Raw genomic sequence first — 72,089 nt, forward strand, 5'->3', positions numbered from 1 at the left:
TTCAGCCTTCACCCTCATCACATCTTCAACACTGTTGCTTGCTATGAGAATATCATCCACATAAAGCAACAAAATAACAAATGAATTACCAGGTCGAAATCTGAAGTAAACGCAGTGGTCGAACTGACTTCTAATGAAACTTATGCGTGCCATGAACTTGTCGAATCTCCTATTCCACTGTCGAGGAGATTGTTTCAGCCCATACAAAGATCTCTTTAACTTGCACACATAATCTTCCTTCCCCTTTTCGACATACCCTTCAGGTTGCCTCATCAGGATCGTTTCATCTAGATCACCATACAAGAACGCAGTCTTCACATCCATCTGTTCCAGTTCAAGATTGAACTGTGCCACCATGGCAAGCAACATTCGAATGGACCTATGCTTCACAACAGGAGAGAACACATCATTGAAGTCGACACCTTCTTTCTGAGTGAAACCCCTTGCGACCAGCCTTGCCTTGTATCTTTTCGACGTCACTCCTTCGATTCCTTCCTTAACTTTGAAAATCCATTTACAGCTGACTAACCTTGCCCCAGCAGGTTTCTTGATCAGTTCCCAAGTGCGATTATCATGAAGAGATTTCATCTCATCATCCATGGCCTTCAGCCATTCAGTCTTATTTTGACTCCTCATAACTCCCTTATAATCTCTAGGTTCTTCGTCTAGAACCTCACTTGCAGAGATTAAGGCATAAGCTATAAGATCTGCATATCCAAGTCTTTGAGGTGGCTTGATGACTCTTCTCGACCTATCTCTCGACAATAGGTAGTCATCGTCAGTTTCCTCAACTTCAGCATCTTCTGCTTCTTCTTCGACTTCATCTGGGATATGCAATTCAGCATCAACATGCTCCACCTCAACAGGAATCTCTACCTGTTCCAGCTCTTCGTCAGATGTTTCTGTACTTCGACCAACATCATCAGTTTTCTTAAAATCCATTTCAGCTTCATTGAAAACAACATCTCGACTGGTGATACACCTCCTGTGACCTGGCTCTAGGCACCATAGCCTATAAGCTTTGACTCCTTCTGGGTATCCCATGAACATGCATTTCAGAGCTCTAGGTTCGACCTTGTCTTGCCTAATGTGAGCATAGGCTACGCAGCCAAATACTCTCAGTTTGTCGAGATCTGGTGGATGTCCCGACCAAACTTCTTCAGGTGTCTTCATATCTAACGCTGTCGAAGGACATCTATTTATCAGATATGTTGCTGTCGAAACAGCCTCAGCCCAGAACACCTTCTTTAACCCCACACTAGTCAACATGCATCTGACTCTCTCCAAAATAGTTCGATTAAATCTTTCAGCCAAACCATTTTGCTGTGGAGTACCTGCAGTAGTTCTGTGCCTTGCAATACCAAAGGCAGCACAAAAACTGTCGAATGCCTCATTGCAAAATTCAAGGCCATTGTCGGTTCTCATCCTCTTGACCTTTCTGCCTGTCTGATTTTCAACCAGAGTCTTCCAACTTTTGAAATTCTCAAAAGTTTCATCCTTAGTCTTCTGGATGAATACCCATAATTTTCTGGAATAATCATCTACTATGGATAGAAAATACCTTGCTCCTGAATGTGATGGACACCTTGCAGGCCCCCAAAGATCAGCATGGATGTAATCAAGGGATCCATGTGTTCTTTGTTTGCCTTTGTTGAACTTCACTCTGCAAGATTTTCCAAGTACACAGGGTTCACAAAACTTCAGCTTTTCGACTTTGTCTCCACCAAGCAGATTTTGTTTCCCTAATTCGACCAGACCCCTTTCACTGACATGGCCCAATCTCATGTGCCAGATTTCTGTCTTCGACAAAGGTTTCGTGGATACAACATTTGTCGAACCACTTACAACTTCAGCCTCAAGGGTATATAAGCCTTGTTTCTTCACGCCTCTCAAGACTTCCTTCGACCCCTTCATGACTCTTAGGATACTTTTCTCTCCTTGGAAAACATATCCTTTCTTGTCGAATTCACCGAGAGAAAGCAAATTTCTCTTCAAATCAGGAACATACCTGACTTCAGTCAACAACCTTATTGACTCATCATGGAGCTTGAATCTCACAGATCCAACACCTGCAATCTTGCAAGCCTTGTTGTTTCCCAGCAATACTGATCCACCATCTTGATCACATAATTCCTCGAACAAGTCTTTGTTTGGAGTCATGTGCCAAGTGCAACCTGAATCCATAATCCACTCCTTCTTAGAGTCACTGCTTGAAACCACAAGAACATCAGATGATTCGAAATCATCTTGAACAATGGCAGCGTTGCCATTATCCTTACCTCCATGATATTTCAGGCGTTCAGGGCACACCTTTCTTGTGTGACCCTCCTTCTTACAATGGTAGCACCGAATGCCAGATGCTTCGCCACTGTAAGTCTTCGACTGGCTTTTGCCTTTCTTCTTGTCGAACTTACCATCCTTTCGTAAGAGTTTTCCTTTAACGGCCAAACCTTCGCCAACAGTCGAAGGTTTATGCTCCTTTCGTTCATTCAAGTCCTTAGAGTACAAGGCTGATTGAACTTCTTCAAACGTCAGGGACTCCCTTCCATACAAGAGAGTTTCTTTGAAGTGAGCATGTGATCGAGGCAAAGAACACAATAGTAACAGCGCTTGATCTTCATCATCGATCTTCACATCAATATTTTCAAGATCAAGAATCAGCTTGTTGAACATATCCAACTGCTCAGCCAATACTTTGTCTTCAATCATCTTGAATGAATACAAAGCTTGCTTCAGGTAGAATCGATTTACCAGCGATTTGGTCATATACTAACTTTCAAGTTTCACCCATAACCCTGATGCCGTCGTCTCCTTTGATACCTGCCGGAGAACCTTATCACCAAGGCTCAACAAAATTGCGCTGTGTGCTTTCTCGATCATATTTGTCTTCTCCGCTGCCGTCAATTCTGCATTCATGGCTGCCTCTCCCTTCAACGCTTCCAAACAACCCTGCTGAACCAGTAGGGCTTTCATCTTCAAGCGCCACAGACCGAAATCATTCACTCCGGTGAACTTTTCAATCTCATACTTTGTTGAAGGCATCTTCTCCACGCTCACCGCACCAATTTGTTGTGAATTGAATACCAAGAACAAAGTATAATAGGGAATTAGGGAGGAGAAGAAGAACACAAGAATTGGTTATAACTGCTATTCTTTCACTTTCTCTTAAAACAAGATTACAAGTTTACAAGAATAACAAATAACCTCTCTCACCCTAAATTAGGATTTGCAGCTTAGCAATGATGAGAGACTAGTATGCTATTTATAATAAAACCTAACATACTAACTAATGGGCTTTTTCAGCAAGGCCCATTACACAAGCCAACTTAATACACAAGCTAACTTAACAAATTAGGGTTTAAACACTAAAACCTAATTTAACATGCTAACAACTCTAGCATCTTCGACATCTGCATGCTAGACCCATCTTCGACTACAGCATGCACACTTCGACACCAGCATGTGAACAATCCTTCGACTTCATGCTTAACTCTGTCGAACTGTCGAACCAAGAAGCTACCATTCGACAATACTAGAGTTCGATCCAATATCTCACAGCTTATGTGATGAGAATGTTGTGTACAATATTGTGGATAATTCATAGAGTGGATTATTGTGATATGCTAAATATTAAGATGGTAGAGATGATCTTAATTGCATATGTTTGTTAACATTGTACATACATTCATATCATGGTGTGCCTTGAAACAAAGGTGGTTTGCTTTGAAACAAAAGCGAGGCTTAGATTCTAGAGTGAATCGGAAGCGGTAAACTATATGTTTACGTTTGGTGGGCTTTGGTCTTGTCCGGATCGAAAGCGTGGCTTGGATTCTAGACATTGAATCGGAAAGCGGTGAAACCTTGGGTTCACAATTTGGTACCACATGCATCGCGTCACATATCTTGCATTGAGTCACATTAAAATTATGCGATAATTGAGTGTGTGAAGTTGATGTAGTTGTGATATGTGTATGAGTTTGATAGTTGAGACGGGTGGAGTTTGAATACATACTTGACAAAATGTGTGAATATGTGATAACTATGATTGTGTGCTTTCTTGAGAATATAATAGTAGAATTGAAATATTATACTATTTAAGCATGTGGTATATTCGATAACATGTGAAATATGTGTTGATTACTATTATCTATTTTGTTTTACATAGTATGACTAATTACTTGAAGTGTTGAATTAACCGTTATATTCTGTTATACTTTCTTCATAATGGTTCGTACTCTCACCCTTCTGTTTTAATGTTGCCCTCGTTTGGCGACATGCAGGTTCTGGAGTTTAGTAGCCGTGTGTGACCTAGCCGGAGGTTCTTCCTTGGTTATTGGAGACTAGGTAGTGAGTCGATGCTCTGGTCATGTAACACTGGGTAGACTAGGTGTATTGAACTCATGTTATATTTGCGTATGTATTATGCTATGACTTGTGAACTATTTATTGGTGACATGTCTTTTGAGAGGCTTACAAGCCAAACCTTTTGATTATGTTTTATGTCGAATTGAGACTATTAGTCGATGTATGATCATGGTATGGGACATGAATCATTATGAATCACATGAGTATCATATTTTTCCGCTGTGAATGCATATCCAGGTTAAATTGTGATTTTATATTGAGTGTTATTAAAATGACCAGGAGTATTGTGCTGTATAGATAAATGCTGTCAGTTTTTTTAAGGTTTTTAGTTCTTCTAAAAGCATCGATGTGACGCCCTTTTGAATTATATGCATGTTATTCTCTGATTATATGTTAAATATTTTGGGTATAAAAAGGGGTGTTACATTAGTGGTATCAGAGCATGGTCGACCATTTGGTCAATAGTAGTTAATGTTTTCTTATCTTGTTGTATTTGATTTGTGTATCTGACACAATCGATACTGTTTGTCTGGTTGTTTGGTTGTTTAGAACGATGGTTGCAGGAAGGAATGATGATGCTATTGCTAAGGCATTGGCGATGTTGGCTGGTGCTATTGGTCAGATCCCTCCAGCGAATGCGGGTAACCGGAACGGGGATGATGATGAGTACCGTGCTTTAGGGAGATTCCAGAGGAACAATCCTCCTGTCTTTGAGGGTGAACATGAACCTGACAAAGCTCAAGCTTGGCTGAAGGCGATTGAGAAAATATTCAGAGTTATGAACTGTACTGATGCTCAGAGAGTGCAGTTTGATACTCATATGCTGGAAAAGGAAGCTGAAGATTGGTGGAACAACACTCTTCAGAGGTCTGAAGAAGATGGCATTGAGGTTACTTGGGATCTTTTCCGTGATGTCTTCTTAGAGAACTATTTTCCTGAAGATTGTCGTGGGAAGAAAGAGGTGGAATTCCTTGAGTTAAAGCAAGGAAATGGTAATGTTGCTGTTTATGCCGCTAAATTTCAGGAGCTTATCAAGTATTGTCCTCACTATAATACCGCTAATGTTGAGAGATCAAAATGCTTGAAGTTTGTGAATGGCTTGAGACATGATATCAAGAAGGCTATTGGTTACCAACAGATTACCCGTTTTACTGAATTGGTTAACAAGAGTCGGATTTATGATGAGGATAGTAGAGAGAGTGCTTCTCTCTACAAGAGTTTGAAAGGAAAGAATCAGGATCGTGGGAAACCGTATGATGACAAGAGGAAACAAGCTGGTTTTAGCAAGAAGCCAAGTTGGGGAGGATCTTCTACTCCACTTAAGTGCTTCAAGTGTGGTGTTGAGGGTCATAAAGCTGCTGAGTGCAAGAAAGAGGTTACTACTTGTTTCAAGTGTGGCAAGTATGGTCACATAGCTACTAATTGTAGAGGTGGTTCGAATGTGACTTGTTTCAATTGTGGAGAGAAAGGCCACGTTAGTACAAAATGTGACAAGCCAAAGAACGAGCAAGCAAAAGGAAAAGTGTTCGCATTATCTGGTGCGAGAGCCACAACTGATGAGAGGCTAATTCAAGGTACGTGCTTCATTAATGGTACACCTTTGATTGCTATTATTGATACTGGTGCGACACATTCTTTCATTTCCTTGGATTGTGCTAGAAGATTGAATCTTGTATTATCTGATATGCGTAGAAGTATGGTTATTGATACACCTGCTATGGGTTCTGTTTCTACTTCTTATGTATGTCTGAATTGTCCATTGAGTATCTTTGGTAGAGGTTTTGGGATCGATTTAGTTTGTCTTCCTTTAGAACAACTTGATGTGATTTTGGGTATGAATTGGTTGGAATTTAATCGTGTGTATATCAACTGTTTTGATAAGACGGTCATCTTCCCTGAGAATTGTATTAAAGAAGATTTATTCTTGTCCGCTAAGCAAGTCGACGAATCAGTTCAAGGTGGAGCTGAATTGTTCATGTTGTTAGCAACCTTAGATGTGCGAGAGAAGAGAACCATTGAGGAATTGCCTATAGTTTGTGAATTTGCGGAGGTATTTCCTGATGATATAATTGATTTACCACCAGAACGAGAAGTTGAGTTTTCGATTGATTTAGTTCCTGGAACTAGTCCTGTATCGATGGCTCCATATAGAATGTCCGCTTCAGAGTTGAAAGAATTGAAGAGTCAACTTGAAGAATTGCTTGAGAAGAGATTTAATCGTCCTAGTGTATCGCCGTGGGGTGCACCTGTTCTTTTGGTCAAGAAGAAAGAAGGTTTGATGAGATTATGTGTTGATTATAGACAATTGAACAAAGTGACGATTAAGAACAGATATCTACTTCCGAGAATCGATGACTTGATGGATCAGTTGGTTGGAGCATGTGTGTTTAGCAAGATTGATTTGAGGTCTGGTTATCATCAGATTCGCGTTAGAGCTGAGGATATTCATAAAACTGCTTTTCGGACGAGGTATGGTCATTACGAATATTCTGTGATGCCGTTTGGTGTGACTAATGCACCTGGTGTGTTCATGGAATATATGAATAGGATCTTTCATGACTACCTGGATAAGTTTGTTGTGGTATTCATTGATGACATCTTGATTTACTCTAAGAGTGAGGAAGAGCATGCTGAGCATTTGAGGGTTGTTTTGTCCGTGTTGAAAGAGAAGAAGTTGTTTGCTAAGCTATCTAAATGTGAGTTTTGGTTAAGTGAAGTAAGCTTTCTCGGGCATGTGATTTCAAGTGGAGGTATTTCTGTTGATCCTTCGAAGATTGAGGCTGTATCCCAATGGGAGGCACCTAAGTCTGTTGCTGAGATTAGAAGCTTTCTTGGTTTGGCTGGTTATTACAGGAAGTTCATTGAGGGGTTTTCGAAGTTGTCGTTACCGTTGACGCAGTTGACTAGGAAAGGTCAAGCCTTTATTTGGACTTCGCAGTGTGAAGAGAATTTCCAAGAACTCAAGGGAAGATTAACTTCTGCTCCCATTTTGATTTTGCCAGATCCGTTAGAACCTTTTGTGGTTTACTGTGATGCTTCTTTGTTGGGATTGGGAGGTGTTCTAATGCAAAGAGGACAAGTTGTAGCTTATGCTTCAAGGCAACTCAAAGTTCATGAGAGGAATTATCCTACGCATGATTTGGAGTTGGCAGCTGTGGTGTTTGTGTTAAAGCTTTGGAGACATTATTTGTTTGGATCAAGGTTTGATGTGTTTAGTGATCACAAGAGCTTGAAGTACTTGTTCGATCAGAAGGAGTTGAATATGAGACAAAGAAGATGGTTGGAGTTCTTGAAGGACTACGATTTTGGTTTAAACTATCATCCTGGTAAAGCGAACGTTGTAGCCGATGCATTGAGTAGGAAGTCATTGCACATGTCTATGTTGATGGTTCGAGAGTTTGAATTGTTGGAACAATTTAGAGACTTGAGTTTGTTATGTGAAGAGACTTCTAATGGTGTGAAGCTTGGCATGTTGAAGCTTACTAGTGGTATTTTGGATGAGATTCGAGAGGGACAGAAATCTGATTTGGGTTTGGTTGATCGATTCACATTGATCAATCAAGGCGAAGGTGGTGACTTTCGAATTGATGAGAATGGTATTATGAAGTGTCGTGATCGAGTTTGTGTTCCAGATGTTGCGGACTTGAGAAAGAGGATTCTTGAGGAAGGACATAGAAGTGGTTTGAGTATTCATCCTGGCGCTACTAAAATATATCAAGATCTGAGGAAAATGTTTTGGTGGCAAGGTATGAAGAAGGACATAGCAGAATTTGTGTATTCTTGTTTGACTTGTCAAAAGTCAAAGATTGAACATCAAAAACCGTCTGGTTTGATGCAACCGTTATCTATTCCCGAGTGGAAGTGGGATAGTATCTCGATGGATTTTGTTTCAGGTTTACCGAGGACATCGAGTAATTGTGAGGCAATTTGGGTCGTTGTGGATAGATTGACTAAATGTGCTCATTTTATTTCGATGAGGATGGATTATTCAATGGAGAGACTTGTTAAGTTATACATCGAAAGAATTGTGTGCTTGCATGGTATTCCGTCGAGTATTGTTTCGGATAGATATCCGAGGTTCACTTCGAGATTTTGGGAAGGTTTCCAAAGCGCATTGGGTACGAAGTTGCGTTTGAGTTCGGCGTATCATCCGCAAACCGATGGACAAACGGAGAGGACTATTCAATCACTTGAGGATCTCTTAAGATCTTGTGTTTTGGAACAAGGAGGAAATTGGGATAGTTTCTTGCCTTTGATCGAGTTTACTTATAACAACAGTTTTCATTCAAGCATTGGAATGGCACCTTTCGAAGCGCTTTATGGTGAAGGTGTAGAACTCCTTTATGTTGGTATGAGTCGAGAGAGAGTGCTGTGGTTGGACCCGAATTAATTCAAGAGACTACGGATAAGATTAAGATGATTCAAGAGAAGATGAAGGCTTCTCAAAGTCGCCAAAAGAGTTACCATGATAAGAGGAGGAAGACTCTTGAATTTGAGAAGGATGATCATGTGTTTCTTCGTGTTACGCCAATAACGGGAGTTGGTAGAGCGTTGAAGTCACGTAAGTTGACACCACGTTTTATTGGTCCTTACCAAATTTCGGAAAGGGTGGGTGAAGTAGCTTATCGGATTGCGTTGCCACCGTCTCTTTCTAATCTCCATGATGTGTTCCATGTGTCTCAATTGAGGAGATATATTGCGGATCCATCGCATGTTGTTCAGTTGGATGATGTTCAAGTAAGAGATAATTTGACGGTTGATACAACACCTATGCGAATTGAAGATCGTGAAGTGAAGAAGCTTCGTGGTAAGGAGATCGTTTTGGTGAAAGTGGTATGGGGCGGAGTCACCAATGGCAACATCACTTGGGAACTCGAGGATAAGATGAGGGAATCGTATCCGGAGTTATTTGTTTGAGGTAATTTTCGAGGCCGAAAATCTTTTAAGTTGGGGAGAGTTGTAACAACCCGTTTTTTTTATAGTATTTATTTTATTATAATATTTTATATTTTTAGAGTGTTAATTAATTATTTAATAGTTATGAGATTTAATTATTAATTTAATTAATTAAACTTGAGTGCATTTGTGTTTAATAGAATTAATTAAGTTATTAGAGAGTTAGATTAATTGGGCCTATTTATTAGAGTAATAAGCAATTGGGGGGGTGTTATTAATTTTAAAGCCCAAAATAATAAATAAAGATAGTGATAGAGGAAACAAGGGGTAGAGACATCATTTTATCAATTTGCTGGTTTTTGAAGAATAGAAGTGGAGGAGAGGAACAAGAAGAGGAACTAGGGTTTTGGAGGAGAAAACAAGAGGTAAGGGGGAGAATCCCTAATCATTGTGGGCTAGTATAATGGGGTAATTGGTAGATTAACATTTATATTTATCCATAGTTAATCTTATAAAATGTGTGGTTTAATTTTGTTTAGTAGAGTAGAATCTGTTGACAAATTGAAATTAAAAAAAAAAATGCCGGAAATGAGTGTTCCTGTGTTCATAAAATTTTGAGGCTGGAAATGAGACACCGGATGATGTCATGCTACAGTGACGGACGGAGTGTATGCTGGATAGCGACACTGTTTAATGTGTTTAATAGAAACTGTGTCTGTTTCATCCCTTGCATTTCGCTACAGTGACTAGTTTTACTCACATGGTCACATGAACTCACACTTTTTCTTTTATTATTGAATTAAAACGCCCTGTTGTTGCTGGACTATTGGTCATTTAGAAATGTGAAGCACCAATACCATTAATGGTTAGAAGTGCTACTGCTACTAGTTACTTGCCTAATTAATTCAAAACGTGAACCATGGCATGAGTTATGGAATGGAGAAATGTTGCTGTTAACTTGCTATTGGCTAATGAAACCATGAGTCACCAATATACTTTATTGATAGAAAGGCTCATGCTACTAGCCATTGGTCCCATGTGAAAACGTGAGATACATATCATATTTATTGATAGAAATGGCTACTGTTCACAGCTTTTGGCCAAGTAATAATTTTGTGAATCACCAATTCATTTTGTCAATAATTTTATTGGATGGAAATCATTACTTAAATTACTTTATTTATGGAAGTGACTACTGCTATAGCTATATGTGCAAGTATGGTACTATGAACATGAGGCTCTCATATATTTAGTGAATGAAGTGCCACTTAAAGCTATTGGTTGGTCAGTTAGAAAAAAAACGTGAAACACCTTTTGCTGTTGGATGAACATGTAACCGTGATACATCTTTGACAAATAAGAGTGTGGGGTTCCAATACATCTTAAGGCTATTGCACATAGGTTGTCAATTAGAAAGAAATGTGAATACCATCATACATCATGGTGAAAAACGTGAAGTACATATACATTAACTAATAAATTGATATGTTCCTTGATTTTCCAAAGTTGACATTTTTATGAGTAGTTAGATAGTATACTTATAATGGCTTCTTAGTTTATTATGAAAAAAGTAAATTCTATATAATTGATAAATTGTGAATTAGTATGTGATTATATTAATTATTAGTGTTAATTGAAATGGTGGATTAGAATTAGATGTTGATTATTATATGTGGATAATGCTTATGTGATGAGAATGTTGTGTACAATATTGTGGATAATTCATAGAGTGGATTATTGTGATATGCTAAATATTAAGATGGTAGAGATGATCTTAATTGCATATGTTTGTTAACATTGTACATACATTCATATCATGGTGTGCCTTGAAACAAAGGTGGTTTGCTTTGAAACAAAAGCGAGGCTTAGATTCTAGAGTGAATCGGAAGCGGTAAACTATATGTTTACGTTTGGTGGGCTTTGGTCTTGTCCGGATCGAAAGCGTGGCTTGGATTCTAGACATTGAATCGGAAAGCGGTGAAACCTTGGGTTCACAATTTGGTACCACATGCATCGCGTCACATATCTTGCATTGAGTCACATTAAAATTATGCGATAATTGAGTGTGTGAAGTTGATGTAGTTGTGATATGTGTATGAGTTTGATAGTTGAGACGGGTGGAGTTTGAATACATACTTGACAAAATGTGTGAATATGTGATAACTATGATTGTGTGCTTTCTTGAGAATATAATAGTAGAATTGAAATATTATACTATTTAAGCATGTTGTATATTCGATAACATGTGAAATATGTGTTGATTACTATTATCTACTTTGTTTTACATAGTATGACTAATTACTTGAAGTGTTGAATTAACCGTTATATTCTGTTATACATTCTTCATAATGGTTCGTACTCTCACCCTTCTGTTTTAATGTTGCCCTCGTTTGGCGACATGCAGGTTCTGGAGTTTAGTAGCCGTGTGTGACCTAGTCGGAGGTTCTTCCTTGGTTATTGGAGACTAGGTAGTGAGTCGATGCTCTGGTCATGTAACACTGGGTAGACTAGGTGTATTGAACTCATGTTATATTTGCGTATGTATTATGCTATGACTTGTGAACTATTTATTGGTGACATGTCTTTTGAGAGGCTTACAAGCCAAACCTTTTGATTATGTTTTATGTCGAATTGAGACTATTAGTCAATGTATGATCATGGTATGGGACATGAATCATTATGAATCACATGAGTATCATATTTTTCCGCTGTGAATGCATATCCAGGTTAAATTGTGATTTTATATTGAGTGTTATTAAAATGACCAGGAGTATTGTGCTGTATAGATAAATGCTGTCAGTTTTTTTAAGGTTTTTAGTTCTTCTAAAAGCATCGATGTGACGCCCTTTTGAGTTATATGCATGTTATTCTCTGATTATATGTTAAATATTTTGGGTATAAAAAGGGGTGTTACACACCTCACCCAATGAATTGTTCTCTTTTCCTTTACTCCCCCCCACAAAAACTTGTTTTGAATGCTAGTGAATTTTTTCACTATTTTGCTAGGAGCTTTAAAAAGCACCCTTTTTAATCTACCCGCCAACAACTTAGCCACCACCTTATACATGCATCCCACCAAACAAATAGGCCTATAATAATCCAAAGTTAAAGGATTAGTAACTTTTGGGATTAAGGAAAGAAAAGATGAAGTAATGGCGTTTGATATAGATCTTCCGTCAAACACATGATTAAAGTACTTCACAAAATCGAGTTTAATGAAATACCAACATTTCTTAATGAAAAGAAAAGAATACCCATCCGGACCCGGACTTTTATCTCCCCCACAATCCCACACCGCTTCCTTAATTTCTTCTTCTAGAAAAGGTTTTTATAAATTCACCACTTCTTCCGCACTAATGGCATTAAAAGGGATACCATCCAACACCGGTCTAACCCCATCCGTTTCCAAGAATTTAAAACCAAAATCGTTCCAAACCTCTTCTTTTACATCATCCACCGTCTCTTTCAAGCCTCCGGATGTAAGAATCAGGCCTAAATGATTTTGACTTCTTCTTTGCTTCATCACCTTGTGAAAGAAACCGCTATTAGCATCTCCCTCTTTAAGCCACTTAGATCTAGATTTTTGAATAATCATATTCTCCTTAATCCTTAAGTTCTTCCAAAAATTACCACTAGCCTCCTTTCTCAAGTCGAGATTGTCAATAAAAGAAGGACTAGAAACCGAATCCAACTTTTCATCCGCTAAATTAATATTGCGCACACACTCTTCTAATTCCAAATCTATCTTCCCAAACACCTCTTTATTCCACACCTTAAGTTTGTCTTTCAAGATCCTAAGCTTTTCCTTCAAGACGAAATCACCTCTACCTTCCACATCTATACTTTTCCATTCCTTCTCCACAAAAGGTAGGAAAGAATCCAAAGAGAACCATTCGTTGTTGAATTTAAAAGGTTTAGGACCCCAATTGGCAATATCCGTCTTAATCCATATCGGACAATGATCCGAAATATCTCTCTCCCCAATCAATTGTCCAACCACCCCCCATCTATTGATAGCAACACTAGACAAAAGAAATCTATCGATTCTACTTTTCGCCTTACCATCTCCACTAAACCAAGTGTATTTTTTCCCGTTGCATGGAATGTCCACCAACGAAGATTTATCAATGAATTCCGTGAATAATTCCGCCTCCCTATTATTAACCAAACCTCCTTTACCCTTTCTTTCCTTTCCATCCTTCACCGCATTAAAATCCCCACCCACAATCCACTCACCATCTTTGTACTTTTCCTTCAAGGATAAAAGATCCTCCCACAAAGCCTTCTTTTTGGGAAAGTCGCAAGAAGAGTACACATTAATTATGTAATAAAGGTTAAGATCCCACTTCAATTTGATCCCCAAGAAACCTTCACCTTTGAAGCTAAACAAAACTTCCATTTTCTCATTATTCCATAAGGAAAGCAAACCCCCCGATCTACCTCTCGAATTCGAGTAAGAATAACCAACCTCCGAAGAAGCCCAAAAACTCTTAGCAATCTCCTCATTCATGCTTGACGCCTTAGTTTCTTGAATTAGAAAAATATCTGCTTTGCCTTTTTTGATTAAAGAATTAATCCTCCTCCTTTTGAGTGCATTCACTCCCCCTCTAATATTCAACGATCCTATAATCATTGGAACACACTAAAAGACTCCTTCCTAGCTTCCTCTTCTTTTCCTTCCCTCTTCTCCAAGGTATTTAATAAAGAAACAAGGTTACTCCGCCCCTTCACGTCTACCACCCCCAACGCCACAATAGCCGACCAAAGTTTTTCACTCACATTATTCTTCAAAAACTCCCATTGTCTATCGTTACTTCTCCGGATATCGAATTCCTCGATCACCACTACCAGCCCCTTTAGAAAAATTGGCTCTGTCAAACTCCTTTTTTTTATCCTTACAGCTCCCTCCTTTGACAAACTTATTGCTAGACTTACTTCCTCCTTTGCCTTCAATCTTACCTATACCTCCCATATCTTTCAAGAATCTCCATTTAATTTTTTTCCCACCTAACCTATCCATCTGCCTCTCCTTCATCTTCTTACCATCACTTACCTCCAATAACTCTTCATCATCCACAAGTTTCAACACAGATCCTGAGTTGCGAATGTGCACAACAGCCGCATCAAAATTTCCATTTGTATCCACGGAATTAGGGGCCAAAACAGAATCAGCGGCGCTACCCCTACTCTCCACCAAACCGTCCGCTGAGACACTCATCGAAATTGATTTAGGAATGGAATGTCCACCCCGGCACCACCAGTTGAAGCAGCAGCACTCCACACCTCAACCAACGCCGCACTACACTTCAATGGTGACAAAACAGTTCTCTCGACCCCCTGCAGTTCAGTACTGGAATTGACCGAAACCGCAGCATGAAGGCCACTGCACACCTTCAGAAAACCGCTGCCTCCCGCTACTGTATTAGACTTACCCAAATGTCCCAACCCAAACAACTCACCGCCCTTTCCATCAATAGAATCAGTGAATAATTCAATTGAATCAACAGGGGAAGTTGATCAAATAAAAGCATTGTCATCTAAACAGTCATCACTGATAAAATCCTCAGAGTCAGAAGAGACACGGGAAGTATGAATGTTCGACGTACCTGCATCGTAGCGGAGTTGGCCCAAAGAGTCTTCCCTCACTGTCAACCGATATCTCTTGTTATCAACATTGACTTGAATCGATTCAGGACATAAGAAATCCGAGGACACTCGCAGCATAATTCTTGCGACATCGAAACATCTACCCGCCGCTGTATTCTCATCAACACATATAAAAGATCCCCAGAACTCTGCCAGTTTCACAAAAAATTCAAAATCCCACGCGTGAACCGGGATGCCGTAAATTCTGATCCAAACAACACGACTCGCATCAATCACACCTTCTTCCCATTTCTTGACCTCACTGAACCAAGTATTCCACCACGAAACCTCCTTACCTATGAAATCCTCTACATACCCCTGTTCCAACTCTTACAGCAAGCAGAGATTGCCTCCGAGAGGCGAGACTTTGACAGCGTAAATACCTTCCAACTCCATCTGAATTTGAATGTTGTATGCGGCACCCGGAATTAAAACTTTCCCCACAAAAGCCCTTTTGAATCTCTCCCTATTCTTAGAAGAAGAAGAGAAAGATACTAAGGCCGTAACCGTCTTCTCAACAACACCTTTGCTACCGCCATCAGACAATACTTCCGCAAATGAACGCGCGTCTCTATAGCCAAACCCCTCACCTCTGTTATCTCTTCGCACACCAAACCCCCTCTTCCTGACAAAATCACCACCTCCTCCTTGAGAAATAATGCCTCTCTGAAATCTAGGAAGATTGACATGAATCTTCTTTCCTCCTATTAGGATATTGTCCAAACGAACCGCCAGCATCTTCCCGTCACCTTCAACATCCACGAAGCGAGCAAAGCCAAAACGTTTGCCGACATTGTTCCTCCTTGGCGCAATAGAAACCTCAACAACCTTACCCACACAACCGAAAAGATCGAATAAATCCTTGGCCGAGTGAGAATCAGGAAACTCCGATACATAGAAGGATTGAACATCCTGCTTGACGCCATCTTTGGGAAGATTAAGACTTCTCCCTCCCCAAGGAAAACAATCCCAACTAGACCGACCCTTCTTGACAGAACGATCATACGACACTCTCGTCCAACCGCCGCCTTGAGTTCCTCCTCGCCCACCAAACATGGAAAACGAAAACAGATCCCCAACCTAAGAAAAGAGAGATTAGAAAAAACAGAAAATCGCCGGCGGAGAGCACGGCGCACCGAAGAAGCGGAAAAGCGGAACCCCTAAACCCAGAATCGCCCCTTGAACGCGACCCTTTAAATAAAAGTTGTTTCAAAGTTTTAGAATTGTTTGATCCTTTCTATCCCTTTCTTGTTATTATTCGGTTGCCGTGTTTTTTTTTTTTAATTTATTAAAGAAAATTTCATTCCAAAACAATTCAAACTATCCTTGTATCCTTATGTTTTTCTTACCATTAAAATTCATTTAAATTTTAATTTAAACATGGTTTATTGATCAATCTAAAAAATGATTAAATTTAATTTAAGAAAACATGTAGAGCATATTCACGGTGTTTTCAAATCAAAGTATATAGGGCCACATTTTATGATTAGTCCTACTGCATTTGCAGGTGCAACAATTGTTCGGATAATATTATTAAATTAATGGGATATCCTTGATTTCGCATAGGTATTGGTGTGTTACGTATATTTATTTCGAAAATGTAATAAGAATGAAAGGAAATAAAAGTAAAATTACGTAACCCAAAAGCCTTTATCATTTTTTTTAAAGATAAATTTTTTATTATATTTGGATCATAAATATAATTTTTCAAACTATACAAATATTTGGATCAACCATATATTTTTTTAATGTAAATATTATTTTTGTTTCGACATTATTTATAAAAATACTTTTAATAAATACATTTTTTTCCATTTAAAAAAATAATAAGATTTACTCATTAATTTAAAAATATTTTAAAATAATAAATAAGAAACATATATTTTCGCACATTTGAATATTTAAACTAAATTATAGAATATATATATATATATATATATATATATATATATATATATATATATATATATATATATATATATATATATATATATATATATATATATATATATATATATATATATATATATATTACATTAACTAGTGGAAAACCAACAAAATTAAAAATTAAAAAATTAATGGAAAAAGGAAAAAAAGTAGACTGCAAGATTATTGTATACATTTGGACTATAGTTTATTAAAATATTAAAAAAATAAAAAGTTAGTAGTATAATTCATAAGTTTTACTTTTATTTCTTTTAATATTACAAAAATTAAAATAACATGTGCGTTCGCACGGATGTTGGAATGATTACGTGTGCGTTCACATGGTATTGATGTGTTACCTGTTCGTGCGTTCGCACTAATTTTAACATGATTACTCCTATGTCCACACGGTACTGGTGTGGTAAACGTACATCCATACGGATACTGGTATGATACACACATTTTTATTTTCAAAATATAATAAAAATGTAAATAAAAAAAATAGTTTTACTAAAAAGGTTTATTATTATTTTTAAAAGACATATTTTTAAAATTAAAAAAATTGTATCAATTTTTTAAAAAAGACAGCAATAATATAAACTTCAAATATTCATATATTATCTTAAAAATTCTTGTATTTGAAACTAAAAATAATTTTAAAATTAAGATATTAAATACATAAATAATTAAAAAACAACATGTTTTTCTCGTGTTTGGATTCATATATTTTTTTAAATATTTTTTAATTGTGCAGAAAATGTAATAATATGTGTTCACACATATTTTGGCCCGACTACCTATGCGCTCACACGTTGCTGGAGTGTTACCCATGCGTTCACACTGATTTTTGCCTGGTTATCCGTGTGTTACACGGTACTGGTGTGCTATCTATGCGTTCATACGAATTTTGGTCTGGTTACCCGTGTGTTCATACAGTACTGATATGTTACCCGTATGTTACCCGCGCGTTTATACGGGTACTGATGTGGTATTCAAGCTTTTTTGACATACATCCTTTCCAATGTTACTTTTATTTCTACCACTGGTATATTACATGAATAATATAAGTCACCTTCTATAAAATTTTGATTTCTTATTGTAAATTCAAATTCAATTTTGAGAACATAAATATCATTTTGTCACTCATTCCATAAAATAAAATTGTTTTACCAAAATTATTTTACATTATTAATATATATTTCAATTTTTTATATATTATCATAAATAAAATATAATTTTAATATAATTAATTAGAAATAAATATTAGGATTAGGGATTTTGCATCTTAATAAAAAAGGGAGATTTTCACTCCGTTAAAAAGTTATTTTCCAACGTGCACATTTCCGAAGAATACATATTATTCCATTAGTCATTAACTATTAACTCATCAGGGACGGAGCTAGGATAAAAACTCAGGGGATTCCTATAATGAGTAAAATATACAAAGAAAAGTATAAAAAATATTAATGACATACATAATAAAAATGTACTAGTATTTCAATTACAACTCAAAATTTCAAATCACAAATTCATAATTATAGTTACAGTCAGTTGAATTGAAAATTACAAGTAATAATAAGTTGAATTAAAAATTACAGTAAGTTGAACTGAAAATCACAAATTCACAATTATAATCACAAATCCAATTAATAGTAGTATAAGTAACAAAAAGAAATTGGAATGAGATGTAAGTTGAATTCAAAATTTTGCAATAGCAGTAAGTTTAATTCAAAATCCAATTGAATATTACAAGTTAGTAACAAAAAGAGTTAATTAATAGCAGTAAGTTGAATAGAAAATTATCATTAAAACTTACAAAAAATTGGAATGAGATGATGTTGGCTCTGGCTGGTGGGACTGCTTCCTTAGATTGGGATTTGGGAGTGTGGTTGCTGTGTTAAATCTAAAAGTAATAATAACAGTAAAAAAATAAAAATAGGGGAGGATAAATTGGTAAAAATGAAAAAAAAGAAAGAAAAGGGTATTCCAGGGAATACCCTATACTGTAACCCATTAGTCATTTTTTGACTTATTTTGAATCAATACGTATTTGATTATATAGCTATGTTTCATATTTCTAGTTACTTCTGTCATAATATGTTATAAGTTATCATATTATATGATAATAAGTTTCATTCATATAATCAACCTTACCCATTATGCAACTTCTCTTATTCCTCATAGCAAAATCATTATGCAACTTCTCTTATTCCTTATAGCAAAATCCATAGCTCATTGACCACAAAGAGAGCATCTAGTGTAAAGTGACTCATGTATTCTTCCGGTTTGAATGATCCTAATCGCACTGCATCAGGTTTTAATTCAACCGACGTGTCGCTTTCTTTAAACGTTTGGAATTTTATTTTTAATTCAACCTCTAGTTTTCCCGACTTCTTGCAATTCGAATACCGATATCAGCCCGTGCTCTGCTGCTTTCAAGCTTCACATAAACTCTAGAGATCCTGACCGGGCATATCAATCCTCAGACCATGAAACGCATCAACGACAACCATTGTGTCATTCCTACTTTTCATCAAACATATAGAGGGCAAACTCAGACATGCCTTAAATCGGTAAATAGAAACACAAAAATTCACATACAGTTACTTCCATTAGTAGCATAAAATTAAAAAAAAGCATACACGCTACCTTTAAGATCATGATAAGGATTGAATGCATGCTTAATACACCTGAGAGATGTGAGTAGAAAAAGATTTAGGAACCAATTAGTTGAACAATTTCAATTAGAATTTGTTTATAAAAGCAATGACAGTATGGGTAATATTTAATCGCCTATAAAGGAAAACAAAAACCAGAAAATGTATTTTGATTCCATCTAACAAAATGCTCACCTATAATGTTCTTTCACGGTTTTATATTTGCCATTTTGCAAATAAGCCCGAGCCAAGTTCCTTAATATCCTCAATATCTCTTGTTCAACAGTTTTTTGAATTTTCTTACCTTGAGATCTCGCTTGTTTTGTCGACCTTCCCACAAATCGGAAGGAAAAGTAATACATGTTCTATACAACAACCAAATGGATAAAAGGAAATGGTAGTCAGTAATAAAAATAAAATAGACCTCTAATTAAAAGAAAAAATAGCTCATTTACCTCCTTTTGTTGCTACACATATTATAAACATGCTTGTCCAAATAAGTAGTAGGTTTGACATGTCCCTTTGGCGGCAAGGACGTGAAATCAGTTTCAAACTTGCCAAAACCTACATAACATCAACAGTCAATAAAGATGGACACTTTAAGGGAAGTGAAAAATTATAGAAATAATAAAACCATAGAAGATTTTGTTTACGACGATTTTATTAATGCAAATCCAGCAGAACCAAGTAAAGGATATGTTTAGGAAGTCATAAAAAAATTTATTTTCACAGAAGATTTTATCTCTTAAAATCTTATGATATTATGCCACGCATAAATCATCCTTGCACTAAATTCACCACAAATCGTAGCATCAAAAACCGTAACTTTTCATGCATAAATAAAACATTAAACATACCGTGAAGAAGATCATAAACAACATGAGAGATGTTAACGAAAGTAAGAGCAAACAAAATAACTATAACATTGATTGTGCGATGTCGTGGAAAGTAAGAGCGGGAGAAACAACTTTATCGTTGATTTCGTTATGCGATTAAGGAGTAATGAATGAAAGGTCAGTAGATTTAGACCAAAGAGGAGTAGTTTCGAAGATTGGTCAGTTTCTGTGAACAAACTAAAATCACTCTGAATTCTAAAATGGCAAAACCATGACTATATTGGGTTGACACAAGGGTTTCTAGGTTCAAGAAAGAGAAAGAGAAGATGTGAAAAAATTAGGGATTCGGGTTTTGTCTCAACATTAGAGAAAGAGAAGAAAGTATAGAGGGATAGAGAGAGAGAGAGAGAGAGAGAGAGAGAGAGAGAGAGAGAGAGAGAGAGAGAGAGAGAGAGAGAGAGAGAGAGAGAGAGAGAGAAGATTATGAAAATTTTAATATTTGAATTAAAGTAGACATTGAGAAAAGAGGAAAAGAAGTTTAATTTGGATCAAGTGACATCATCAATCCATTCCAAACTAAATATCAAAGACAAAAAACCGCAACAATGTAATTGAAATAAAACTATATGACGTAATTAGTTGAAAAAAAGTTTTTTTTGAACATAAAATGTCCTCATTTTAGTGAGGTGTTGCAAGAAGGGCAAGGGTTAGAAAAGTATTTTTCTGGTACATGGATTTTCTTATATGGTAGATAAAATATATTAGTGTTATTATTAATATATAGCTCACTTTGTTATATATTTTCTTTAAAAAATTAACTTAATTAAAAATAATTTCAAAATAAAAATATTTTTTTTTTTTGAAAGCAAGAGATAAATATATTAAAAGGGAGAACAAAGGGTTCTCCAATCCTTTAACAAAGACAAACCGTCCACCTCCGAAACAAAAAAACAATATTACACCCAATTACAATTACGACATAAAAGACAATGGATCTTTGTAGAAATCGTAAAAACAACAATTGGAATGAGTAATATTGCCATAAGAAGACCACCTCCAAACCAAAAATTTAATGCTCCAAACCACATTATTTATATTCCACACTTCATTTTTAAAACAAATACCATTCCTTGTCAACCAAACAACCCAAGTTGTGGCTAACCAAAACACCCCCAATTTGCCGCTTTTAACCTTTGCACGGCTACACAAAGAATGCCATTCCACGAAAAAAGGGATGCAATCTTCCTCCTCCCAACCCGAAAATCCCACCCACGAAGCAATTTCCTTCCAAACCAACTTTATCACTATGCATTTAAAAAACAAATGTTCCGCCTCTTCCACATGAGAATCACAAAAAACACAATTTAAATTTGTATTTGCTACATTCATACCTCTATACACCAACAAATCTTTAGTAGGCAATCTATTCAAAAAAAGCCTCCACCCGAACGCTTTTATCTTGAACGGAACTTCCGCTTTCCAAATCAAATTGAAAGCTTCCTCACCCTTAATCGGAGGACCAAAAGGAATTCTCCTAGAAGCATATGAACCGTAACAAGAGGCAACCGTGTAACCTTTTTCCACATCCAACAACCAAACCGCATAATCCTTAGCATCCTTTAAACTACTCAAATTATCTAAAATATCCTTCAACCTCGAAAAGGAATTTAAAAAAACCGAATCCCTTCCAACCAACGAAATTCCAAGATCCCCCCATTTCCAACTTCCATTACACAACCCTCCCATACCCGCCACCGAAACCTTTTTTAGAGAAGAAGCGAAAAAAAGGTCCGGAAAAACCTCCTTTAAAATACCGTTATTCCACCAATATGATTCCCAAAACGGAGTATTAAAACCATTTCCAACTATGAATTTACAATTCGAAATTATGGGATCAATAATTAAAGGATTATATGACACATTACTAACCTTTAAAATATCTCTCCACCAAATCGAAGAAGATGCGTTCTTGAAAGAATCCGGACCACAAATTATTTGCATGCTCAAATCACCATATCGGGCCTTTAAAACATCCAACCATAAAGACTTGTTACCTTGCACTATCCGCCATCTCCACTTGTTCAAAAGAGCCATATTAAAATCGGCAATATTTTTTATTCCTAAACCACCTTTCACTTGAGGAAGAGTCACTCCTTTCCACCCCACCCAATGAATGTGTCGTTTTTCCTCCATCCCTCCCCAAAGAAAATTACTTTGTAATGCCGTTATCACTTTTACTACACTCGCCGGCATCTTAAAGAATGACATAGTAAAGATAGTAAGTGAGCTCAAGATCGACTTCAAAAGAGTGATCCTACCTCCAAGATTAAGAAATCTATTCTTCCATCCCGACAGTCTCTTCCTCATTTTCTCTACTAAAGGAGTCCAAGTCGCTTCCTTCCTAGGATTGCTTCCGATCGGAATACCAAGAAAAAGAAAGTTACTATTTTCAATCTTACAAGAAAGATAATAAGCCGCGGCATCCAAAAAAAGAGGAGACACATTTATCCCTATCAATTTACTTTTGTGGAAATTTATGCCTAGTCCCGAAACAAGTTCAAAAGATCTCAACACAATCTTTAAAGCCTTAACATGTTTCCAACTCCCCTTTCCTACCAACAAAGTATCATCCGCGAATTGTAAGATATCCACATCACACCTTCTTTTAATGTCAAAACTCTCAAATTCACCGATCTCAATGGATTTTCTAACTAGTCTCGCAAGAGCCTCCGCCACCAAAACAAAAAGAAAAGGAGATAAAGGATCACCTTGTCTTAGACCTCTATTGACAACAAATTCCTTAGTTGGACTACCATTGACCATCACCGACATAGTGCTCTTGAAAATCAATAATTCCATCCACCTCCTCCATTTAGCTCCAAAGCCCATTTTAACCAAAAGAGACCGAAGAAAATCCCACGAGACTTTATCATATGCCTTTTCAAAATCAACTTTAAAAAGTAAACAAGAACCTCCCTCCTTTTTCGCATAATCAACCACCTCATTAGCCACTAAAACTCCCTCTAATAATTGTCTACCCGGAACAAACGCACTTTGACAATGCGAGACTATCGAATTTAACACATGTTTCAATCTCCCCGCCAACACTTTTGCCACCACCTTATACATACAACCCACTAGACAAATAGGTCTATAATCATCCAAACATAAAGGATTCGGTCCCTTAGGAATCAAAGCTAAAAAAGAAGAAGTTATTACCTTAGCCAAATCTCCTTCCTTGAAGACATAATCAAAATACCTCAAAAAGTCGCTTCTCAAAATAGGCCAACATCTTTTAATGAAAAGAAAAGAATATCCGTCCGGACCCGGGCTCTTAGAATTTTCGCAACTTCCCATAGCCTTCATAATCTCCTCCTCTTGAAAAGGTCTCTCTAACCACTCCTTCTCATCCTCACTTATCCTATCGAAAATTAATCCGTCAAGAGCAATGGACCCAACGTCACTACCTCCAAATTTTCTAGAAAAATGATGCACTACTTCCTCTTTTATCCCGTCCACCGAATCCAACACACCTCTACTAGAGTTTAAAGGTCCAATGTGATTATTCCCTCTATTCTCCTTCATAACCTTGTGAAAAAAGCCACTATTAGCATCTCCCTCCTTAAGCCATCTCAATCTAGATTTTTGGATAATCATGTTCTCTCTAATTCTCAACCTTGACCAAAATCTACTAGTAGCTTCCTTTCTCTCTTTTATAATCTCGGGATGTAGATCTTCCGCTTCCACTTCCAACCTATCATCACCATGATTAATATCTCGAGCTCCTTCCTCCACATCCAAATCAATCTTACCGAACACCTCCTTATTCCACCACTTTAATCTACCTTTCAAACGGAAAAGTTTTTCTTTCAAAACAAAATCTCCTCTCCCTTCCACCTTAATATCATTCCACTCCTTTTCGATAAACGGATAGAAAGATTCGGAAGAAAACCATTCATTGTTAAATTTGAAAGGTTTTGGACCCCAATTTTCTTTGTCTACTTCCAACCAAATAGGACAATGATCGGAAATATCACGTTCGCCCACAAATTGCCCCACCACCCCCCACTCATTAACGGTGTTCTCCGAAATAAGAAACCTATCAATCCTACTCATAGAATTTCCATCCCCACTATACCAAGTGTATTTTTTTCCTTTGCAAGGAATATCCACCAACATGCTTTCTTCTATAAAATCCACAAATTCATTCATCTCTAAAGTATTAGAATTAGAATTCATTACCCCTCCCCTACCTCTTCTTTCTTGTCGACTCTTGGTTGCATTGAAATCTCCTCCCAATATCCATTCTCCGTCGTTATGAGCTTGTTTCAAGTCCAAGATCCTTCTCCACAAAATTCTTTTTTTTTTGAAAGATCACAAGAAGAGTATATATTAACCAAGTAGTAAACTTTATTAGACTTCAAAAACTTGATACCGAGATAACCTTCCCCCTTGAAACTAGACACCACCTCCACATTCTCTTCATTCCACAACGTTAAAAGTCCTCCCGATCTACCAACCGAATTGGAATACGAATACCCAATTCTATTATTCTTCCAAAAGCTCTTTGCCACCCAATCTTGCATGTCAACTAATTTAGTTTCTTGAATCATAAAGACTTCCACCTTGCTCCTAGAGATTAAAGCACTAATCCTTTTTCTTTTCAAAGGATTTCCCCCACCTCTAATATTCAAAGATCCTATTAACATAAAGAACCTTTTTTATTCTCCCTCCTACTAACCTTTCTAGACGTCGCATCCATTTCCAACACTTCTAACTTCTTCATAACCGATTCTTCCTCTCCATAATTAACCACACCCAAAGCTTCCATAGCTTTCCAAATTTTAGACCCCGCTTCACAATCTAAATTTCCCCACAGTCTATGATTGTTCCTCGCAATATCACTAAAATCACTAAAATTGGAAGAAGATAACTCCTGGCTAGCGCTTACCGAAATGATAGGAGCGGAATTAGCGGAAGCGCCTTTATTCATCTTCGAACCCCCTTCACCGATCTCAGACTTACTCTTACTCAACCTTGTACCATTGCCCTTCAAGTCCCTAACTTTGTTCTTATTAAGAGACAAAATAGCCTTTTTGTGAAGTGATCCTCCCACTTCTGAAATATTTCTGTGTGTTATTTTCCTCAAAGAATTCTTTTTCTTTTTCTTCACTTGGTGAATTGCTCCATCAAAAGTGTTTGGAAAACAGCGTGTTTCTCCCTGACCCTCCTTTTTAGAATCAACTCCTCCCCTAGCAAGGCTATGAAATTGCTTCATTGTCTCAGGAACACACGAAGATGCCACTGAAATAGAGTCTGACTCTTCTGTCCCTGCTTCCTTCCCAGTTGAAATATTACCCTGTACAGGCTTAATTACCGCGTCAGCTACTAAAAGCTTTGGAACATCACACAAGATCCCATCCCCCAGACTATGACCCTTTCCTTCAACACAACTGTCCGCAACAGTCTCAGCCCGTTCAACATTTCGGCCTTGCGCAATATCTCGCAAATCACCCTCCTCTGATGCCGGACTACCGATACCGTGTCCCTTCTCTCCTAACAGAACCTCTACATCCTCCGCAACATTCTGTTCAACGCATCGACCTTGCGGAATATCCCGAAAACCATCCTCACTCCTAACACCATCCTCATCCCGATAATCACCGTAATCGGATAAGAAATCAGAAGAAACCGATTCAGATTCAATGTCGGAACCAAAACCATGTACCTGAGAATGGCGCGATTGTACGACACGACCTCCGCCATCTTCCTTGATGACCAGATTGTATACTTTGTCATCTATCTCCACCAAATACCGCTGTAACAATTCAAACGTAAACGGAATCTCAATCAGCATTCTAGCCACGTCGAACCTCGTTCCGCTTGCCGTGGTATCATCTAAACAAATCAGTTTCCCTATTGAATTTGCCAATGCGGTTAAGAAAACCAAGTTCCAAGCATGGGGAGGAATGCCAAAAACACTGATCCAGATGGATCTGCCCGCGTCCAAAGCTCCTTCTTCCCACTTCTTCACCTCCGCAAAACTATTCACCCACCAACTTTCGCCTTCGACTATCAACGAATTAATAATTCCCTCTTCAGATTCTTCCAATAAACAAATGGAGCTACTGATAGGTGTCGCCTTGATGGTGTGAAAACCTTCCATCTCCAATTTCGTTTGCAAACCTCCAGTCGTCCCCGGGATTACCACTCTACCCAAAAACGCCTTCCTGAATCTCCCTTTAACCTCCTCAGAAGAAGAGTGTTTCAGAATGCACACAGGTGTAGTATCTAATGAATTTGCAGCCTTATTATTCACAACGTCGACATACGACCTATGACCGAAGTTCACTCCTCCTCTACCTCCAGAACCACTTCCGATACAGTCGTTCTGCATTCTGACCCCTGCTATTCTTCCTAGACCTTCTGCACCATTACCCCGAATTATCGGACCTGCTACGTTACGATTGAAGCGAGGTAAGTTTGCGTGTATTTTCTTTCCCAAAATACGCACGTTATAAATCTTCACCGCCAATAATCTCGCATCTTCTACCTCAGTAAAACGAGCAATCCCAAACTTCTTGCCTACTTTGTTTCTTCTAGAAGCTATGGACACCTCCACTACTCTACCAACACATCCAAAAAGCTCAAACAAATCTTTAGCAGAAGTGTCTTCAGGGAACTCAGAAACGTAAAACGAAACCAAACCTTGCAACTCGACCTTGCTCAAACTGTTCCTGAAAGGGTGTACATCCCATTTAGGGATCCAATTCCTAAACAGTCTCTTCTTCGCCTCCACCCACATTCCGTTGCCCTAAACCAGCCCTCTTTCACCAAAAGACTCACCAAACCAGCCAACTCAACGAACAGATCTGGAAAAGCCCCAAAAGACAAAACAAACAGATGACAAAACAGCCAAGACTCCAGCGAACCCAAAACCGTGGAAGAGATGGAACACGACAGTGCAAGACTGAAACCCCAAAACTCCACTAAACACCTCCTCAACAAGGTCCCTGACCCTAAGATCAGGAGTTTAAACCAAAATCGAGAAAGTGGTGAGTCCTGAGATTGCCGCCTTCACCCGTATAACCAGAAGAACCGCTATGAGTCACCTCCACCACCGGCCGGAAGTTCGCCTGTGTTCATCATGGTTGTTTTGTTTCAATACAGAAAAAAATGTTATCACATTGAATCTCAAAATAAAAATATTAATAACACAAATCATTAAAAAACATCACATTTATCCATGTTTGAATTCCCACATTATTTTTAAAATATTTTTCGTTGATTGTACAAATATATAATAATTATTATAATAATGACCGTACAATATAAAATAATACAATTATTATACTATAACTTTAAAATATGATACCAATAATTATGTTTAATAAATTTTTTGGAACACTTATTATTATGAAAATAATTGTATTAATCCACAAATTAAAATTTAAACTATTTTTCTATAAAATATTATGAAGATATAAATTAAACTGTTTTTGCGATAATATAATTTAAATTATTTTTTTGTCAATATATGTCAAACTTTTGAAATCATTAGTTTGTGTGTCAGTATCGAAATGTTTTTCCGTATTTTGATGAATAGTAAATTTATTCTCGTGAAAAAAACTTTTAACATTAACTCATTAATTTTAGAATACTTTAAATTAATTTGTAAGAGACGTATATTTTTTCTCGTATTGATATATTTCAATTAATTTATATTGAGATATTTTTTTTGGTATTAAGTAGTACACTTTTATCCATAGTTATATATAGTCCTCTTATTTATATCAGTAATATATGTGCGAGCATTTTTTTAATTGTATAAATTTTAATTAATAATATAAATTATAACATAAAGCAACATGTGCATTATAGCTATTTTTTCATACATTTTCTTGTCCTTATATATATTATACTATTATTTTAATAAAAAACTATAGAGTAATAATATTTGAATTTATCAATGACATATATTAATGTATAAATTAAAATTAGTAAAAAGTCACACATATTTTTGTATTATATTCAATGACACATCTTTCAAGTATATTTCTTAATTTATTTTCTTTGAGAATTTAGACTTTTTTTAAACTAAAAATTATTATTATTCTCAGAAAAATATTGTATCTTAAATTAAAAATTATTTCAAATTACTTTTCTTTGTTATAAAATTCAATTAGTGGTATAAGTACAATGGAGTTACTTATTTAAATTAAATTCTATTATAAATTTAAATTAACAATTATTTTAAATGATTATAATAAAATTTATCTTTTTATTAAAAATAAATTATAATAATGACCATAAGTAAATGTTATGGGTCATGCTAACGAGTACCCCAGAGACACTCTTTTAAATATTTCATATAAAAAAAATATTCCTATAAAACAAACTTTATTATTACTTAAAAAAGTCAGTTATTTTCATTTCTAAAGCATTAAATTAAAGTATTGTTTACATTTTTAAACTCTTAATAAGTGTTCATAGGACACTCGTTACCATTTCCCAAATAGTTTATTTTAAAACCTATAAATAAGATGATAAATTAATTAAAACTACCATAAATAAAAACAGTACAAAATTATTACTGTATTTTATCATAAATTTACATTTTCATATAATTAATTAATTATATATTATAATATTTATAATTATGAGTAATATATTGTAAATTTAAAATAAAATAATTGAAATAAATCATATATTTCATACACTTATAATTTTGTTGTTAATAATAAAATATGGATTGGAATTTGGTTTTGGGAGTCATTTGGTTTGTTAGAAAACCAGTTTTAAAAATGATAGCAAGAATTGTTTCTTTCACTTGTACCATCCAGAGTAGAATTGATTATTTTTATGTTTGAATTGATATAACTGGGTAATGTTAAGTGATCTACTGTAAACTATTAGAATACACCTAAAAATATATATACCTCACAGCTCAAGAATACATCATTAAAAAAATATTATAAAAAATAAACTTAATGAAAAAAATTTAAAACTAACATTTAAAAATAAGTGAAATTTATAATCAATTAATGATATTCCTATGGATAGGATTGACTAACTATGAGAGGGGGTTATTAGAGATGGAGCTTTTTTTGTAAATTAAAGAAAGTGAGAAAAGTAAAGTGGGGTGTGTTTGGTTGGTTATTGATCGTATCTGATCAGAAGAGTCGCCAAGGCCTGCTCGGATGCTGGTCTTTGTGAAGTGAAAAGGGGGGGTGTACCTGCAAGGTACTTCGATGCCAAAGTGAGTAGAGGAGCAAAGGAGAGCAAGTACAAGCTAAGGTTAGAAGTGAATTGAATACCTGACCCTCTACTGAGAGAGGGTATTTATAGCCCCCAGCGCTGGGCCATGATCACGCTAGTGGGCTGGATTCCCAGGCCCAACTAGGAGACTGCCAGGTTTCCTGGGCGGAAATATCGGAGGTGCGTGATGCCCTCTGTCCTGGTTAACCGCTCCGTAATCCAAGGGAGACGCGGTCTTATAGGGGCCACGTGGATTCCGTAGTATTCGGAGGATTGGATATGAAGGAGTCCCGCGAGGAGCAGGGTCCTCGGCGAGGAGGGCGCTCGCGGAGAGCATGGTCCTCGGCAGGGATGTCAGCGGGGAGCACCCATGCCGAGCAAGGAGGTGACGAGCACCATTTCACATGGTGGAGGGTGCGACCTGGTTTGGGCCTCGAAGGTCCAGTGGGCCGAAGCTGCATTGGGCCTAATTCTTGGCCCAGTCCAGAACAGGAGCCCCCAAGTTGGAGTCTTCTGGTCAAGAGGCTGCGACTTCGTTGATGCTCGGCTACGCGACGATGTGCGTCCTCGGTGAGGTAGGGACTCGTCGAGTGGGTCCGCCTGGACGGGCACGTCTTTGGGAGTCCGAGGGGAAAGGCCCGCGTGTGACGCACGCGGTGACGTGGCATAGGTAATGATTGCCTAGGGGTTAGGTGGCGGCGCATGGGAGGCAGTGTCAGACGGCGCGACGTTTCATCTCCCGAGCTTTTCCTAATAAAAGGGGGTGAATCCCCTCATTTTAAACATTTTCTCTCTCTCTTCGCGTGCTCGGCTTCTAAAAAAACGCTCCTCATGACAACCCGAGTTCCCGCCGAGGATTTCAATCCGACCACCCTCGTCATGTCATCATCAGGTATGTTCACCAACCACTCGCCGTTTTTATGTTTTGCCTTGCTGTTTCGAGAACAAGCGGCCTTCTGCCGTTATTGCTGTCCTCGCCACCCACGTCGGCTGAGTCCTGCGCGTAGTCGGTGCTCCTTCTTCGGGTTATCCAAGCGATGCCCGGGGTTGAGCCTGTAGGCTAGAGGTCCGGGGGTTGCTTCCGCTTTTTGTTGTTTTTTGGCGTGGGTCCTCGGCTGGCAGATGGGCGTATCCTCGATGAGGGGTTTAGCCGGGGGCTCTTCGCTCCTGCTCTACCCTTTCGCTTGTGTTGTTGTGGAGGGGTGGATTTGATGAACCGTCGAATTCATTTTTTCCTTCTGCATGCAGGTGAATCTGATTCGAGTGCCAGCTCGGGGTCTAGTTCAGAGTCCGGCTCGTGGGCCAGCGGTTCGGGAGAGACGGCCGCTAGTAGCTCTGATGTTGAAATAATCGAGGTCCAAAGTACCCCGCCTTCGACTGCCGCCGAGGAGGATCAAGAAAATTCCCCTGAAGCCGAGGGGGGCATTTCTCCCATGCCGCTCTTCGATTATGATTGTCCCCATGAGACGACCTGGGTAGCCGACGAACCGCTGGCGGCGGTGTCCCGGTATACTGAATCATTGCACGGGGCTCACCGAGAGGTTGAAATTCGGGGTGACAGCGAAGAATTGAATTACCAAGTAGGCTGCCCGTCCCCGGAGGAGCGTATCTGCTCTCGTTTTGACGGGGATAGCTTTGCCATGTATGAGTACGTGTTCAAGGAGCTCGGCTTCCGCCTTCCTTTCAGCGGCTTCCAAGTTTCTCTGTTGGCGTCCCTTGCTTTGTCCCCGTCCCAGCTTCACCCGAACGCATTTGCCTTCATGAGGGCGTTTGAGATCGTCTGTGACTTCTTAGGTGTCGGGGCCACGACCGCCTTGTTCGGACGCTGTTTTCGGGTACAGAGGCAGGCGGCTGACGGGCGCTATAGCTGGGTTTCTTTCAGGAATGCCGAGCGGAAGCTTTTCAAAATGCACACCGATTCCGTCAAAGATTTCAAGGACCGATATTACCTCGTCCGGCCGCACAGCCCGGCTGCGTACGCGGCTTTGACCGACGTAGTGGAAGCTCGGGATTCAGACGGTGTATTGGTCCGGGATGAAAATGGGGAGGTAGTGTAGGAGTTTTGTACGGTGTTCCCTTTCTTCTGGTGGAAGGGTCACTTCTCGGCTCCCCCCAAAAATTATGCCTGGGAGGATGAGGATTTGGACGAGCAGGACGCAGCCTCTTACTCGGTTCTATGCAAGTATGTGGACAGTTTTACTATGTCCCAATGGGTGACGAAGGATGGGAACCCCGTTTTAGGTGAGGACGGCGTGCCGATAGTGGAGGCCCGTAGAATCAACGTCAAGGCCTTGCTATCCTGTAAGACTGCCGAGGAGATGCGCGCGCTGTTAGGTCATGCTCGGGTGTTTGTCTCGCCTTTCTGTTAATTTTTTGGTGTCTTTACTAACTTGTTTCGTTTTTCCTTGCAGAGGCCATGCCAAAGAAAGAAGACAAAATATTGAAAATGGTGACCCAAGACGCGAAGAAGCTCCGGCAACAGCAGTAGAAGAAAGGCCGAGGGGCAGCTGCGGGCGATCAGTCGGGTTCGGCTGGATCTCCCCGGGTGCTTGTGGAGGGTGAAAGGTCTCCTAAGAGGCCTCGTCCTTCCGAGATAAGCCGCGAGGAGGGGTCTACTCGGAGGTCCGACCGTACCTTTGTGCTGCCTCCCTGCTTTAAGGACGGGGGTTACTTTGATAGGGTTCCCATGGCCACTTCTCCGGATGAGGCTCGTCGGGTAGATTCTATGGATTCCCCTGCTCTTCTCAAGCAACTGGCGAGCGATGGCGCTGCCTTCATGAGGGTCTTGGAGATGACCCAGGTGTTGCCCAGCCGAAGCTCGATTTCTCCCGAGGAGCTGCGCAAAGCTGAGTCGGAGAAGAAAAAGGCCGTGGAGGATGCCAATCGGTTGAAGGCTGATAGGGAGAAGCTGAAGAAGAAAGTTGATGAGGCCCTGAAGCAGAAGGACGAGGAGATCGAGGCGGAGAAGAAGAAGGTTGTTGATCTTCTGCGGGAGTGGGCACCGTCGGACAATGAGTTCCCTGATGTGGCGGTGCTGAAGTCTCGGGCGGAGTTTGTCGAGAAGATAAACGAGATGAAGCTGAGTCTTGCCGAGATGGCTGAAGCGGGGTTTGACTGCGCAGCTCGGCAGTTGAGGGTTCTGAACCCCGGCTTGAAGGAAGACAACATCGGGGTCTCGTCGAGGATTGTTGATGGGGTCGTGGTGCCTGAGTCTCCCGGGGACGATGAATGATCAATCTTTGTTATTGGGCCTGCGTGCCTGTCTTTGTCGGCCTGCGTGCCGTTTTATTTTGTATGTTGGGGCCTGCGTGCCCGTCATTTTTTGTAACTTCTGGATATCGCCGGCCAATTTGGCCGGCCTTTAATATTATTCCTTTGCTTTCGTTGATTGGTGTTTCAAATGCTTTGTTATTGCATGTTCGTTGATGTTTGATGACTGTGCTCGGGTTTCACTTGTCCCGAGGAGGTATTCTGATACTTAGAAATATTCTTGTATGTTTGTTGGTTGGACTGTGCTCGGCCTAGATTGTCTCCCGGGTGTGAGGGGTACAACCCGGTTGCGCAGAGCAGGTGTGCGCTATAAGCGAGTACGAGGCCGTCGTCGGGGCCAAGTGCTCGCGGCGTGAACGTTCCCATCGCGAGCTGGGGTTCTGCCTTTCAGGTAGTGCCACGGTGGGTCTAGGTATAGAGTTCCCCGTGCGGCCGGTCCTATTTCTCGGTAGATGGATCCGACGGTTGTTGTCATGGAGTGATCGCGCCCGTACCACGGCGCGAGTCCGTTCCGGGGTGCTCCCCGCATTGGGAGGGAACGACCGGGGTACGTTGGTGCTTCTAGCTGTAATAACGTCTGAGTTTCTCAGCGTTCCATGGTCGAGCAAGTCTTTCGCCGAGGAGGTTTTCGAGGTAATAAGCCCCGTTCTCAGTTTTATCGTAAACTCGGTATGGGCCTTCCCAGTTCGGGGCGAGTTTACCTTCGCGTCAGTCCTTCATGTTTCTGCGGAGTACCAAGGCGCCGAGCTCGCGCTTGATAACTTTGGTGTTGTGTCGAAGAGCTATCTGTTGTTTTAGCTTGGCTTCCCGGAGGGAAGATCCTGCTCGGATCTCTTCGACCAGGTCGAGTTCTTCCCTCATGGCTTCGTCGTTGAGCTCTTCCTCGAGGGGGGATTCTGTCCGCCGAGAGGGTTCGCGGATTTCTACGGGGATCACGGCCTCGGTGCCGTAAGTTAGTCTGAATGGAGTTTCGCCGGTGCTCGAGTGAGGCGTCGTCCTATATGCCCAAAGTACACTGTGTAGTTCTTCGACCCAGGCTTTTTTAGCTTCGCCGAGCCTCCTCCTAAGTCCTCGGAGGATGACTCGGTTGGCTGCCTCGGCTTGCCCGTTCGTCTGTGGATGCTCGACTGAAGTGAAGTGTTGTTTCGTGCCGAGCTTGGCCACAAACTCTTGGAATTTTTTGTCAGTGAATTGGGTGCCGTTGTCGGTGATTATGGCCTGAGGTACCCCGAACCGGGCGAGTATGTTTCGTTTGTAGAAATGGAGCACGTTTTGAGACGTGATCTTGGCGAGCGCTTCGGCTTCTATCCATTTTGTGAAGTAATCCACGGCGACCACTAGGTATTTGTTCTGGTATGACCCGACCGGGAAAGGCCCGAGGAGGTCCATTCCCTAGGTGGAGAAGGGCCAGGGCGAGGAGAGGGATTTAAGGTCGTTCGGGGGAGCCAGGTGCATGTCGGCGTGGTGTTGACACTTGTCGCATTTCTGGACATGTTTCTTGGCGTCTAACTGCATGGTCGGCCAGTAGTAACCGGCCCTGAGGGCCTTTCGTGCTAATGATCGGCCGCCGAGGTGCTGACCGTTGATCCCTTCGTGAAGCTCTTGGAGTATTTCGAGCGCTTGAGAGGTGTCGACACATTTGAGGAGAGGAATGGAGAAGCCTCGTCGGTATAGTTTATTTTCGACGACGGTGTACGAGCAGGCTCGCCTTTTAATAGCTGAAGCTTCCTTTGGGTCGGCGGGAAGTTCGTCTTTCGTGAGGAAGTCGTATACCGGGGTCATCCAGCAATGGTCGTCCCCGATAGCAAATACTTGTGGAGTTTGGGCGTTTTTGCCTATGCTCGTCTTGGGCAAGATTTCCTGGATTACCGACTTGTTTCCACCCTTTTTCCTCGTGCTCGCGAGTTTGGATAATATGTCGGCGCGTGAGTTATGTTCCCGTGGGATATGCTCGACCTCCGCCTTTGCGAATCTTTTCATTTTTTCTTTGACGAGCATGAGATACTCGGCTAGTGTGTCGTTTTTGGCTTGGTAATCGCCGCTGACTTGGGATGCGACGAGTTGGAAGTCGGTATAAATCATGACCACGCGAGCACCGACGTCCTCGGCGAGGCGTAGGCTTGCTAGGAGAGCCTCGTATTCGGCCTGGTTGTTTGACGTGGTGAAAGATAAGACCAAGGATACTTCTATGACGAGCCCCTCGTCGTTTTCTAGGATAATTCCGGCTCCGCTTCCCGAGCTTCTCGAAGCGCCATCTACATAGATGGTCCACTTATTTTCGGTGGGAGTCCGGTAATTGGAAATCGAGGTCATCTCGGCCACGAAATCGGCGAGTGCTTGAGCTTTCAGTGCCTTCCTACCCTCGTACTGTATGTCGAATTCGGAAAGCTCGAGGGACCATCTTAGCATCCTCCCGGCCATGTCTGGTCGACTGAGGAGTTGCTTGATGGGTTGGTCTGTCCGGACGACAATGGTGTGAGCGAGGAAATAGTATCTCAGCCTCCTGGCGGCCGTTATTAGGGCCAACGCGACTTTCTCTATCTGCTGATATCGCACCTCGGGCCCTTGTAGGGCTTTGCTCGTGAAGTATACGGGCTTTTGTCCGTCTTCCGTTTCTCGGATTAGAGCCGCGCTGGCCCCCTCGTTTGAGACAGCCAGATAGAGATATAGGATCTCGTTGCCCTCTGGTCGGGATAAGACGGGCGGCTTGGAAAGTACCTGTTTGAGATGAGATAATGCCCGTTCGCACTCCTCGGACCATTCGAAGGTCGCTTCTTTCCGAAGCAACTTAAAAAATGGGAGGGCATGCTGGGCGGATTTCGCGACGAAACGGGATAGTGCTGTGAGCATTCCGTTTAGTACTTGGATAGATTTTTTATTGTTAGGGGTAGGAAGTTCCGAGAACGCTTGGCATTTATCCGGGTTGGCTTCTATTCCTCGCTCGGTTAGGTAGAACCCGAGGAACTTGCCCGCCCGTACTCCGAAGGTGCACTTTTCTGGGTTGAAACGCATCTTGCAGGATCTGGTCTGCTCGAATACCCGTTCAAGATGTGCCGTGTGGTCGGCGTCTTCTCGAGATTTGACGATCATGTCGTCCATATATACCTCGAGGGTGTCGCCGATCTCTCCTCGGAAAACCTTGTTCATCATCCGCTGGTATGTGGCTCCGGCGTTCTTGAGTCCGAAGGGCATTATGTTGTAGTAATAATTGCCCGACTCGGTCATGAACGCCGTGCATTGCTTGTCGCATCTCGCCATGGGGATTTGATTATATCCTGAATAAGCATCCATAAACGATAATAATTTATAGTCGGCCGAGTTGTCGACCAGCCTATCAATATTAGGAAATGAGTATGCATCTTTGGGGCATGCCCGGTTAACATCGGTATAATCAACACACATTCTCCATTTTCCATTAGATTTTTTGACTAGTACAACGTTTGAGAGCCAAGTTGAATACTTGGCCTCGGAAATAAAATTTGCCTCTAGGAGGTCTTTTACAGCTTTCTCGGCAGCCTCCGCTTTCTCGGGAGACTGCCAACGCCTACGTTGAACTACTGCTTTTGCGGTCGGATTGATGGAGAGTGTGTGGCAGGAGACCTCAGGGTCGAGTCCGGGCATCTCTGCTGCGCTCCAGGCGAACAAGTCGGCGTTTTTTCTCAGGCAAGCTATGAGCTGCTTCCTCGGTGTATCCGGGATGTTTTTGCCGATCTTCACAGCCTTGTCGGGGTTGTCACCGAGAGGAATGAGCTCGAAATCTCCGTCTGGAATGGGCCGGATAGGGTGAGCTGCCTTCGGCTGTGGCTCCTCGCCGTTCTTCAGCTCCTCTTCTGTGAACCGAGCGTCGAGGTCGACTGAGCTGACGTCTGTTGTCGTCTGCCGATCTTCAGGAAGGGATTTATCTTCAGCCCTTGGTTTTTTGTTGGAGTTGGAGGGTGGGACGATCAGCTCCAGTCCCTTTACTGATGCGTCGAATATCATCCTAGCAGCTTCGATGTCGGCATTGACAGTGACTACTCGTCCCCTCTTCGTATAGAACTTCATCTTCAGGTGAACGGTCGAGGGAACGGCAGTGAGTTCGGCCAGAGTGGGGCGCCCGATGATGCAGTTGTAGAGGGTCTTGCAGTTTATCACCAAGAACCGTGTCTTGACTTGCCTGGACACTTCCCCCTCTCCGAAGGAGACGAGCAGTTCGACGTAACCCCACGACTTTGTGGTTGTTCCGTTGAACCCTTGGAGGTCGGAGCCCACGTAAGGAGTGAGATGTGAGTCGTCCAGCTGTAAGGTTTGGAAGAGGTGGGAGTACATGATGTCGACCGAGCTTCCCTCGTCGACCAGGACCCGACGGACGTCGAAGTTCGCCATCCTTGCTCGCACGAACAGTGGGATTGTGGCGTTCGGGGCGCCGCCGGGCAGCTCTTCCAGGTAGAAGGTGATCCGTTCTGACCTCCCTTTGAACCTCCTCAGGGTTGGGGTCAGGTCCGTGGTGGCGCTGATCAACTCGTCGAACTTCCTTTTCACTGAGCCGATTGTGAGGGAGCAAGGGTCCCCGCCGTTGGATATCAGCATTGCTGTTGGGAACCCTTTCCAGACGCTGAGGGCAAATGTCACTCCGACCGAGGGTATGAAGTCCTCTGGTCGGGTGACGGATAACGCTACCTGCAGCGGCCTGGCGTTCGGCGAATTGCCCTCGTCGGAGCTCCGACGGTCATTCCTTCTGGGAGGGTCTCCTTTCCTTGTGTACTTAGAAAGGTGACCCTCTTTAATCAGCGTCTCGATGACGTCCTTCAGGTGTATGCACTCGTCCGTCAGGTGCCCGTGGCTCTTGTGATACTTGCAGTATTTGGACCTGTCGGTCCTCGGCCGGGAGGGATTCGGCTTCGGGGGCCTGATGTTGGAGTTTCTGAAATCGGCGTTTATGCACTCGGCCAGGATCTTCTCCCGTGAAACTTTCAGGGGGGTATAGTCGTTGAAGCGTCCTGCTGGCCCTCTGCGCTCCTTTGTGTCGCGGGACCTGTCGTCCCTCTTTCTCTCGTTTGCTCGGGGTGCGACAGACGGGTCTTGGCTCGAGCTCCGAGCAACACCATTTCCCCTTTATGCTTTGACTGCGGCCGCTTCGCCTTCCTCGAAGGAGATGGAAGTCTGCGCCTTTTTCAAGATGGCGTTCATAGATCGCATTTTTTCGATCTTTATCGCTTTCCTGAATTCGCTGTCGGGGAGGAGCCCCCGCTCGAGGAGATACCTTTTCATGTAATCGGTCGTCTCCACTTGAACGGCCTCCTTGTTGATTCTGTCGAGGTAGTCTCGAAGAGGTTCGTTGGTCCCTTGGACCACAACTTCGAGGTTTGCCTCTGATTTCGGTTGACGGCGGGAAGCAGTGAAGTGGCTCAGGAAGAGCTCCTTGAGCTCGGCCCAAGACTTGATGGAGTTAGGAGGGAGATTCCTGTACCAGGTCATTGCACCCTTCCGGAGCGTGGTCGGGAAGATCCGACATTTGATGGAGCTGTGGACGACGTGATACTCCATGACGGCCTCCAGGTTCCTAATGTGATCGTCGGGATCTGTGGTCCCGTCGTACGCATCCAAAGTCGGGGGTTTTTTCATTCCTCGGGGAAGGCGAGCCCTTTAGATGCTTTCGGACAAGGGGCTGCGGAATTCCTCCTCGACGCTGGCGCTCGGAGAGATCGAGCGCGTGCTACGCCGGGCGGGTTCCTCCTTGCGAGGTTCCCTCCCTTTCCTGGCGAGCCTTCTTTCCTCTCTATCGGGAGAAGGGCTCTCCTCCTCTGTGGGCTCAGGCCTCCGATTTTTCTTGCTCTTTCGCGGAGGGGACCTCTGGCGGCGGGATCTTTTCGGTGGAGATCGCGAGGAGGATGGTGAGCGTCGGCGAGTCCTCCTAGGCGGGGAGCGCGAAGAGGAGGAACGCGATCGACGGTGCCTCCGCGGGGGAGAACGATGACGATGCCTCTTCTCCAGTTTCTCAATTCGTTCGCCCTGGAGTCGGATGAGGCGGTTGGTCCGCTGCAGCTCTTTGAGGATGACGAGGGTTGCGGGGTCGGTTCCCCCGCGGGCATCTGTAGCATCCCGAGTCTGCCCATGGTGAGTTCTTGGTCTCTCAAGGGAACGGGTGGAGGAGGAGGCAGTCTGCCCGTCCCTGGGGTCAGTCTCGTGTTGGACGCGAGCCAGCGGTTGTTCGGGCTGGGTTTGGATCAACTCGGTGTTCCAATCGTTCCGAGCTGTTTCCTCTCCGTTGTTCTGAGGTTGGAGCTGCTCGGTCTCATCATTCTGAGCTTGCTCGACGTGCTGAGGCGGTGGCCTTCTGGTGGATTGGGGCGTCTCATGACCTGACCTCCCATTCCCCTCAGCAGAGCGCCGTCGTCCCCCCCGTCGGTGCAGAGCCGGGGTGGATTCCTCGATCATTTCCGTGAGACGAAAAGGATCGGGGGTCGGGACGAGGACGGTGTTGTTGTTGTTGCCGGCCATGACGATCGAAGGATGGATTAGCTTTGATCTTTGTTTCTTTAAAGAAGGGGGAGCTTGTTTCCCACAGACGGCGCCACTGATCGTACCTGATCAGAAGAGTCGTCAAGGCCTGCTCGGATGCTGGTCTTCGTGAAGTGAAAAATGGGGGGGGGGTGTACCTGCAAGGTACCTTGATGCCAAAGTGATTAGAGGAGCAAAGGAGAGCAAGTACAAGCTAAGGTTAGAAGTGAATTGAATACCTGACCCTCTACTGAGAGAGGGTATTTATAGCCCCCAGCGCTGGGCCATGATCACGCTAGTGGGCTGGATTCCCAGGCCCAACTAGGAGACTGCCAGGTTTCCTGGGCGGAAATATCGGAGGTGCGTGATGCCCTCTGTCCTGGTTAACCGCTCCGTAATCCAAGGGAGACGCGGTCTTATAGGGGCCACGTGGATTCCGTAGTATTCGGAGGATTGGATATGAAGGAGTCCCGCGAGGAGCAGGGTCCTCGGCGAGGAGGGCGCTCGCGGAGAGCATGGTCCTCGGCAGGGATGTCAGCGGGGAGCATCCATGCCGAGCAAGGAGGTGACGAGCACCATTTCACATGGTGGAGGGTGCGACCTGGTTTAGGCCTCGAAGGTCCAGTGGGCCGAAGCTGCATTGGGCCTAATTCTTGGCCCAGTCCAGAACAGTTATTATTTAGAGCTTGTGGTTAGTTAAAAATGACATTATTTTTAGGAACACGGTTTGGAACACCCGTGATGTGGTGTGGAGTTGTAAAGCGGTCTTATGGCGATGGTCTTTTATAGAAAATATTCCTCGTACCAATTATAATTTTTATGAGTTTGACAAAAACCTATTGTTCTACTTAAGTTAGGTTTCAATTGGTGGGTAATTTTCTTTTCGAAGTTTTTTTTTTGCCTAATCTTTTATATATTATTTTTTTCCCTGAAATCTTGCTTAAAATGTTTTCAAAAGATCATTTACATATTCCCTTAAAAATAAAAATTTGCATTAATATATTATTGATCTAATGTTAGTATATTATTTCACCACGCATTAGTATATTATTGACTTGTCATACCATCATTTCACCACGCATTAGTATATTATTGACTTGTCATACCATCATTCACCTAAATAAACATACATACAACCTTCATATGCCCATGATCTAAAAGAATGATAAAGTTTATATTTTATTTTCACCACACATTGGTCATCCGTATATAAATCAAAAGAGTTGTTTGCAAATAATAACACCGACAAATATCAGTAAATGAAGTATGGAAAAAAGTTATCATTAAAAGAAATAAAAAAAATTAGAGCATCTTTATCAAAAATGAAAGTCTGACTTACTATTTGAAAGTGAAGTCTTTTAGTTGGAGGTGCTTCATCAACAAAGTTCCGACTAAGGATTCTCTTTGGCGTAAAGGTATTCTTACTAATACCTCGAATTTAAGTTGTGTTTTTTGTGCCAATTGCAATAAATCTCTTCTTCACTCTTTCCTATCTTGTTTGAATGCCGGTATTGTTTGGAGGGAAATGACCGAGTGGATTGGGTTACCCTTTAAAATCGGTTTAGATTTCAAAGAAAGTTTTTTGTTTTGGAGCACCTTTTGTCGTTCGAAGAAAGTCAAAAGCGGAAAAGTTGGTACCGGTTGGCTAGCTATTTTATGGAGCCTTTGGTTGCGAAGGAACGACATTGTTTTTAACTACGGCTCGTGGAATTCGCGGGATGTCGTTTGGAGTTGTAAAGCGTTCGTTTGGAGGTGGCCGTTCATCAGCAAAATTACTCATTCCAATTATAACTTCTTTGAGTTTAGCAATAACCCATTGTTTTACTTAAGTTAGGTTTCAGTCGATCTGTAATTTTCTTATCTGGCTTTCTTGTTGGGTGTAATTTGGACTCTTTGAAGCTTTTATATAATTTATTGATTTCAAATAAAAAATCGTCAAAAAAAAGAAAATAGTAACAATAAAATTAAATGGGTATGAAAGGTGTTTTCTTTTTACCTTATTCATTGATGAGATCTCTTTCTTGAATGTATTATTAAACTTTTTTTTTTTGGATAGGCAATGAAATTTATCATAACAAAAAGTATAAAGAATCCTCGCCCAATTACAATGTCCTCTTGATCCTCTGAATCTCTTTTGTTTTCAACAATAATATCCGATCCACCAGATCAATTATTTAATTCGTAGGCCGGTTCTGAAATCAAGTGATTTTAATTCCCTTTTGAGCGCAATTGCGAGAGATAGAACTGTGGTCTTCTCTACCAAATTTGACACCAATCACCACTGGACCGTGATTCGTTTTTCTCCATTCTCTTATTATTCCATTGCAATGCTTTTTGTTCTTGAATATACAAGAAACTTTTAAATTAAAAATCATTCAAACTCCACTTTTCACTTGTGTATTTCTTACATTTAAAATTCATTTTAAATGTACACAAGAGATAATTACTCAACAATAAAAAACACGGTAAAAACATTTTAGATATTTCATCAAATATTTAACCATGACCTGTAAACCTATAAATAAAAAAAGGAATATTTATTCTCCCTAATTGATTATTTTATACTAAAAATTAACTAGACTAACACCCGCGCAATGCGCGGAACATTGATGAATTTTTTAAAGTGATATTAGATTATATGTTTATTTTAATTTTATTTAATATAGTAAGAATTATAATTGAGACGATAAATTTAGAAAATTAAAAAGAGAACAATTTTAAACGAAAAAAATGCTTGAATTATAGAAATGATAAGTAAGATGCTGCTACTTAAATTTTAAAATGACAAATAAATGAAAAAAAGTCCAATAATTTTGTTTTATATATATATATATATATATATATATATATATATATATATATATATATATATATATATATATATATATATATATATATATATATATATATATATATATATATATATATATATATATATATATATATATATATATATATATATATATATATATATATATATATATATATTCAATATTTTTAAAGATGTTTAAACCTTTATCATTTTATGGACGAGAGAAATTCAACATTTGAACGACTCGGTCTCTATGTAACCCATTCATCACAGTCAAAATTTTCAATAATTTTGTTTCAAATTTTTTTTTTCTTTTTTTTCCAACATTTTTAAAAATGTTAAATCTTCATCATTTTATGAATGGAAAATATTTTAGATTCGAGCAACTCAGACTCTATGCAACAAATCATCATAGTCAGAATTTTCAATAATTTTTTTTATATTTTCTTTTTTTTAATCTAATATTTTTAAAAATGTTGAATTTTCATAATTTTATGGATGAGAGATAAATTCACCAAAGATTAAAAGATAAAAGATCGTTTATTTCAATAAGGTTATTCACGCCATCTTAATAAAATTTTATGATATAACTTAATGATTTGAAGAATAAAATACAAAAATAAAAGTGTATTCTTCAAAAAAAATAGAGAGGGTTATCTTAGATTGTGATTTTAACGATGATAATTGGTTACGTAGAGTCTGAGTCGTTCGAATGTAAAATTTTAATTTAGATATTTTAAGGTGGATACTTTATTTTTTCTCTTACTATATATATGTTCATCTATCAAGTAAGTTTTTTTAAGTAGTTAATTGTATTTTTTTTAAACAAAACTTGTATTATATTGATTTGAATAATTTATTTATATTGAGTAAACATATAGAATTAATTTTATCTTTAAAAAATATATTAATAATAATGAAATAGATGAAAAGATTGCAAGAAAAATATATAAACTATTTCTTAAAGTTTATAAATTATTTTATATTGTAGTTATTAGTAATTAATTGTTAAATTAATAGATTTGTGTAGTTATTGGGTGTTGAACCCATGACATCTAATAGAGAAATAATTGTTTTTTAAAAATGAAGATGATTTTTGGAGGTGCCACATAAGAATATATTTGATGTGACATAAATTTTAAATAGTGTGATAAAATTAGAACTATTTGACATAATTATTTATATGGGGTAAATAGATAGAATTAATTTTATATTTCAAGAATATAATAATAATGATGAAATAGACGAAAAGATTGCAAGAAAATATATAAACTATTTTTTAAAGTTTATAAATTATTTTAATTATATTGAAGTTATTAGTAATTAGTTGTTAAATTAATATATTTATATAGTTATCGAGTGTTGAACCTATCACATCTAATAGAGAAATAAGTTTTTTCTTGAAAATGAAGATGGGTATTTGGAGGTGCCACATAAGAATATATTTGACGTGGCATAAATTTTAAATAATGTGGCAAAATTAGAACTATGTAGCATAAAATATTGAGGTCTGTTTTAATATACATAAGGTGTGGCAAAATTAGAATTATATAGCATAAAATATTGAGGTCTGTTTTAATATACATAAGGTGTGGCAAAATTAGAACTAAAATGTTAGAATCTATTTTAATGTATATAATAGATTATTCACTAATACACCACAAAATAACAAACACACAAAATAACAACATATTGTTTATTCAAAATACAGTCCTTGCACCACAACTCTAAAGTATAGTTTTTATGGTAAACCTTCCAACAGAGTTGCAACGTGCAACATTTGTTCAGACCATAGTTTTTCTCTTTTTTTTATATATTAATCAAGGTAGTGTTGCAAATATTGTTATGAGATGAAATCTAATCTTCATTAGTTTGATAAAGTTGGTACAAGAGGTATATATACAAAGCATGAGTAGCATGGTAATTATGATGGTAAGCCTACATAATATCATAACTACCTAAACTAACAGTTAACTAACTAAACTACTATACAAAACAAGTTAGTTATCTTCTATATTATCATCTATAACTATATATAAAGAGGATACATCCTTTTAGGCTGGCCTATTTTATTCTCATATTTACCCTTTAACTATTACTAAAATTACCGATGAATTATTTTTTAAAAAAAAAAAACCAACCACACATGTCTTAATTGATAACTGCCAATATAACTTCTCATACTACAAACTCAATTTTTTTTCCTATTTTTTATTGTACTGCATATTAGTCATCTTTCACATTGGCAGGTTACCCGTACAACCCCCCTCATTTGTTCACTTTATATAACTTCCAATTCTATAATATTTTTATTTATTCAATTTTAATTATTCAAAAAGTCAATCTATAATTCTTAACCAATACTCAATATTTTTTTTTACAGATTATTAATACGTTAAGCAGTGGTAAAAGGCCACAATTAAGGCAACACAATTGGTAACATAAATTTTCTACTGCACCATTTTTTTCCAAAAATTATATCTTAGTTTTGTTGAAAAAATATATTTTTTACCTCTTGCTTTTGTTATTATTGTGTTTTTATTTCTTAATGACACTTATATGTATTTTGTGAGTATAAAAACATAATAAAATGTGTAAATGTAATCTAAATTTTTCTATTTATAACTATGTATAAAGAGAATAGAGGAATTTGGGCTGACCTATTTTTATTATCATTTTACCCTTTAAAATACAAGTAATTAATTTAAAGAAATACAATGCTTATAAATTGGTGCAGTTTTTTTTTAAAGAAAATTGGTTTATCTATAACTATCAAAGTTAGTTTTTCCAACTTTCTTATATAATACTTTGAAAGTGTAACCGCATGACATACCAAATATATTGCATCATATAAACAATTATGATGATTAGAGGAAAATAGGAACATATGTTTACTTTCTCACCACTCATTGTAATTGCTTAACATTCCACCATTTCAATTATATTTTTGTTTTGTTGTGTTAAAAATTTCTCACAACCACTGTAAATACTATTTCTTCTGATCAATTCATTCACACATATAGGAAGTATTTCTAAAACCAATACTACATCAACTAAACCATTAACACAACACATCTTATTCTTCAACATTACAAAATTTATATATTTGTGTTTGGTTGATTTACCTTTAACACACCACATCTTATTCTTCAACATTACAAAATTTATATATTTGTGTGTGGTTGATTTTTCAAATTTAAAATGTGACTTAATATTTTGTTCTTTAAATTATATTTGTTTATTATTTATTGTTTTTTTTTTAATTTTCATCTAGTGCAAATTAACTTTGATGAGAGAGATTACTTAGAGATAGTATTTTTAGTATGAATGGGGATAGAGAGAAACAGAGAGAATATTATTAGTAGAAAGCGAGATATAAAGAGAGAGTATTTTATTAGAATGATAGAGAGGATATGGGGACAAAGATAAATATTTATAGTTTTTTTGATATGTGCGTTAAAAGGGTGAATAAATGACCACGAAATTGCAAAATACAACGTTTAAACAAAAAATATCCTTTTTAAATTTTGACACGTGAACGAATTGAGAGAGAGAGGGGTAGAGAAATGGATTATCATCTTACTTTTATTTTTAATAACTATGTTCAAATAATTTTATTTTAAAGAGACATATGCAAAAATTATAACAAAATAAATACACGCATTTGTGAAATAAAAAAGCGGACATACGGTTACGAGAGTTAAGTGAGTTTAGACGAATTTATCTTAGTTTAAACACATTTGGTGATTAAAAAATTGCATGTAATTAACTCATCTTTAATACCTATTTATTTGGTTCATTTTCAAGTGATGTTATTATAGAAATCATCTATTTTATTTTTAATTTTAATTACAAAATTTATTTAATAAATATGTTAAGTTAAAATTAAAATGAAATAAAAAAATACTTTTGTGTTTTGACGTTGTGCACATTAAAAAAAGCAGACAAACGGGCACGGGAGTGCCCGTTTGAACGCTAGTAGTGCAATAAATATCAAAACAAAATACTTTTCAGTTGAGTTACTCTTGTACCCAACTCTATCTACGAAAATGATTGATGCCATGTTGATATAGCAAACACGATATATTTTAACATGAAACAGTGCAGACAAACTTTAATTGGAAGCTCTTTAATAAGTCTCATATGAAAGAAAAGAGAGCAAACGTGAGCAAGGGCAACTCACCGACAAAACCAAAATAAGAAGGGATTCTACATTGGTAGAAGTCGCCGGCAAGTCATCCTTGGCTCAAATCCACTCTCTCTGTCTATCCATGCAAGACATTTGAGCAAATCAACAGCTTGAATGCAACTTAGCCTGTTATCTTCTAAACTCGATGTGTCTCATACCCTTCATTTGGCCGTGTATTTATAGTCACTAATTTAAAGTCAAAGTATTCCATAATAAACATTGACACCTTTTACCAATGTATATCAATCTTTGACTTTTCTTATCCGAAACCGTTATTGCTGTACATATAGAATCAAATTTTATTTTGCTAGAGAAAAAATATATAGTTGACATTAGGATCGTTCTTTTGCAAAAAATGTTTGTTGATCGATTAATATTTACTTGTTGTGGGAATAGAATATAACATGGGGCATTAAAGCAGCTAGAAACTCGTAGTAGTGGTTACCCATATGTTTCTGTTATGGCATTGTCGATGTGAATTTGTTCTCACAAAATATAGCTTATCGAAAGACCGTATCCGGTAAGATTTTGACTTATTACTTAATGAAATCAATAAGAATATTGGCTAAAAAGCATACGTGTTGTTCATTTTAAGTCATTATCTGTAACTTATATTGTACTGTTTTCCCAATACAGAGATCTAGTACTAGTATGGTCCATTTAAAAAGTTTCTATAGAGAGTTAATACAGTATCAATCCTTAAGGAACAACGCTCAAGATATTGCCAAGACATCAATCCACAACAAACTATGTACATCCACCATTTTATATCTTTTATGTGAAATCATCTGCCTTGATATCATTTGTTCAAGATTATGAAATTTTGGAACTTAAATTTTTTTGGAAAAGTTCTCATAGATGGATTGCAAGTGCATAAATCATTCTTGCTTCAACTTAAATAAAGAAGAGATATCAACATTCAAATAACTTATTAAAAATTCTATGCAGTCAAACAACTATTGAACTTCAAAAGAATGCTCGTAAAAGGTATGTGCATTCTTTTCCAATAGGATCTGGATTAGAACGAAAGGTGATGTTCTCCAAGAACAACAGCTACTATGATAATGCTGCATTTGTTGTAATAATGTAATTTAATATTATGTGTAAATAATATAATGTTAAAAAACACTTCTACGCCTTTTACCTCATTTTTTCCAAAAACCAAGAAAATAATTTTGACATGATAATTGAGAATATTGATCACTGTCCTTAAATAAACACGTGCCGCCCATTTTATGAGTATCAACGCTCAAGACACTTTTATTAGTGATCCGCGTGAAACATAAGCGACATCCATTATAAAAGCATGATGAATATTAACATTTCTAACCTAAATGAAACATGAAGCCCTTGAAACCTAAAAATGCTTGAAAAAATTCTCTAAAATGGATTGCAAGAGGTGAAAACTATCTGGATTGTTTTCTTAAATATTTATTTGACCAGAAGATCATATATTTAAATAATGATATAATTATCTTACCATTTTTCATCATAAGCAAATGCATGCAAGATCTGTATAAAATAATCATGCATCCAACATTTGATCTTCCTCAAGATTCAATAGTTTGATAATCTAAAATCTAAAAAAAATCTAAAATCTAGATCTTCATGGATTTTGACTTTTATCTAGATTCCTAGCGAATTTGATTTTTACTTTTATTTTAATATTATGTATAAAAAATGTAATATTCTGAGTAAATAATGTAAAATTAAAAATGATAATAATAATAATAATAATAATAATAATAATATTACCCCGCGATTTTCTAAATAAATCGAGATATTAGATACACTAATTTTAAAAATAATAAAAGTGTTACTGTTGGGGTTCGAGCCCATTTGCATATAACTTTATCCCTCGGTTTTTTAATCATTAAGGTGTTAAGAGACAACTTTTCATGACACCCTTTGTTACCTCATTTCTTTAGTTGAGGTTCAATGTATCGCATCTGAGGTGTTATGTATTTTTTGTAGTAGTGTCAATCTTTTATAATGGATAAACTTGAATGATCATCATCTTAATGAATACATAGGAATATCTTAACAGAGTAACACTTCCTTAAACAAATCTGCTTAAGTAATCTGAAATACAAAGAGAAATCCAAAGTTATATATTAACAAAGATGAAGAAATAAATCTTTGCAACATCAAAGACTAATTGTTCAAAAAGAGAAGTTGCCCAAAACATATGGAAAATGGAGGTGCCATTTAGAATTAAAGCTTTTGGTTGGAGACTCTTCCATGATAGGCTTCCTACTAAGGATCTTTTGTTACTTAGAGGGATTTCATTATCATTAGACAATTTAAATTGTATTTTGTGTGGGAGTTGTATGGAAAATAGTAAACACATATTTTTTGGTTGTTGGGTGGTTAAGAAGGTGTGGAGTGAGATAGCTTTGTGGGTTGGAATAGGGGCTTGTGTGGAGGAAGAGGGTTTGACGAGCTTAATGGATTGGCACTTCTTTTTTCACCAAAAATATGTCAATGATAGAAGAACGAGTGTTGTGTGGCACGCAACTACAGGGACTCTTTGGCTAATAAAAAATAGAGTTTGTTTTCGGAAGGATAATTGGAACGTGAACAATACTGTTTGGAACATTAAATTGTTGGCTTGAAGGTGGTCTTTTTGCGGGAAAATTACCTACCACAATTACTCTTTTTACGAGTTTGTTAAGTATCCCTTTCTTTTTCTCTTAATTGATTTGTAATATTTCTTTTTTTTTGTCGAGCTTTTCTGCTTCTTCATGTAATTGGGTTGGAGAACCTTTAGTTCTTTCGGCTTAAACTCCTAACCTTAGGGTTAGGGGCCTTGGTCTTGGGTATTGGAATCTCTTAGTTTCTCAGTGCAGTTACAGTCGTAGTTTTTATTTAAGCAGTCATTCATCAGTTCTTGAGGTATGGTGAGGGTTAACAGGCCAGGGCAATGGCAAATAGTAGGGGGAGGCGGAGGTAGGAAGCCACAGTGGGACATAGCCAAAGAAGGAAGAAGGAGAGTGAATGGAAAAGATGTTATTTTCATCATTTTTTATTACGGAATTTGGAGTAAGATGGAGGGCAAGAGACTTACTGATGGAGTTCAAGGAGTTGGGAGATATAGAGGAGGTGGTCATTCCACCAAGAAAAGATAAGTTCGGAAGACGCTACGGATTTGTCCGGTTCTTAAATGTCAAGGATGAGGACTTAATGGCCATCAAGCTGGATAATATAGTCCTAGAAGGGAGGAAGATTTTTGCGAACTTACCTCGTTTTAGCAGAGGTAAGGAAGATAAAGATAAGGCAGCCAAGATGAACCAAGTCTTTGTTAAAAATGATCTAAAAACTAATAGCAGTAACTGGTATGGAGGTAGGGTGTTGGGTAGAACCTACGCGGATGTTACTCAAAGGAGAAATGGAGATTCTAATGCCTATGCTGAACCCCAGGTTTTAAGATCAGTAACCTATCAACCAAATCATGAAGATCATGCCCAGTATAGTAAAGCATACACAGGGAGAATTAAAGAACCGGAAAAGATGGTTGACTTCAAAAGGTTATTCCACGAAGAAGGTATATTTAACATTAGGGTCACTAGCTTGGGCCCTAACATCTGCTTATTGGAGGATTTGGTAGGAGGAGATGTTGAAAGCTTCATAGAGGAGAGGAAGTCATGGTGGGGTCAGTGGTTGTGTTCGATAACACCATGGAAACCTATGGACATAGATACAGAGAGATACGCTTGGTTAAGAATCATGGGAGTCCCATGTCATGCTTGGGGGGAGAAATGCTTTTCTCTTTTGGTGGGAGATAGAGGTAAGCTAGTAAAAAGTGACGAAGCAACAATGTTGAAACATCGGATGGCTGAAGCAAAAGTCTGTATCTTAACAGAGTCTAAGGAGAGGATAGAGGAGAAGTTTAATCTTTCCATAGAAGGGCAGATCTTTGTTATTAGTATGTTTGAGATTGCTGAGGGTCTGGAGTTAATTACGAGGAAAAGGGGTGTTACGGAGGAATCTAAATCGGATTACTCATCATCTCCGGAGTTAATATTAACCGATGAAGAGGGGGGGACAGTAGGAAAATTTTTGAGGAAGATGGAAAGTCGCAGAGTGCTGATGGGACGGATGAGGGAAGAATAGCCAACGAGGTTGTGTCTACTGGGAATAGCCTGTTACCTTTTCAGAAAGAAGGAAATGGTCAGAAGGTAGATGAAAAGGTGAGGCTTGACTTATCTGCTCAAGGAAAGGAGAAGAGTTTCGAGGCAAAAAAGAAGGGGGCATTTAATGTTAACAGTGATAGCTGTTCATTAATCTATGTGAGGGATTCTAAGGATGTTGAGGTATCGGTTGAGGTTAGTGGAGAAGCTGACTCAGATTTGTTTAAAAATAGATTTTCTGCTAGTGGGCCACAAGGTGAGATGGGCCATGTATCTGGGCCAAGTAGAGTTTTGGATCGGTATGAAGGACCCATTTCTTTTGACGAAAGCTGTAGGAGACTTAGCCAAAAGAAAAAGGAAGTGTTCAAGGAAACAGTAACAGTGTCAACGTTAAAAGATAAAATCAAAAAGAAAAGATCAGTAGAGAATCTGTGGAGTATAGTTCCTATCTCCACATCATACTTTGCTTGCATAGCCCCAAGAAGCGAAAGAGGCGTAGAAGAAGAAAATAACACTGGCGCAAGAAAGGAGAAGAAATCGACGGCAGGAAGCAAATCCACCAGTTCGCCTCAATCCGATTCAATTGACACTGGTGAGTCCTTCTCTGGTTCCTCAGTTTTTGAGTCTGATATTATAAGATGTAATAATCGTTTAATCTCAAAAACCGATGTGGGGAGGAAGGTGTGGAAGTCAATTACGGACCTAGGAGTGGAGAGTTGTAAGGCTGACACAGTTAATGAGAAATTGGTTAGCATGTTGGAGTTAAGAGATAAGGAGGGAATGAGGGGATTGAAGGCGTTGAAAAATAGTTTCCCATGAATTTGCTTTCTTACAATATAAGAGGGGGTGGTTCTTTTTCCAAAAGAAAAGGAGTCAGTTTTTGGATACAGTCAAATAATATTGATGTTTGCTTCGTGCAAGAGACAAAACTTTCTGATTTCAATGATGTTATAGCTGGTTCTTTTTGGGGCAATAAAGAAGTAGGTTGGACGGCAAGTCATTCTAAAGGGGCTTCGGGTGGAATGGTGATACTATGGAGGCAAGGTTGTTTTATGGTAAATTATAGTTTTACTGGCAAAGGTTATGTAGGTATAAATGTTACGTGGAAAGGGTTAGTTTATAATATGGTGAATGTCTATGCATCTTGTAATAGACTAGAGAGGCAATTTTTGTGGGATTCCTTGATTATGATCAAAGCTAGAAGACTCAATGAGGAATGGGTTGTGGTGGGTGATTTCAATGAAGTGTTGAGCAAGGATGAGCGTATTGGGGTGGATAGAATTCAGGATTGGCGAGGCATGGAGGAGTTTCGGAGCTTCGTAGAGGTAATGGAGTTAATTGATATTAATTGTGTGGGAGGGAAGTTTACATGGTACAAAGATAACGGAAAATCTATGAGTAGATTAGATAGATTTTTACTTTCTAAAAAGTTGATTGAGGCGTGGGAGGTGGTAGACCAAAGGATTGAAAAAAGAGACATATCGGATCATACGCCGATTCGTCTTAATGTGGGAAAAATTGATTGGGGACCTAAACCTTTTTGCTTCAATAATTCTTGGCTTAAACACAAAGATTTTAAAGCACTTATGGCAAAGGAGTGGATGTGTTTAGAGATTAGAGGAAGGGGAGATTTTGTGCTCTATGAAAAGCTTAAAAAATTAAAAGAGAGACTTAGGGTGCGGAATAGGGAGGAGTTCGGGTGGATTGACTTGAGATTGGAGGAAGCTTCGGCAAAGATAAATACCATTGATAAAGTGTTAGTGTTAAAAATGGGGGGCGATATTGAGGAGGAGGTGGAGGAGAGAAGGAGTGCAACTAAAGACTTATGGGATCACCTTTATTACAAAGAAAGTATGTTAAGGCTAAAGTCTCGTAATCTTTGGTTGAGGGAGGGCGATAAGAATTCAAAATTCTTTCACAACTCTTTGAAGGAGCGAAATAGGCGGAAAGCTACAACTTGTTTGGAAACCTCAAATGGGAGTATAGAAGGAGTAGAAAATATTAAGGAGGAAGTTAGAAGACATTTTTCTGAGTTCTATAGTGAGGAGGATGTTGAGAGGCCGATTCCGGAGGGGCTCTTTTTCAACACCATGGAGGAGGCCGATGTGTCTTGGTTGGAGAGAAGGTTTTCAGAGGAAGAAATTAAAGATGCGGTTTGGTCTTGTGAAGGGAGTAAAAGTACCGGCCCGGATGGATTCTCTTTAGAATTCTTTAAAAGTAATTGGGAGGTGTTAAAGAAGGATATTTTCTCTTTTGTAGAAGACTTCTACGAGAAGGCAAAACTCACTAAAGCTTGCACTTCCTCTTTCGTTGCGCTTGTGCCCAAAGTCAAGAACCCTCAAACTTTGAATGACTTTCGTCCGATTTGTTTGGTGGGTAGTCTATACAAGATTTTGGCGAAGTTGTTGGCTAATAGGCTTAAGAGGGTTGTTGGAAAACTTGTTTCTAACAATCAAACGGCGTTCATAGAAGGAAGAAATATTTCGGATGGTATCCTTGTTGTGAATGAGGTTTTGGATTTAGCCAAGAGAGAAAAGAGAAGTTGTGTTGTGTTGAAAGTCGATTTTGAGAAGGCCTATGATAGAGTGAGTTGGAATTTTGTTAGATATATTTTTAAGAGGATGGGGTTTGGTGTCCGTTGGATGAGATGGATGGAGTGTTGTCTCTTTACTAACTCTTTATCCGTTCTTGTTAATGGGAGTGCTACTAAAGACTTTAGAGTGGAGAAAGGGCTTAGACAAGGAGATCCCTTGTCTCCTTTTGTGTTTGTTTTGGTGATGGAGGTCCTAACGGCTCTAATGAAGAGATCAAAGATGTTAGGGGAGTTTCGTGGTTTTAGATACAAAGAAGACAAGGAGGTGGATTTATTATAATTTGCGGATGATACTATAGTGTTGGCCGAAGGTGACACCGCGAATTTGTGGAGTTTGAAAACTATTTTAAGAGGATTTGAAATGATGTCGGGGCTTCGGATTAATTTTCATAAGAGCAATATTTATGGAGTTAATGTGGGAGAATGGTACCTAGAAGCGGCTTCATCCTTTTTATCTTGCAAAGTGGGTTCTCTACCTTTTAAGTTTCCTGGAGTAAGAGTGGGAGAAAGTACAAGGAAAATTTCGATGTGGAAGGATCTTTTAGAGAGGCTTAGGAACCGTTTAAATGTTTGGAGAGGTAGATTTCTAAGTATGGCGGGGAGGGTGGAATTGGTCAATTCGGTTCTTAACGCAATACCAATTTATTCGTTATCCGTCTACAAAGCTCCTCGGAAGGTGTTGCAAGAAATAAGATCTATCCAAAGGAAGTTTCTTTGGGGTGGGATTGATAGTAATAAATCAATTCATTGGGTAGGGTGGGATATGGTTTGTAATTCGAAAAAGGAAGGAGGATTGGGTGTGAAAAATGTAGAGATAATGAATATAGCATTACTTAGCAAATGGAAGTGGCGTATTCTAGTGGATAAGGAGTCGGTGTGGCAAGATTTGTTAATAGCTAGATATGGTAATCCAAAGCTAAAAGTGTTGATAGGGGATAGCTCGATATTGAACAAAAAAGATTCTCATTGGTGGAGGGATTTAATTAAATCGGACAATTACGAGAGGCTTTTTTTTACCATTTTACGAGTGCTTTTAAGTGTAAAATTGGAAATGGAAATCACATGCCGTTGTGGTATGCTACTTGGATTGGGCAAAAATCCTTGATGGAAGATTTTCCCGAGCTATTCTCTTTGTCTGAAAATCATACGATACCTATTAACTTTGCAGGAGCTTTTGTAGATGGCGAGTGGCAGTGGCGGTTAGCAAGCTGGTTTGGGGAAGGGTCGGAGGCTGCCAAAGAGGCAGATTGCATCCAAAATGTTGGCTGGCAGAATAGAGGGACAGCAGCCGGTACTGATTACAACGCAGGGCCTGCGGTTTCGTGCATTGTTGGCCGGCGGCAAATTGAGGAGGATGCTGCTGCTGCTAACAGCTTTTTGGCCAGCCATCAAAACGGAATCGACTCTGTTAGTGGTAATGTACAAAGGATATCGGAAAGTTTGAAGTCTTTGTTGGAGGCAATTGGTAGTGTTTCGGTTAAGGAGAAGGAAGAGGATAGCTTTAAGTGGGCATTGACGAACAATGGAGTTTTCTCCGTTAAGTCTTGTTATGATCCTTTCAAGTCTTCACTATCCGGTCCTCCGTTGGAATGAAAAAAGGTTTTGGCCTTAACTTTTCTTTGGAAGTGAAAAGTCCCTTCAAAAATCTTAGTGTTTGGTTGGAGATTTATCCATAACCGTTTAGCAACAAAAGATCAATTGGTGCGTAGGGGAGTTTTGGTGGAAGGCACGAAAGCTTTTTGCTCTTTGTGTAAGGAGAAGGAGGAAGATATTCCTCACCTTTTTTTCATGTGCGAATCCTCTTGTAGCATTTGGAGAAGGGTGTATATGTGGCTAGATTTATCTAAATTCTTGTCTTTTGAGGATTTTGAGGATTTTTTCTTCAATTACGAGAAGATACCGTTTAATAAAAGAATGATGGTGGCCAACGTTTGGCTAGCAACGGTTTGGACTATTTGGTCAAAGCGTAATGCGGTGATCTTTAGAAAGGAGACTTTTAGCTTTACCGAATGTATGACGGAGATTATTTACAACTCTTGAAGGTGGGAATGTTTGTAATTTTGATCTTTGGAATATTCGACCTCTCGATTGTAGCGAGAGGTAGGAGCTTTCCTCTTTGTATTGGGGTGGAGCATCCCTTTTGCTCCCTTTAATACCATTTGCTTATTTAAAAAAAATATTCCTTGCTTTAAAAAAAACAAAAAAAACAACATATTGTTTCTAAAATATACAATTTTTGCACCACAACTCGTCAAAGAAACTAACAAGACACATAGAACATATTCAGTGTCTTCAAATCAAAGTATATAGAGCTATTTTGTTCAGACCATAGTTTTTCTCTCTTTTTTAAATATATTATTAAGATAGTGTTACCCTTGTACCCAACATTATATACACAAATGATGCCACATTGATATTGCAGAATGGTATTAAAAAAAACATGGAACAATGCAAACAAACTTTAATTTGAAGCTCTTTAATAAGTCTCAAATGAAAGAAAAGAGAGCAAATATGAGCAAGGGCAACTCGCCGACAAAACCAAAATGAAAGAAAATTTCTTTAGCCACCTCCCTATGGGGGTCACCCCCGGCGAAAATTCCAAAATACCCCTGCTTCGGAAGTTCATTTCCGAAAGCGTCTTTTTTTGAAAAAATTGACTTATTTCGGAAGTTCATTTCCGAAAACATTATTTCGGAAGTTCACTTCCGAAATACTGCGATTTCTGCAGATTTATCAAAACACTCCCCTCCCCCAATCATTTACCCTAAATCAAAACAAAAAGTGGCAAAGGCGAAAATTTGTGCAAACAGAATTCCAAAGCTGCATCAAGGCTCCAATCACACTGCTAAACAACATTCAAAAGCCCTCAATCCTAACACTTTGTAAGTTTTGAAATTTTTAGATCTATTATTCAAATGCATGTTATTTAGGGTTTTAATTGCATAAATGATATATGGTTAGGTTGTTAGTAGTATTTAGGTTGTTTAGAAGCATTTTGATTTGGTTTGAAGTTTGGTTTAGGGGTCTGCCATGGAAGTTGCAGAAAACTCCATCGCAGGGGTGTTTCGGAAGTTCATTTCCGAAAACACCTCCATCCCAGTTTTCGGAAATGAACTTCCGAAATGTATCAGAAGTTCAAATTTTTTTGTTTTTTATTTTTTCTCGCATATTAATCGATTTCAATTGTTTACAGGAACATGTCAGACAATCAACCAGCACGCAGGACTGCGTCTTCTAGAGATGGTAGGGAGTGTCCGTTTTAATTTGCAAGTACTTTATTTTTAACGCCTTTGTTTATTGTGCCTGTTTCTTTGAAGTTTGTGTCCCTTTCTTCTTTTATAAAAGGAGGTCTCATGGACCTTTCTTTCTTCATTTTTACGCAAGAATGGGTGGCGCTAAGGGAAGAAAGGGTTCTTCAAAGAAGGAGGTGAAGGAGGTGAAGGAGGTGAAGGAGGTGAAGGAGAAGAAAAAGGTTTTGACTGGTTCTGCTTCTCGTCCCCTGGGGGTCCATGGCTCGGACGTGCAGACTCAGTCTTCAGGCGTGATCAACGCTGATGGTTCTGATACTGAGTGGGATGAGGATTGGTATAATTATCTTCATTCGGAGGAGTTCGCTCGTCGGGAAGAATAACGTGTTTTTATTTTGTTTGATGTGTATTTTGTAACGCTCGTCGGGCAGAATAACGTGTTTTTGTTTTCTTTGACGTGTTTTGTTTTGTTTTGTTCTGATTTCGGATTGTATCGCACAATGTTTTTGTATTGGATTTATCATCTTAGTTTTTGGATTGTTCTGATTTCAATATGTAGATTCTTGGATTTCATCTCCGCGAACACTATCCATCTTCTGGATTATAAACATAGAACTTTGACTTTCCCAGCGCACCTCTTTGTTTGATTTTTTTGTAATGACGTCCCCTGATCAGGTAAGAAATGTGGACACATGTGCCTACGTAAGCCTTCTAAGACGGTTACCTTCTAAGAAATGTGGTAACACTTTCCTACTTAAAAGCCTACGTAACAAAAATTGGGAAGCTCCACAGCCACGCCCTATTTAAAAGAATAAAAAACCTTTTGAAATTTCGAAGTTCCCTTTTCCTTCTCCCCACCACTCTCAGACGGTTAACTTCTAAAACACTTGTAAGTTTAAGAGTGCGCCTAAGAGGGGGGGTGAATTAGGACTTTGAAAATTTATCCGGTTTTATGAGAATGCTTGTACTTATTTTTCTGGTTAAGTGTTTGAAGGTTCTTGAATAGTTCTTTTCTTTTCTTGATAATAGTGATGGAAGCGGTAAAATGCGGAAAAGTAAAGAACACAATGATATATACTGGTTCCCCTCACAATCCGAGAGTACTCCAGTCCCCTTTCAAACACGAAAGAGATTTTACTATTGTTAGATCTTTGTACAAGCCTATACTAAGACTCCTCCTACAATCTTCTAACAAAACCACCAAGAACAATCCTCTTGGATTTCAATAAGTCCTTAAGAGAACACCCTCCCTAAGGATACCTCTTGTTTCCAAAACTATGGACAACAAGGTTACAACTACCAAGAACAATCCTCTTGGATTTACCAACTTGATTATGAGAACAATCCTCTCACTAATCAAAGACTCTTGCTTCCAACAATCCTGGATAGCAAATCAATAATAACAAAATATATTTTGAGTAGAAGTTTTGATACAATAAATCAATCACTTGATTGATCTTCCCTTTCAAGTAAGCAAATCTTTTAATGTAACACAAGTGTTTATGAATGGTATGAAATGTTTCTTTGCAATATTAAAAGAAAATATATGCAAGAGGTTTCAATGAAATTTGAAGTATATGACACTTGGTGTTTATATGAAGATTTCTTGATGTATAAGATTTGTATGAATTTTTTGAATGAAAGAGGTGATTTGATAAATCTGAAATTCTGTGTTTTATAGCCTCTAAAACACCCCTACAAAAGATCATAATCCATGGAAGGTTGCCAATACAAAGGGTGAAGAGGTATGACATAAAAGCTGTTGGAAAAAATATAATTTTTCAAACTGCGCACAGAGGAACCGGTTCCCAGAATATGGAACCCGGGTTCCCTAACCCAACGTTAAAAAGAAATTCAAATTTTGAACTGGGGAACCGGTTCCCAAAAACTGGAACTCGGTTCCTGACTCTTTTAGCGCAAATAAAAGTTGGCAGAAGTCTTGGGGAACCGGTTCCTCCAATTTGGAACCCGGTTCCTAAGAATGAAAAACTCAAAAAACTTTATGGAAAGGTTTGAAATGATTCTAGGATGTATGTAAGATTTATAGATGATGTATATATCTTTGAAAACACTTGTTATGCATTAATAGACTTGCTTTGCCATAAATCTTAATACCTTAGATCAACCAAGCTTGAAACCATTGAGGAAATCTTGAATCTTGTTTCTTTTTAAAAATACTTGATCCATTGCTTATTTGATCTTTTTGCTCATCCTTTATTGATGCATACTTATGATAGTTGTCTTCATCAAAACATAGTGTTGTAGAAGCTTGCCTTCACATTCTCCCCCTTTTTGATGATGACAACATTTGAAATATGAAGTGTAATGCTCTTATGTGAATGCTCCCCCTAAATTTGATAACTCCCCCTTGATCAAAGCTCTCCCTTGATTTAGAGTGAATTTTACTTCTTTGTGGCTGCAAATGTTAGAGACAAGCAAGCATACACATATACACAAATATCTTCTCCCCCTTTGTCATTATCAAAAAGGATGGGAAAAAGATAAATTATTATAAAATATGAACACAAATAATTCTTTACCCATGAGTTTTACCTCATTGGTGACTTCATCAATGATCAAGCATTCTTCCTTAGTGAATTTGATCTTGAAGCCTTTGTCACAAAGTTGACTTTTGCTTAGAAGATTTTGCTTTAGTCTTTCAACATAAAGTACATCCTCAATGGATATGAAAGTTAGTGATCCAACTTTGTTAATGCCAAGAATTCTTCCTTTAAGGTATTCTCCATATGTGAAATCACCCTCGGACTTAAAAACTAGATTTGAAAGTTAGTTCAAGTCTTCTATCAAATGCTTAAAAACCACCACTTGTCAAAAACACCATAGAATTTAAGTGGTCCTCAAGCAAACCTACAAAACAAATTATGTTTGATTTGGTACCCAATGTGCTTTGGGTCCATCATAGTTAGTTCCTTTCTTCACCCATACATAATGTCCACTAGGAACACTAAAGTTCCTTACATAACAAGCATTGGGTGTGTGACCAATAATACCACAATAAAAACAAGTAGGTTCAAAGTTGCTTTTATATCTAGGAACATATGGTTTCTTTTTAGGAAACCTTTTAGGATGATGATGAACCTTTTGTGCCTTATCCAATTTGTTGAATTGTTCACTTGCCTTCACAAAGATAGTTTTACTAGTACTTGGTTTAGACTTTGCATATCCAAGACCACTTTTATCATTAGGGAATCTTTGTTGCCTAAGGACACCTTCCAACCCAATTTGTCCTTTTTCATACCTTTCAAGGACTCTCTTTAATTGAACAATTTGAAAAGAAAGTGATTCACAATTCTTGCATGCAACACTATCTTCTTGAACACTAATCATTTTTTCTTTGTCATCTTTTTCTTCTATTATCTTAACCTTCTCTTCTAAAGATGATATTATTTTCTTTTGAGATGAGATAGTTTTATAGAGAATTTTGCACTCATTTAACAATTCATTTATAGCATCTTGAACATCATTATCAAAAAGAGAAAATTCATTACTAACCTCATTGTCTTCATCATCAGAATGGTGTGTTGCTACCAATGCAAGATTCACATGTTCTTCATCTGAAGATGAACTTATTTCATTGTCATCCCATGCTACATATGCTTTCTTTGATTTTTTATCTTTATTTTTCTTGAAGTATTTGTCCTTCTTTACAAGTTTAGGGCATTCACTTTTGACATGTCCTCTTTCTCCACATTCAAAGCATTTAATCTTCCTTGTTGGTACTTCATCTTTAATGATCTCCTTTTTCTTTTCTTTTTTTTAGAAATTTTTCAAACTTTTTGATAAACTCATTATCTTCTTCACTAGTGGATTCATCCTCTTGATTGCTATCATGATGCTTGACTCTTGTCTTCAAGGCAATATCTTTTGAATCTTTCATTTGAATTTCATGCGTTTCAAGTCTTCCGAGTTCTGTTTCATATTCTTGAAGTTTACCGAACAAGGTTGCGGAAGTCATCTTTGATAGATTCTTTTTCTCGGATATCGCCGTTACTTTCGGTTGCCATTCTCTTGTTAAAGATCTGAGCACCTTTAAATTTAGTTCTTCGGTAGGGAGAGTCTTACCGAGTGCCTTCAAGTGATTTGTCAAATGAACGAATCGTTTTTGCAATTCGAGAATAGTTTCTCTGGGCTTCATTCTAAATAGTTCGTACTCTTGGCTTAAGGTATTCAATCTTGATCTTTTAACTTCAGCGGTACCTTCATGAGTTTCTACAAGAGTATCCCAAATTTCCTTTGATGTTGTACATGTTGATATTCGGAAGAATTCATCCATACTAAGAGCACCATGAAGAAGACTGATCGCCTTTTTGTCAGCAAGAACTTTCCTTCTATCATCATCGTTCCATGAAACTTTAAGCTTTGTTGATTCAACACCATCGACGATAGTTGTAGGAACAAAGGGACCATTTTGGACTGCTTCCCATACTTCTTCTCCTTTTGCTTCTAAATGAGCCTTCATTTGGATTTTCCAAAAGTCAAAGTATTCACCACAAAATAATGGAGGCTTGTTGTTACTACCACCATCTCTAAAAACTGGATTCTGATTTGCGGAAGCCATTCTGGATCTTTAGGAACAAGTTACCTATAACTTGCTCTGATGCCAATTGTAAGTTTAAGAGTGCGCCTAAGAGGGGGGGTGAATTAGGACTTTGAAAATTTATCCGATTTTATGAGAATGCTTGTACTTATTTTTCTGGTTAAGTGTTTGAAGGTTCTTGAATAGTTCTTTTCTTTTCTTGATAATAGTGATGGAAGCGGTAAAATGCGGAAAAGTAAAGAACACAACGATATATACTGGTTCCCCTCACAATCCGAGAGTACTCCAGTCCCCTTTCAAACACGAAAGAGATTTTACTATTGTTAGATCTTTGTACAAGCCTATACTAAGACTCCTCCTACAATCTTCTAACAAAACCACCAAGAACAATCCTCTTGGATTTCAATAAGTCCTTAAGAGAACACCCTCCCTAAGGATACCTCTTGTTTCCAAAACTATGGACAACAAGGTTACAACTACCAAGAACAATCCTCTTGGATTTACCAACTTGATTATGAGAACAATCCTCTCACTAATCAAAGACTCTTGCTTCCAACAATCCTGGATAGCAAATCAATAATAACAAAATATATTTTGAGTAGAAGTTTTGATACAATAAATCAATCACTTGATTGATCTTCCCTTTCAAGTAAGCAAATCTTTTAATGTAACACAAGTGTTTATGAATGGTATGAAATGTTTCTTTGCAATATTAAAAGAAAATATATGCAAGAGGTTTCAATGAAATTTGAAGTATATGACACTTGGTGTTTATATGAAGATTTCTTGATGTATAAGATTTGTATGAATTTTTTGAATGAAAGAGGTGATTTGATAAATCTGAAATTCTGTGTTTTATAGCCTCTAAAACACCCCTACAAAAGATCATAATCCATGGAAGGTTGCCAATACAAAGGGTGAAGAGGTATGACATAAAAGCTGTTGAAAAAAATATAATTTTTCAAACTGCGCACAGAGGAACCGGTTCCCAGAATATGGAACCCGGGTTCCCTAACCCAACGTTAAAAAGAAATTCAAATTTTGAACTGGGGAACCGGTTCCCAAAAACTGGAACTCGGTTCCTGACTCTTTTAGCGCAAATAAAAGTTGGCAGAAGTCTTGGGGAACCGGTTCCTCCAATTTGGAACCCGGTTCCTAAGAATGAAAAACTCAAAAAACTTTATGGAAAGGTTTGAAATGATTCTAGGATGTATGTAAGATTTATAGATGATGTATATATCTTTGAAAACACTTGTTATGCATTAATAGACTTGCTTTGCCATAAATCTTAATACCTTAGATCAACCAAGCTTGAAACCATTGAGGAAATCTTGAATCTTGTTTCTTTTTAAAAATACTTGATCCATTGCTTATTTGATCTTTTTGCTCATCCTTTATTGATGCATACTTATGATAGTTGTCTTCATCAAAACATAGTGTTGTAGAAGCTTGCCTTCACAACACTTTCCTATTTAAAAGCTTCTCACCCATTTTTCTTTCAAAATATCCCAAATCATTTTCGATCCTAAGTCTTCTTCTTTGCTTTAACGTTTTCTATCTCTTGTTACTGCTTTCATCACAATGTCTCGCCGCGGTGGAGGAAATCATCCCGAAAATCGCCGGAGTCAACCATCTCCTGCACATTCTCAACAATCATCCATCAATGCTGCAGGATCAGGCCGTGGTGGTGGTGGCCGTGGCTCTCGCGGTGGACGTACCTCCAATCCTTCTTCCTCCGGACATCCACCTCCTCCGTCATATGCTCCGTCCCCGGTTACCTCTCCTCCGTCTGTTGTTGCAGCTCCGGTTGTTCGTCCATCTGTTTCAGCGTCGTTTGTTCCATCTGTCGCAGCGCCGGTTGCTTCCTTGAGTTCGACTCTGATCTCCATCGAGAGCCTGACTGTCGAAGTTAAACAGAAGGCTACTCTAGAGTCGGCTCCATCGTCTCAGAAGGAAAATTGGGAAGGAAAATTCAAGTTCGTGCTAATCATTTTCAGTTGCGAGTGGCTGATAAGGATCTACACCACTATGATGTAAGTATAGTTTGCTCATAAGTTTTTTGTTGTTTATTATGTTGGTAAGTTACAATGTGGTATGGATTTCTAGAGGATCAGGACTTTCTAACCTGTTGCAGCGTCTCCTCCATCGTCTTCATCCGATTAAATAAAGCGAATCGTTCTTGTTTGTTATTTTTCTTCTGTCCAGACCTTTTTTCGGAAGTGCATTTCCGAATTCCTCCAAGGGGGGTGAGTTCGGAGATGAACTTCCGAAACACCACATTTTCTGAAAATGTAACTTTATTTCGGAGATGCATCTCCGAAATCAATATTTTATATTAAAAAAAACACGTTTTCGGAAGTTCATTTCCGAAAACACCTTTTTTTCAAAAAAAAGTACCTTTTCCGAAATGAACCTCCGAAACAAGGGGTAGTGTTGTAAATTCACCAGGGGTGAGCAAGAAGGTTAGGAGGTGGGTGAAGAAATAATCAAATGAAAAGGGATTCTGCATTGGTAGAAGTCGCCGGCAAGTCATCCTTGGCTCAAATCCACTCTCTCTGTCTATCCATGCAAGACATTTGAGCAAATAAACAGCTTTAATGCAACTTAACTTGTTATCTTCTAAACTCGATGTGTCTCATACCCTTCATTTAGCCATGTATTTATAGTCACTAATTTAAAGTCAAAGGGTTATATTATCAATTTCTCAAAAGAAAATATTCCATCATAAACATTGACACCTTTTACCAATGTGTCAGTCTTTGACTTTTCTTATCCAAAACTATTATTGCTGTACATATAGAATCAAATTTTACTTGCTATAGAAAAAAAATATAGTTGACAATGGGATCGTTCTTTTGCAAAAAATGTTTGTTGATTGATTAATATTTACTTCTTGTGGGAATAGAATATAACACGGGGCGTTAAAGCAGCTAGAAACTCTTTGTAGTGGCTACCCATATGTTTCCGTTATGGCATTGTCGATGTGAATTTGTTCTCACAAAATATAGCTTATCAAAAGATCGTATAAAGATTTTGACTTATTACTTAACGAAATCAATAAGAATATTGGCTAAAAAGCATTCGTGTTGTTCATTTTAAGTCATTATCTGTAACTTATATTGTATTGTTTTCTGTTGGTGGTATTCTAGAGGTGGTATGTGATAAATTATAGTGTTGCAGGATTCTGCAGAGGAAAACTGATTTTAGTCACTTTCTGCACTATACTTCTACTGGTAGAAGAACATTGAAAAAACTGCTGATTTTATTGAATTCACCACTCACTGCTATATATTTCTTAGCATTACAAAGCCTCTATATAGGCTTGAATCAAAACTGACATAGAAGACAATAAGTTGATAATTAAGATAAGGACTCTTTGGTTCTCTCAATCTTAATGATACAACTCTAACATAACTCTAAATAAAGACAATCATTATAATGTGATGGTTACACTTCTTTCATAATGCTTACTAATAGTGGTGGTTACAACACATTAATTTTAACACTCCCCCTTAATGTGTTGCTCTTTAACTCCCATTGCTTCTCTAAGTTGCTGAAATCTTCCTTTTGGTAGTGCTTTAGTAAAAATGTCTGCAAGCTGCTCTTGTGAATTGCAGAACACTAACTGCACATCGCCATCTTCGATCACACTTCGGATGAAGTGGTTCTTTATATTAATATGTCTTGTTCGAATGTGGAAAACAGGATTCTTCGCCATGGCTATTGCTGATTTATTGTCACAATGAAGCAGCAGACTTCCTGCTGAAGATTGTCGTATTCTTCTTAACCACAATGATTGTTGTGTAGCCAAACCAGCTGCCAAATATTCTGCTTCTGCTGAAGATTGCGCTACAGTGTCTTGTTTCTTTGAACACCAAGAAATTACTCCTGATCCCATGCTGAACACATAACCAGAAGTGCTTTTCATGTCATCAACACTTCCAGCCCAATCACTGTCATAGTAGCCTTTAGCTTCAAGTTTAAAATTCTTTTAAAACCTAATTCCATGTTCCATGGTTCCCATGACATACCTTAGAACTCTTTTTGCTGCTCCAAGACGTAAATGACTTGGTTTACTCATGAACCTTGAGAGTAAACTAGCAGCGTACATTAAGTCAGGTCGTGTAGCTGTTAGATAAAACAAACTTCCAACCAAACTTCTATACATTCTTGCATCTACTAATCTTCCACCTTCTTCCTTCTTTAATTTTTCATTCACCACTAAAGGAATATCAACAGGTTTGCAGCCATTCATGCCAAAAATTTTCAAAATATTTTCAGCATATCTCCTTTGACAAATAAAAACTCCATATTCATCTTGGTAAACCTCAATACCAAGAAAATGATGCAGCAAGCCAAGATCACTCATCTCATATTTTTTCATCATTTTTATTTTAAAATTTTCAACCATTTTCTTGTTGTTACCCGTATACACCAAATCATCAACATAAAGGGCAACAAGAAGGATATCATTTTTACCTTGATGCTTCACATACAAGGTATGCTCACTCTGACTTCTTTGAAATCCTTGTTGAATGAAGTAGCTGTCAATTTCACTATACCACGCTCTAGGGGCTTGTTTCAACCCACAGAGAGCTTTCTTCAACTTGGAAACCTTTTCTTCTTGGCCTTTAGTCACAAAGCCTTGAGGTTGCTGCACATATACCTCTTCTTTTAATTCTCCATTCAGGAAAGCTGACTTCACATCAAGTTGGTACAGGTTCCACCCTTTCTGAGCTGCTAATGCAATAACTGTTCGTACAGTATCCAATCTTGCAACTGGGGATAAAGTTTCACTATAGTCAATTTCAGGCTGTTGTGCATAGCCTTTTACTACCAATCTAGACTTGGCTCTTTGAATTGACACATCTGGATTATGCTTCAATTTGTACACCCACTTTACTCCAATAGCTTCTTTGTCATTTGGCTTTACAACTAGCTACCATGTTTTGTTTTTCTCAATGGAAGTTATCTCTTCTTGCATCGCATTCCTCCAAACATCTTCTTTGATTGCTTCATCAAAAATTTCTGGTTCCACAACACAATAGTTACATCTTGCATAAATATCACTCAAATCCCTCAATTTTATTGGAGTTGAGCTGGGAGATGATGAACTTGAACTTGGTGAACTTGGAGAGGACGATGAACTTGGTGTACATGGGGTTGGTTTCTCATTCTCAGCTGCTGAATTTTATTATTGTAATATGATTGCAGGGACTGTTTTCTCCTTCATTTGGTCTTCCCAATTCCAAGAAGCGTTCTCATCAAATACAAAATCCCGACTAAGGATCACCTTGTTTGTCTTCAAGTTGTAAAGTCTATAGCACTTTGACATGGAACTATAGCCAATAAAGACACATCTTTCACTTGTTTCTTCCAACTTTGTCCTCTTTTTTTTAGGAATTTGAGCATAGAAAACACATCCAAAAAATTTTAGATGGTTCACCGACGGTGTTCTTCCACTCTAGGCTTCAAATGGAGTCTTTTTCAACATGGCCTTTTTTGGACACCTGTTCATCAAATACACACCAGTATTAACGGCCTCGGGCCAAAAGGTTTTAGGCAACCCTTTCTCAAGTAGCATAGATTTCGCCATCTCCATCACAGTTTGGTTCTTTCTTTCAGATACACCATTTTGATGAGGTGTATAGCCAACAGTGAGCTGTCTTTCAACACCTTCATCTTCACAAAATTTGTGAAATTCATTTGAGGTGTACTCCTTTCCTCGATCACTTCTCAGCATCTTTATAAATCTGCCACTTTGTTTTTCAACTAATGCTTTAAATTTCTTAAAGATTACAAACGCTTCAGATTTTTGTCTCATGAAATATACCCAAGTCATGCGGGTAAAGTCGTCAATAAACAAGATAAAGTACCTGTTTTTTCCATGAGACAAAGTATTCATAGGGCCACACACATCTGTGTGTACAAGTTCCAACACTTGTTTGGCTCTCCATGCATCTTCCTTTGGAAATGGTTGCCGATGGTGTTTTCCAAAGACACATCCTTCACACACACCAGATTTTTCTTCGATTCTTGGCAGCCCATACACCATCTTCTTTTGATTGAGTAACTTGAGACTTTCGTAATTCAAATATCCAAGTCTCCTGTGCCATAAACACGAGTCATTCTCTTCTCTGGCCATCATGCTTACATTTTTCTCATAGTTGAAAGATAGTGGAAAGCTCTTGTTGCTAGTCATCTTCACAACAACAACACTTCTTCTTTCTGAGTCAAAAATTCTGCACTCTCTATTCTCAAAGTTTAGAGAATAGCCGTGCTCCAGAAGTTGTCCAATGCTAAGCAAATTTTCGTCTAATTCTGGCACATAAAGCTTGTCATGTATGATTCTGCTTTCTTGCTTTGTGGTGACTCCAATGCTTCCTTTTCCTTTCACTTCGACATGTTCTCCACTGCCCAATTTGACTTTTGAGCCGAATGAAGAATCAATGTTTATAAATGCTTCCTTATGTCCGGTCATATGGTTGCTACAGCCGCTGTCCAAATACCAAACATTTTTACATTCTTCATGCAATGCTTTTTGACAAGCAAAAAACAACTTTCCTTCATCAGGTTCTCCTTCTACGTACGAAGCATGTTGCTGATTTGCAAGACGACATTCCTTTTGAAGGTGCCCGAATCTCTTGCAATTATGACATTGTGGTTTGCCTTTATTCCCACAGTCCTTCTCGTCATGAGTGCCACTGTTACAAATTTTGCACCATTTGTTTGATGCTTCATTCCATCTTCCTCCATTTGTGCCTCTTCCATATCTGCCACGTGAGTTTCGACCTCTGCCTCTGCCTCTTCCAAATCTGCCACCTCTAGAAGACTCACCTCTAGTTTCTATTTGGGGCTTATTTTCACAATTGTTGGGATGAATGTTGAGTTTAGATTGAAAGGCACTCTCAATTAAATTTTCAGAATGTCGTAACATCCTTTGCTCGTAGGATCTCAAAGACCCCATCAACCCTTGAACAGTCAAGGTTGATAGATCCTTGGTTTCTTCTATCACACCCACCATCGGGTCAAATTTTGATGTCAAACTAATAAGAATTTTGTCAACAATTCTGCGATCTTCTATCGTATCACCATGCGACTTCATCTGATTCACCAACTCGAAGAGTCTGTTGAAGTATTCGTTCAGGCTTTCGTTCTCCTTCATCCTTTCATTTTCATAATCTCTCTTAAGAAATTGAAGCTTCATAGTTTGCACCTTTGAGTCTCCTTTGAACTCTTGTTGTAGGATACTCCAGGCTTCTTTCGATGATTTAGCTCTCATAATCCTTGGGAAGATGGATAGAAAGACTCCTCTTTGAATCATCCCAAGAACTCCAGCATCTGTGATCTTCTTCTTCTTCAACTCATCAAGCCGTTGGCTTGATTCTTCAGCCTTTTCTTTTGATTTTTCAGCCTCTGTTGGTGCCGGTTCTTCATATCCTTTTTTTGACATACTCTAAAACATCCAAAGATGTGAATAGAGTCTCCATTTTAACAGCCCAAAAATCATAGTTCTCTCCTTCAAATAGAGGAACTTTGACATTGTTGTATGTTGCTGAAGGAATGTTTATGGAAGCCATAACTTTTGTTGTTTTTGCTGCAGCTGCAAGGATCTGCAACTCTGATTCCACTCTGATGGTGGTATTCTAGAGGTGGTATGTGATTAATTATAGTGTTGCAAGATTCTGCAGAGGAAAACTGGTTTTAGTCAATTTCTGCACTATACTTCTACTGGTAGAAGAACATTGAAAAAACTGCTGATTTTATTGAATTCACCACTCACTGCTATATATTTCTTAGCATTACAAAGCCTCTATATAGGCTTGAATCAAAACTGACATAGAAGACAATAAGATGATAATTAAGATGAGGACTCTTTGGTTCTCTCAATCTTAATGATACAACTCTAACATAACTCTAAATAAAGATAATCATTATAATGTGATGGTTACACTTCTTTCATAATGCTTACTAATAGTTGTGGTTACAACACATTAATTTTAACATTTTCCCAATATAGAGATCTGGTACTAGTATGGTCCATTTAAAAAGGTTCTATAAAAAGTTAATGCAGTATCATCTCATTTTTCTATATGCATGATCATCAAAATTTGATATAAAATTTATCATTTTTTTCATATTAAAACTTTTTTGAAAAGATCATAGTTAAAGAATAATTCATACGCATTAAGTTTGTAGAAATAACCCCATACATGTTAAGAAAAATTTATCCTTTTTTTTTGTTAATGAACTAAGAAGAAATCTCCTAGAAGATAAAGATGGGATATTGACACTACTAAAAATAACGTTTTTATGACGAAGGTTTCACCTCAGTAAAAAAAAAACGAGGTATTATAGTTCAGGTGTGCCATGTTTGATTTTTTTATATAAATAAAAACAATATATATTACCTCGATTTTTAATAAAACCCAAGGAAAAAACAAACCATGACACACTTCGAATCTCAACTATTGTCGTTTAGACTTTTATTTGTTTATAAGTGAATACTAAATGATATATCCCTTCGGTTTCCATAAAAATCAAGGGATAAAATAAATATATTTTACTATAAAAAATACTCTTAAACGAATTTAACCTATTCCTAACTTATATGTTGTCGCCCCAAACTAGTACGCATTATTCTTTGGGATGGATTGCAAGACATAAAAAATCTTCAACATTCTTCTATCCTTGAACCAAACATTTTTTATGCCCTTACAATCTATCTTAAATAATGGTGTTGATGTTGCTGTTGTATATTTGGAACAACCCTCAATTAAAAAAGGGGGCTTAACCTTTGAAAAGTAATCAATTGATAGATTGCATGTGCAGAAAATCATTTTTGCTTCAACTTAAACATAGAAGGGAGTTGCTCAACCTTTGAAACGTTAAACAGAGAAACGAGCTTAACCTTTGAAAAGCTATATAGGCAAAAACAATCTTGAATTGCAGCGATGAATCTAAGTTTATTTTAATATTTTGTGTCAACAATGTAATATTTAAAAAAAAATAGACATCCTTCACATCGAATTTATTCTAAAATCGAGGGGCTTATTTATTTTTATATTTTTCAATTTAAAATATAAATTATGTTTCCCCTCATTTTTTTTTTAAAAACCAAGGAAATATGTTACACCGCTACAACAACGAATCTCCACCCTACATTCCTAAAGGAACAACGCTCAAGATATTGCCAAGACATCAATCCACAACAAACTATGTACATCCACTATTTTATATCTTTTTTGTGAAATCATTTGCCTTGATATCATTTGTTCAAGATAATGAAATTTTGGAACTTAAAATTTTTTGAAAAAGTTCTCATAGATGGATTGCAAGTGCATAAATCATTCTTGCTTCAACTAAAATAAATAAGAGATATCAACATTTGAATAACTTATTAAAAATTCTATACAGTCAAACAACTATTGAACTTCAAAAGAATGCTCGTAAAAGGTATGTGCATTCTTTTCCAATAGGATCTAGATTAGAACGAAAGGTGATGTTCTCCAAGAACAACAGCTACTATGATAATGCTGCATTTGTTGTAATAATATAATTAAATATTATGTGTAAATAATATAATGTTAAAAAAAACTTCTACACCTTTAACCTCATTTTTTCCAAAAACCAAGAAAATAATTTTGGCATGATAAGTGAGAATATTGATCAATGTCCTTAAATAAATATGTGCCGCCCATTTTATGAGTATCAACGCTCAAGACACTTTTATTAGTGATCCGCGTGAAACCTAAGAGACATCCATTATGAAAGCATGATGAATATTAACAATTATAACCTAAATAAAACACGAAGCCCTTAAAACCTATAAACGCTTGAAAAAATTCTCTAAAATGGATTGCAAGAGCTGAAAACTATCTGGATTGTTTTCTTAAATATTTATTTGACCAGAAGATCATGTATTTAAATAATGATATAATTATCTTACCCTTTTTCATCATAAACAAATGCATGCAAGATCTGTATAGAATAATCATGCATCCAACATTTGATCTTCCTTAAGATTCAATAGTTCGAAAATCTAAAATCTAGAAAAATCTAAAATCTAGATCTTCATGAATTTTGATTTTTATCTAGATTCCTAGTGAATTTGATTTTGATTTTAATTTTAATATTATGTATAAAAAATGTAATATTTTGGGTAAGTAATATAAAAATTAAAATAATAATAATAATATTACCCCTCAATTTTTATCAACAAAGATGAAGAAATAAATCTTTGCAACATCAAAGGCTAATTGTTCAAAAAGAGAAGTTGCCCAAAATATATGTAAAATGGAGGTGCCGTTTAGAATTAAAGCTTTTGCTTGGAGACTCTTCCATGATAGGCTTTACATTAAGGATCTTTTGTTACTTAGAGGGATTTCTTTATCATTAGACAATTTAAATTGTATTTTGTGTGTGAGTTGTTTGGAAAATAGTAAACACATATTTTTTGGTTGTTGTGTGGTTAAGAAGGTGTGGAGTGAGATAGCTTTGTGGGTTGAAAAAGGGGCTTGTGTGGAGGAAAAGGGTTTGACGAGCTTAATGGATTGGCACTTCTTTTTTCACCAAAAATATGTCAATGATAGAAGAACGCGTGTTGTGTGGCTCGCAACTACATGGACTCTTTGGCTTCTAAGAAACGGAATTTGTTTTCGGAACGATAATTGGAACGTGAATGATAACACGATTTTATATCGTATATTTAGCCTAAAATCCATAGATATTTATAGCATTTTCCATTTATTATGTCAATTTATTATGATATTACGCGTGTATTTGCTTTGTTTCAGGTTTTACACTTCAATTACGACTATTTGCGAAAAGGAAAGAAAATCGAGCTTAAATGACCAATATTTATGCTTAAAAGACGAAAAGGGGTGCTGTAATGAAAGAAGGGTGCAATTAGGACCCAAAAGGCCCAAAAGAGCAATCCAGCCCACGAAGGAAAGCAACCCAGGCCTCACTAGTAAGCAGAGACGCACGTCTCTGCCACCTCAGCGAAAAGGGAGACGCACGTCTCCACCTCCCTAAATCCTCTCCACTTGAGACGCACGTCTCAAGTCTTCCTGAAGAATAGGAGACGCACGTCTCCACGTCCAAGTCTGCAGAATCTCCTCTTTTCACGCAAAGCAACTGCAAATCCCCTCCTATAAATAGGACCTGCTATCTCACTTCAATCTGTCCGATTTCCTGCCAACGAAGTGCTGCCGAAATTGTAC

The 72,089-nt window shown here is 38.1% G+C and overlaps 3 protein-coding genes across 3 annotated transcripts; 1 reads left to right on the forward strand and 2 right to left on the reverse strand.

Moving 5' to 3' along the window:
* The first annotated feature begins 4,523 nt into the window (after positions 1-4,523).
* Positions 4,524-10,011, forward strand: LOC131640057 (uncharacterized). Its single transcript, XM_058910468.1, has 5 exons — positions 4,524-4,536; positions 4,929-5,451; positions 5,557-5,939; positions 7,809-7,961; positions 9,968-10,011. Exons 1-5 carry the CDS (start codon positions 4,524-4,526, stop codon positions 10,009-10,011), a joined length of 1,116 nt encoding a protein of 371 aa, XP_058766451.1.
* A 2,578-nt stretch (positions 10,012-12,589) lies between these two features.
* LOC131640058 (uncharacterized) lies at positions 12,590-13,771 on the reverse strand. Its single transcript, XM_058910469.1, has one exon. The coding sequence runs from the start codon at positions 13,769-13,771 to the stop codon at positions 12,590-12,592; it is 1,182 nt and encodes a 393-aa protein (XP_058766452.1).
* Positions 13,772-38,479: 24,708 nt separating this feature from the next.
* Positions 38,480-39,334, reverse strand: LOC131640059 (uncharacterized). Its single transcript, XM_058910470.1, has one exon. It carries the CDS (start codon positions 39,332-39,334, stop codon positions 38,480-38,482), a length of 855 nt encoding a protein of 284 aa, XP_058766453.1.
* Positions 39,335-72,089: the final 32,755 nt, after the last annotated feature.

Source organism: Vicia villosa, unplaced genomic scaffold (assembly GCF_029867415.1).
Source record: "Vicia villosa cultivar HV-30 ecotype Madison, WI unplaced genomic scaffold, Vvil1.0 ctg.002925F_1_1, whole genome shotgun sequence".
Taxonomy (NCBI): Eukaryota; Viridiplantae; Streptophyta; class Magnoliopsida; order Fabales; family Fabaceae; genus Vicia; species Vicia villosa.

What these genes read in the sequence shown, in the direction of transcription:
- LOC131640057 (XM_058910468.1), top strand. An exon ending in TGATGAGAGGCTAATTCAAG is followed by an intron (nt 5,940 to 7,808) that starts GTACGTGCTTCA and finishes TGTTATGTGAAG; the next exon opens with AGACTTCTAATGGTGTGAAG. An exon ending in CTTTCGAATTGATGAGAATG is followed by an intron (nt 7,962 to 9,967) that starts GTATTATGAAGT and finishes TGTGTTTAATAG; the next exon opens with AAACTGTGTCTGTTTCATCC.
- LOC131640058 (XM_058910469.1), bottom strand. Translation starts at nt 13,771, where the DNA reads ATGAATGAGGAGATTGCTAAGAGTTTTTGGGCTTCTTCGGAGGTTGGT.
- LOC131640059 (XM_058910470.1), bottom strand. Translation starts at nt 39,334, where the DNA reads ATGGCCGGCAACAACAACAACACCGTCCTCGTCCCGACCCCCGATCCT.